The sequence below is a fragment of the Narcine bancroftii genome, chromosome 3 (assembly GCF_036971445.1).
Source record: "Narcine bancroftii isolate sNarBan1 chromosome 3, sNarBan1.hap1, whole genome shotgun sequence".
NCBI lineage: Eukaryota > Metazoa > Chordata > Chondrichthyes > Torpediniformes > Narcinidae > Narcine > Narcine bancroftii.
Window position 1 is genome coordinate 193851853 of NC_091471.1, and position 72089 is coordinate 193923941.

General features: G+C 37.6%; 1 long non-coding RNA gene across 1 annotated transcript; it reads left to right on the top strand.

Annotated features, from left to right (window-relative positions):
• Window positions 1-6383: 6383 nt before the first annotated feature.
• Window positions 6384-47943, top strand: LOC138756341 (uncharacterized). Its single transcript, XR_011353008.1, has 3 exons — window positions 6384-6608; window positions 23224-23259; window positions 47615-47943. It is a non-coding gene; the product is annotated as an uncharacterized lncRNA (long non-coding RNA).
• Window positions 47944-72089: the final 24146 nt, after the last annotated feature.

Here is a 72089-nt window from a genome sequence, read left to right on the forward strand (position 1 = left end):
TGATTTTAGTTTCCTTTGCATATGTTAATACAATTTCTTAACAAATAATCAAAAACATATTTTGGCTCTTTGACCTTTTCTATTTCCGTTGCGAAGCTGATGGCTTCTTATAGAATTCATCTTCATTTGTATTTTGTCCTGTTAAGCTTTATAATGTATATTATATCACCTTTGACCCTGGGAGGATTTGTGGGAAATCCTGTAACACTTCTTATAGTCCAGGGTAATTACCTTTCCTAATGATTCTGCCAGACTCAAGTAATGTCCCTGCTGATTAGGTCCTCCAGGATTCTGTTGAAGAGTCAAGTAATGTATATGTGGTTCATTATTCTGATTTTTGAAAAGTATAGGATTATATAAGCAATAATCAACATACACCATGTATATTAAATATTTTTTAATGTAGTGATACAGCACAGTTACAAGTCCTTCTGGCCCATGCCACCTTAATGCACCCACATGACAATACACTTCCCAACCCCAGACATCTTTGGAAGGTGGGTGGAAACCAGATCACCCAGTGGAAACACATATGGACATAGGAGAATATATAAACTCATTACAGACAGTGACAGGTTCAAATCCAGGTTGCCAGTGCTCTAATTTTATTTTTTTTCTTGATAGACTTTGTGTGATTTTACCGGTCTGAAGAATATCTGACAACTCAGCACTGGTTGTTCACAAATGAATGACCAAAATTCCAAATCTCCATTTCTTCAGACAGCATAACGGAAGTGTGGTAAGTAAAGAAGCAGAACATACAACACAACTGCGGCAACATCCTCTTCATTTTAGACTGCAGGCATTCCAGAAAAATTGACAAGGGGTCTAGGAGGTAAAATGTCAGAACAGGAATTACACCCTTATTCTCGTTCCGAGCTTTTTATGCAGCCTGCATCCGGGGAAAGTTGTTTTTTTTCTTCTTGGAATGCAGCAGCTGTGTAAAATACTTAAGAGTCGTGCAAACTCTGACACTGAACTATATTAGGAGATAAAAAGAAATGGCAGGCTGGTAAAGAATATAATGAAGAAGAGCTAGATGGATTGCAATTTGCTGTTAAACAAAAAGTGTAACATTTGACCATAATGTTGTTACCTATTTCAGGTTAGCTGCTGCACTATTATGAGGCTTTGCATGTCCAGTACCAGTTATTTCTGTTTTTACCTTCATTGTTTGTTAGCTGATCTTTGCAACTATGCCCCCAAGAGTCCATGAGTGCCCATTTCAGCAGTAGCTCCGGGATCAGTCTATTGGTGTTAACGCTCTTAAAATTTCCTGAATGAGAGAGATCAATTACTTTCTGCAATATTGATCTCAGGTTCATGTGTCACAAGGAGCAATGAAGAGAGTCGACTTTGGGAAGGGTTATATTGAAGCTAAATTGTGTCAAGATGAAGGTTATCATTATGTAGGTAAAGGAAAATTACTAATGTGGAGATCCGGATTAAGAAACCAGAGACCAAATGCAGAGACTTGAAATCACACCAGAGCTGATGTGAATTTTAAATTCAATTACAGTAATAATCAGTGACTTGGAATAAAAAGAAAACAATTAGCCATAGAAAGCGTCATCTCAGAACCATCAGATTTTAAGAAAGAAAAGTCTTCTGGTTCATCATTGTCCTTCAGGGGAAAAAATTTGACGTCCTTACTTAGTCTTGTCTCCATGTGACTCAAGACCATCACTTGTGATTGATTCAAAGATGTTCTCTGAATTGTCCATGCAAGACACTCACTTGTTTCATTGCAGCCACATTTAAACAGGGAATAATGCTGCATAGACCACTTGGCATTGACATCTGCATTAAATTCAAGTGCAGCAATGACACCACCAGCCCAATTGACCTTAAAAAGTCCTTCTTGCAAACATTGGAATGAGGTCCAAATTGGAACTGTCCCTCCCACTGGTTAACCAACAGTCTAAGATGGGAACACTCAAAGAATAACATCTGACTAATATCCACCCACCTCTTCATAAAAGTCTCCAGTAAGACAGACCCATCAGCAATGATAAGACCCCACAGATTCTGCAAGCAAAACATGAGCAAGGAAGCCATCTCCTGATTACCAGCCACCCTTCCTCAATTGATAAATAGAAAAGATGCTGAAAATAACAACAGTACAGTTTTCTCCAGGTTAGACATTTCAGTGCCTGTCATCCAGAGTGATTAGCACTGATTGAGCTGGCTAAGCCCTATAGATGTAGCCAATGAGCTGTGTCCTAGGCACGTAGAGAGTGAAACAATATTTTATTTTGTTCTTACTGATATATCTGATACCATTGGTAGAAGTGACTGCTGCCATTACCTTTATGTTCAGGCAATCCTCCTTCACTTTGTGTGGTACTATGCTAAATGGAAAAGAACAGATCCAGCAGATCAAAATGTATCATAGCAGAACTATACATTATCTGTAACCACATGGCCTGGTGTACCCCTCACTCTACCATATAATTAAGGATTTGAAGTCCCAGACTCGCTGACCTTGACGTCAAAGTACCATTTGGCAGAACGAAGCAACACGGATCCCTAGGTAAAAAATGCCGAAGGCTGCAGTAGACAACAAACCTAGTCAAGTTCCTCACAGGCTCCAACTTTCCATCCATTGAAGACATCAATGTGAGGCGCTGCTTCAAGGACACCCACCACCCCCAACCCCACCCCCAGCCCCCCAACCCTTGTCACCTTGGTCATAATCACTTTTCACTGCTGCATTTAAGAAGAAGGTGCAGAAGGCTGCAGGTTAAAGAACAGGTTTTCTTCCAATGACAATGAGGCTCTTGAACCTCCTCTTGCTCCACTAATCACGGATTGCTCCAAAATCATAAATGGCTTATGTGCGCTATTGTAACTCCATTCATTTTCTTGCACAATGGTAATTGTGAATATTTATTAACAGTCTATTCTTGTATGAATCATCATTTTTAATTTAATTTTATGTGTAGTTTATTTTTTAACCAAGTACTTGTTGAGCTGCAGCAAATAAGAATTTTGGTGAATAAGGAACCTCGTACAATGAATGTGATAATAAATGTATTATCACTGTTATTAACACTATGGGGGATCAATTATATCACTCCCATAAACACAATGGTTATGAGACCAAGTACAAGAGTTGTTATTCTGTGATTCACCTCCTGACAGCCTATTCCTTTCTGACATTTAAATAGCAGAAGTTAGGGGCAGACTTGAATACTCAGGAGCTATTGAAAAATTCAAGGCATATAGTGGGATTGTATTTTATTCCCCTAGTCATAGACAATGGGAATGGCAGCCAGGACGGGGGATGCTCCTCTTGCAGAATGTGGGTTGTCAGGGAAGCCAGCAGTATCCCTGATGACTTCATCTGCGAGAGGTGCATCCAGCTGCAGCTCTTACAAACCGAATAAAGGAATTAGAGCTGGACTTTGGTGAACTCCAGATCATTCAGGAGGCTGGGGGTGGGGGGGTGGGTGGGTGGTAGAGGGGGAGGTGATAGACAGGAGTTAAAGGGATGCTATCACACCTAGAAAGCAGGAGGAGGGTAGCTGGGTGACAGTCAGGAGAGGGAAAGGGAACAGGCAGTCAGTGCAAGGTACCCCAGTGGGTATTCCCCTCAATAACAGTATACTATTTTGGATACTGTTGGAGGGAGGGGTGGCCTACCAGGGACAAGCCATGACAATTAGGTCTCTGGCATGGAGTCTGGTGTGGTGTGGAAGTAGGAAAGAAGAGGAGAGCTGTGGTGATAGGGGATACCATAGTTGGGGGACAGATAAGAGGTACTGTGGAAGGGATCAATGTTCCTGGATGGTAAGTTGTTTCCCTAGTGCTCAGGTCAGAGATATCTCAGATCAAGATTACAGCATTCTCAGGTGAGCAGCCAAATATCATAATCCATATCTGGACAAATGACATGGAAAGGAAGTGCAATAGGTACTGCAAAGAGAGTTCAGGGAGTTAGCCACAAATTTGAAGGTCAGGACGTCCAGGGTTGTGATTTCAGGTTGCTACTTCGTGCCACATGCTAGTGAGGTTAGAAATAGGAGGATAATGCAGATTAACACATGGCTAAAGAGATAGTGCAGGAGGGAGGGTTTTGGGTTTCTGGATCATTGGGCTCTCTTCCAGGGAAGGTAGGACCTGTTTCAATGGGACAGTTTGCATGTGAACTGGAGGGGACTAATATCCTTGCCGAAAGGTTTGCTAGTGCTTTTTTTGGGGGGGGGAGTGGGGGAGGTTAAACTACATATGCAGGAGATGGTAACCAGAGTACTAAAGTGGACCAAAATTGGATAGAACCATCAATTCAACTTGGCGAAACAATGTGGACCAGTTTCGCCTCTCTTCCAATATCGACATTAATGGTGAGATCCAGTATCATCTTAAATGCACTGGAATATCTTTTGGACATCTCCAAATAAGATTCTTTTATTAATGTAACATTTGAATGGACACCAAAATGTTTGTCTACAAAGCAGTGGTGATCCCAAACTTGGACAACATACCGACGACATCTGAAGGCACTTGAAAAGTTCCATCAACGCTTTCTCAAAACATCTTTAATATCATCTGACAATCTCCATCATACCGGAGCATCACAGGGCTGTGTTCTTAGCCCCTGCTCTACTCACTCAGTACGACAATAACTCCATCTACAAATTTGCTGTCAATACCATGGTAGTGGGTTGTTTAAAGAAAGGAGATGTGTCACCGTACAGGATAGAGATTGTAAATTTGGCTGAATGGTGCACCACCAACAACCTTTCACTCACTGTCACCAAAACTAAGTTGACTTCAGGAAGGGAAAGCCAGAGGTATACAATCCAGAGATCATTGGGGGATCAGAGGTGGAGAGGGTGAATAAATTTTTGGAAGCCACTATTTCAGAGGACTTTTCCTGGACCCAAAACACCCATGGCATCAAGAAGAAAGCACATCAGTACCTCTACTTCCTCAGGAGTTTGCAGAGGCTAGGTATGACATCAGACACCATGGGAAATTTCTACAGGGCTGTGGTGGAAAGTTGACTGACTGGCTGCATCATAGTCTCATATGGAAACATCAATACCCCTGAGCATAAAGCCCTCCATAACATAGTGGACTCAGCCTAGGACATCATTGGCAAAATCCTCCCCACTATTGAGTACATCTACAGAAAACACTACTGTCAGAGAGCAGCAGCAATCGTCAAAGACCTCTCACCACCCAGCACATGCTCTGTTCTCACTGCTGCCATCAGGAAAGAGGTACAGGTGCCACAAAAATCACACCACCAGGTTCAAAAACAGCTGCTACCCCTCCGCCATCAGACTCCTCAACTACAAACTCAATCGGAGACTCATGTAAAGATTTTTTCTTCTGCATTTTTTAAAATTTTCTTTTCGTTCTGTCTGCATTGCACAATCAGTTTGTTTACATTCATTTTCTGTTTTCAGTTCTTTGTTTGTTTACATGTTTTATGCTGTGTAGTGTTTTTTTTTCACTACCAATTACTGGTAATTCTATTGCACCTGCAGGAAAAAGGAATCTCAGCATTATATGTGATGTCATGTATGTTCTCTGACAATAAATCTGAAATTTGAAAATCAGAGGGCTCATCTACTGAGATTGTGTGGGTGGAGCTGAGGAGCGGGAAAATGTGACCACACTCATGGGGTTTTATTGTAGACTGTCCAATAGTCAGCGAGAATCAGAGGAGCAAATGTGCAGAGAGATAGCAGACAGTTGCAAGAAACATAAAGTTGTGATAGTAGGAGATTTTAACTTTCCACCTGTTGACTAGGATTTCCATACTATAAAAGGTCTGGATGGCTTGGAGTTTGTAAAATGTGTTCAGGAAAGTTTTCTAAATCAATATATAGAAGTATCAACTAGAGAGAGAGTGTAATAATGGATCTCCTATTAGAGAATCAGGCAGGACAGATAACAGAAATATATGTAGGTTGAACATTTTGGGTCCAGTGGTCATAACGCTATTAGTTTCAAGTTAATTGCAGAGAAGATAGGTTTGGGCCATGGATTGAGTTTATAAATTGGAGAAAGTCCAATCTTGAGGAAATAAGAAAGGATCTAGGATGCGTGGTTTGGGATAAGTTGTTTTCTGGCAAGTATATATGTAATCAACTGGGATTCACTAGAAGTGTGCGGTATTGACGACTGGTCCCACCTCCCAGCTCCTCCCCCTGGGGTCCATATATAACCCTGGTTTCGCACCTAAACCCAGAACCCCTCTGAAGCCTATTCGTGAACCTCTACCTGAGTTGTAAGCTAATAAAAATGCTTCTTCTTCCTCCAATTGGCTGTGAGCTTTTATCTACATCACAATGTGCGAGGTAAGTGGAAGATATTCAAAGGTGAAATTTTGAGACTACAGTGTTTGTATGTTCCTGTCAGGATTAAAGCCAATGTTAATAGGCACAGGAAACTTGGGTTTTCAAGGGATATTGCGGATTTAGTTCAGAGGAAAAGAGAGGTGTATAGCAGGTATAGGCAACATGGAGCAAATGAGGACTTGAGGAGCATCAAAAGTGCAAGAAAAAACTCAAGACAGAAATTAGTAAGGCTAAAAGAAGACATGAGGCTGCTTTGGCAAACAATGTGGAGGAAAATCCTAAGAGTTTCTCCAGGTATATTAAGAGCAAAGTTATAGTAAGGACCAATATTTTTGCATTGGAGCCAGAAGAGACAGGGGAGATCTTAAATGTTTTGTTTTAATCAGTATTCACTCAGGAAACTGGGACAGATCTAAGGAAGCAAAGACAACAAGCAGTGAGGTCACAGAGCCTTTACAGATTAAAGAGGAAGAAGTGCTTGCTGACTTAAAGCAAATTAAGGTGGATAAACCCCCAGGGCCTGACAAGTTATTCCCTCAGTGAAGCGCAGTAAATAACTCGAGAGGCTGAGATGGACTCACTGATTCACAGGGTTTTATTCACAATGGACGAGGACCTCATCTTGTGCTGTGATCTGGGCTTTCTAGGGAAGGGTCAGGGTGTTAAAGGCTTTATACAAGGTCAAAGAGGGAGGGGCAACAGGCACAGTCAAAGAACGGAGTGGAACCAAGTAATCAGGAATACAGCAGCTCACCACATTTGAACCTTGAGGGAAGCTAGTGTAGAAATTCCAGGGGCTCTGGCAGAAATATTTAAAATGTCCTTAGCTATGGGTGTGGTGCCAGAAGATTGAAGGGTTGCTCATATTGTAATGTTGTTTAAAAAGGCTCAAAACTAACTCAGGAAATTATAGGCCAGTGAGTCTGATGTCAGTAGTAGGTAAATTATTGGAAAGTATTCTAAGAGATCAGATTTACAAATAGTTGGATAGCTGTGGACTGATTCGGGATAATTAACATGGCTTTGTGCATGGTAGGTTGTGTTTAACTAATCTTATAGAGTTTTTCGAGGAGGTTACCAGGAAAGTTAATGAAGAAATAGTTGTGAATGTTGTCTACATGGACCTTAGTAAGGCCTTTGACAAGGAGGTTAGTCAGGAAATTTCAGTTACTTGATACTAGTGATGAGGTAATAAACTGGATTTGACATTGGCTATATGGGTAAGCCAGAGAGTGGTAGTGAATGAATGCTTCTCGGACTAGAGGCCTGTGGCTCAGGGATTGGTGCAGGGTCCATTGTTTTTTGTCATCTATAACCAATGATGTAGATGATTATCTGGTAAATTGGATCAACAAGTTTGCAGATGTCACAAAAATAGGAGACTTTGTGGTCAGTGAAGAAGGCTTTCAAAGCTTGCAGAGGCATTTGGACCCGATGGAAAAATGAGCTGCAAAATGACAGATGGAATTTAATACAGACAAGTGTAAGGTGTTGCTTTTCGGAAGGACAAACCAAGAATGGAAATACACAGTTAAGGGTAGGGCACTGATGAGTGCGGTAGTACAGAGGGATCTGGGAATACAGATACATAATTCCATGAAGGTGGTGTCATAGGTAAAAAGGATTGTAAAGACAGTTTTGGCTTATTCGCCTTCATCAATCAAAGTATTGATTATAGGAGTTGAGATATTATGGTACTGTTGTATAAGAAACTGTGGAGGCCAAATCTGGAGTATTGTGTGCAGTTTTGGTCACCTAAATGCAGGAAAGATTGAAAGAATACAGACAAAATGTACTAGAATGTTGCCTGGACTTCATGAACTGAGTTACAGGGAAATGTTTATTTCCTGGAGTGTAAAAGAATGAGGGGAGATTTGATGGAGGTATTTAAAATTATGAAGGGGATCAACAGAGTAAATATAGGTAGGCTTTATCCACTGAGGGTAGGTGAGATACAAACCAGAGGTCATGGGTTAAGGGTGAAAGGGGAAAAGTTTAGGGGAAACATCTGAGGGAACTTCTTCACACCGAGAGTGGTGAGAGTATGGAATGAGCTGCCAGCTGAAATGCTAAATGTGGGCTGAATTTTAACATTTATAAAGAATTTGGAGAGTTACATCGATAGGAGGGGCATGGAGGGCTATGCACTGGGTGCAGGTCAGTAGAACTAGGCAGAATAATGGTTCGGCACATTCAGGTTGAAGAGTCTGTTTCTGTGCTGCGATATTCTATGACAAAAGGCAAAGGAGGAAAAACCCAACACCCAACCCCAACCAACCAATTTTCCCCTGCAACCGCTGCAACCGTGTCTGCCTTTCCCGCATCGGACTTGTCAGCCACAAACGAGCCTGCAGCTGACGTGGACATTTACCCCCTCCATAAATCTTCGTCCGCGAAGCCAAGCCAAAGAGAAGAGACAGAGGACCTAATGTTTGATGGAGCTTGTCAGATTAGAATCAGCAAGGAGATAATGCCCCAGAGTACAAGGTAGCTCTGCTAAGGACATGATTCTGAGATGCAAAGAAAAATTAGGTAGAGGCAGTTGGTCTGTTTCACTCAGGCTGAGACACTGCAAGTGCCCTTGGTGCAAAACTAGCAGTTAACATGAGAACCAAGGGTGTAAATGATCAGAGGCTTTGTTATGCATGCCTTGGGAAATAGCAAAGGGCAGTTTAGTCCAGATGACCTGGTGCTAAAATTGTCACAGTGTAGGACATATTGTCAGGGTACAGAGAGGCATGGTTGGCGCAGTGGTTCGCACAATGCTAGTATAGTGCCATTGACTTGGGTACGAATCCGGGCTGTTTGTAAGGAGTTTGTATGTTCTCCCTGCATCTGCCTGGGTTTCCTCCAGGTGCTCTGGTTTCCTCCTACTGTTCAAAACCTTCTGGGGTGCAGGTCAATTGGGTACCATTTGGCAGCACAGGCTCATGGGGTGAAAAATCCTGTTAGCGTGCTTTATGTCCAAATTTAAATTTAAAATTGCACGAAAGGTTCAAGCAGAGAGACAAACTTGTGGAATGGAAACACTGGGCTGCGGAGGAGTCAGAAGATGAAGAGGTGGAAATAGAAATATTCAGTAGTATTCATTGCATATCTGAGGAGTTCATCTGTGTGAAACATTACCTCAAATAAGCAGCCAACATTATAAGAGTTCCCCCATCGCCCTTGTCACAACCTCTTCTCGCTGCTAGGTTTGGGCAGAAGGTACAGAGGCCTGAAAACCAACACCTCTAGCTTTAAAAACAATTTCTTTCCAATAGCTGCTGGTGTCTTAAACATCCCTTTCACACACTAATTAGAAACTACACAAAAAGACTGTTGATACTATTGCAAGTCACATTTTTGCACAAGGATTACTGTTAATATTTCATATCTATTTTATGGATTTATCATCTCTTCCAAATTAATTTAATTCTATTAGTTCTCTATTATGGTTTTTCTTTATAAGTACCTGGTTTTCCTCCAGAAGTTTTTAAAAAAAAGCCATTTAAGTACATTGTACAATATATGTTTGTCAGTAAACGCATTGTCAGCATCAATATTCTTGAGTGGTCCTAACTTCATTCTAGTCATCCTTTTGTTCTTCTCCAAATGCTTTTGACTTTTCCTTAATTCTACTTCCAAAGGCCTCCTCATGACCCTTTCTTGTTCTTTTAAGTCCCTTCTCAAGTTCTTTCCCGGCGACCTCATAATTCTCATCTTCCCTTCCTGAATCTTGTGTATGCTTCCTTCTTCCTTTTTTTTGTAATATTTTATTTAAAATGTTTCTATCCATGTAATTATAAGCAAAATTTGATTAGATTTTAAATTACATTGATTACATGATGGTTTAAGTCCCCTCCCCCTTACCTTCCCCTCCCTCTCTCTTACACACCCCTCCCACTAAAAAATACATGTAGTAATAGAAATGCCTATGATGTATGGAAGATACATTTTTTACTGTATTAAGGAAGAAGGTTATTACAGGTCTTCAAAGGTCAGAAATATATTTTTACCTATTTATCCCTAAACTTTGCATATACAGGCTCCAAATTTGTTAAAAAAAAGTTTATAATTTCTTAAATTATATGTGATTTTATCTAAGGGTATACAACTTTCTTCCTTCCTTCTTCCTCTTGACTAAACAATTCATCTTTCTTGTTCCCTTACCCTACCATCCTTTCCCTGTCTCAGTGGAATAATCTATCCAGAATCCCATTCAAGAGCTCCATAGACATCCTACATATTTCTGCTCTATATTTCCCCCAAGAACATCTGTTTCTAATTTACTCTCCTGCCTAATACCATTGTACCCTCCCCCAATTAAAACTTCCCCATTTTGTCAGCTCTTATCGTTGGCTATAATAAAGGTGAGACAGTTGTGGTCACTGTCTCTCAGATGCTCACCTACCCTGAGATCTGTCACTTGACCAGGTTCATTGTCCAGTATGAAGTATAATATGGCCTCTTCTCTGGTCAGCCTGTCCACATCCTTCCTTGACACACCGAACAAATTGTACCCCATCTCACCTTTTTGCACCAAGCGGGTTCCAGTCAATATCCAGGAAACTGAAGTTCCCTTGTTAAATCAACTCTTATTTTTGCCTTTTTAAACAATCTGTCAATTTACCTCAGTGATTCAGAGGCTATTGTGGGGGTGGGCGATATTTTCATTACCCGCAGAAGAATGATTTCTCTCTTCCTCTTTCTAACGTTTAACCACACTGACTCAATATACAATCCCTCCAAACGTCCTCCCTTTCTGCAGCTGTGATACTAGCCCTGATTAGCAATGTATTTCACCCCTACCCCCACCACCCCAATCTTTTACTTCACCCTCTATCCCTCTTGAAACATCTAAATCCCAGAATGTCAAGCATGTAATCCTACTCTTGTGACAGCCAACCCACATCATGATTCCATTGAATATAAGAATTGGGATGTTGTGTTGAGTTGAACGAAGCAATGATTCGGCTGCACTTAGAATACTTTGTGCAGTTCTAATCACCACACTACAGGATGGATGTGGTAACATTAGAGAGGATTCAGAAGAGATTCACCAGGGCGCGGCTGAAATGGAGAAATGTACTTAGGAAGAAAAATCAAATAAGCTGGTTTTATTCTCACTGAAGTGCAGGAAGCTGAAAGGTGCCTTTATAAAAGTTTACATAAAATTATAAGGGGCATCGCTAAAAAAAATACATTTCTCTGGCCAGGGGATTGTTGAACTAGATGGCACAAGTTTACAGTGAGAGGAGAGAAATTTATAGGAAGAACTAAGGGGTAAGATTTTCATGCAGAGGGTGATCAATGCCAATAATGAGCTGCCTGCTGAGGTGGTAGAGGCAGATACAATGACATTTGGACATGTACTTAGATTGTAGAAGCACAGAGGGATATGGGCCTAATGGAGGTCAATTTGATTGGTGTAGATTATTTTTGGCATGAATGTAGGCTCATTTCTGTGTTACTCTATGCTGGAGCCCCAGCCCAGTAGGAACCAAGGTACAGGCACAGTGAAAACTAAAAATGGGAGAGAGCATAGGTTAGGAATGGGAAGAAAAATTATGAAGAGTATGGCAGTCCAGATACCCACCAGCACAAGAACAATGACACAAAGATGGAGGGTGATAAAAGACAATTAAAATAGAAAAAGTTACTAATGAGGTAATAACATTTTGTGGAATTGTGGCCTCGAGAATACTTGATAAAATAACCACATAAGTCGGTTCTAGAGTGAATCAAACAGATTTACTCTTCTTCACCCGCGCAACCTTTTAAAGGCCAGAATCACGCGCTCAACACGCACTGATGTCACATGGCTGGTTCAATGCCTCCTGGGAGTTGTAGTGCCACCATAGCGCCACTACAGAATACCAGATTCAGTCAACTGTATTGGCTGTGATTATTAATTAGAATTATTGGACAATCGTGTTGAGGTTTATGCAAACTGTTTACTGCATGTTGGTGCTATTAAGGTACAATGATCCAGAATCAGTAAAAGAATATGTTTATGGAGGTAATTAATTTAATGCAACAATTACATTTAGGAAATTATACCGAGGAAAGCTGGATGACATCTACTTGAGAAAGTGATTTTACTGAGATATAGTGCCTGAATTTGATGCCTTATAGTTATTAAGCAAAGTTCAATGTGAATTCTATAGATGAAAATATCAAGAGACTCAGTGACTTATAATTGATCAAAATTATATCTGTGCATATACATTTACCTCTCTAAATAATTTATTATTTTTACAATTGTACACATCAATGGTGTTATTTTTCCTTTTAAAGAGGAATTAGCATGGTGATTGTAAATCTTTGTCCCTTCAAAATCTGCATGTCCCACAGGATATGACCTCAATAAACTGTTGTACCCAACGCTGCTGTTCAGCTTCAGAAAGGTAGCCTCAGTAAAGAATGTTCTTCTTTCCATACTTGCAGAAAAAGCAAAGAAATTTGAAAACTTGAAACCAACTAATCACTATTGCAAGTTCTCTTTTGCATGGTGTACCAGTGACAGTAAAGACCAAATTTTCAGCCAACTTTAATATGTATGATAGTAACAAAAAAATGCATTGATGCCAATAAAACAACAGCCAGGCTGTCAGCCAGCTCAGTAATCTGCTTCAGCAATAGCTGCAGAAAAAAATGAACGATTTGGATTTGAAAATCATCCTGCGGAAATTTATTTCTGTATGACATGGTTAGCACAGCAGTTAGAGCAATGATCGGGAACGGGGTTTGAATCCAGCGGTGTCCGTAAGGAGTTTGTACATTCTCTCCATGTTTGCGTGGGTTTTCCCCAGGTGTGCCGATTTGCTCCCACCCTTCAAAAGATACCGGGTGTTGTAGGTTAATTAGGTGTAATTGAATGGAACGGGTTCATTGGCCGAAATGGCCTGTTACTGTGCTGTATGCCTAATTTTTTAATAAATGTCAAAATTAGTCCAAACAGTCATAAATGCTGAGCTCCAAAATAATTCTGAATACAGGTTATTTCTGGTTGTCATTTTTCATCATATATACTTCATTTAATTCAAGTTGATCTTAACCTCCAAAGTTCTTCCAGCAGACACCAAGAAGAATCAGGTAAGGAGAACATCCCATTAGATTGCAGATCTTTACAAGATCGTGATTCCATAATCAATAAAATCAATTCCAGAGTTTCTCATCACCCAGTCTGGTGAAACTGTGAGATTAAATGTATTGAATGGAACATTAAACAAGCACTTACCTGTGGGAAGTTTGATGATTATTATTTGAGCAATGGGTGTTGGTGAGTCAATGTAAGATCCCATTCATGCATGTGCAGCCATTCCTTAACAGACTGGAGGGGAGAAGCCACTGAACTTAAATGAGCTAAACTATATGAACCAACCATAACACAAACCTGTGACTGAGCATTATTTATTACAAGCCAAACATCTTTATCCCTAAACAAAAAAAAAAGGGGAGGGAGAGATGGGTACATTGTCTCACCAACTCCCATTGCTCAAATAATAATCATCAAACTTTGCACAAGTAAGTGCTCGTTTAATGTCCATTATTCTTCACAATGTACATTGGTTCACCAACATGAGACTTTGTAGCTTCTTGGTTTATCACCTTTGGGTGGTCCGACAGACAATAATCAGTTCAATGGGTCCCCCTTCTGTAACCTTATTAAATCTGCCACGGGTAAGATGGAAGCCGTGAAACTTTGCCCCTCTGAATTTAAAGGCTTATTGTAAAACCTATTAAAGGTTCACTCATTACTCCATCCCGCCTGGCAGACAATATCCCAAATAGGGACCTCGGCCCTATTGGCTGCCGAGGTCACCGCCGTTCTAGTTGAATGGGACCCAAACTGAGAAATATCCACTCCAGCCACTCTCATGATCTCCCACAACCATCTGGCCAATGTCTGGGAGGTAGCCCGCTGATGCGGTTTTTCTTAACATATAAACAGGTATTTCTAATTTAGCCAAATGTGTTTTGTACATGCAATGTATCTTTTTAAACAATCCAACTCACATAATACTTTGTCTTCTCCATATGCATACAATGAAAATTTTGTCCCAATTCTCCTTTGCCTGTTATGTTTCAAAATGTATGTAACTTGAATGCTTACACAGTCCTCCTCCCAATGGATATCCATGAAGCCTGCTTCTGCTTGATGTAGTCTTCATGGACAGGTATCTGGTGCTGGCAACTAAGATAAGTTCTTTTATGATAGGAACTTAACTAGCTCCCAATCAGGTTCCTCAAGCTTCCCACTCACCCTGAGTACACCACAGTAAGAGCTGTGGTGTATTACCCTGGCTGACATTTAGACACACACTTATCTCTCCTGATTCTACCCCATTCTCCAGACTGATGGTGAAGCCCAGTCAATGATCATTCTCACTTGAACACTCATAACTTCAAACATTAACATCAACCATCTCCCCATCACTGATCATGCCCTCAACTCTAAATTCAACCCCTCCCCTAGAGTGAATAATGTTGCTCATTTTCCCTCAACCTCATATGTTAATTGCCAACTGCAAACCACCCCCCCCCCACCTCACTTTAAAGCAACTGATTTCTGATTTCAATTTATTGATGGCTGGAAGTTTTAAATTGCCCCATTTCTTCCATGTATTGACCCCATTCCTCCTCACCAAATCCCTGAGTTCCCCTCGCAGCAACCCATTGGAGCGAGTACCAAGTATGGCCCCAGTAGGATACTCTCCACCTATTACCTCCTGCCTTTGCGTCCACACCTCCTCTCCCTTGCTCTTTAGTTCGGACACCTGATAACATTTTTCCATACCTTGATGAAGGGCTCAAGCTGAAATGTTAGTTATGTATTTTTACTGTTATTATATAAAGGTCCTGCTGAGTTTCTCCAATATTGTGTGTTGTTACCCCAGTCTTATCCAATTTCTCTTTTAAAATTTTATTTAAAATTTTTAAATTATATAATATAACATTAGTTACAGTATCCTGATACAAATATAATGTGATTAAATATATGAGAAAAAAACAATCTCCCCAACCACCCCACTAATACCCTCCCTCCTCCCTTATCCCCCTACAAAAGAAAGAAAAAGAGATCATCAACAAATACGGTCATATTCAAACTTTTTAGCTGCGGAGGCAGTGGCACCCAACAAAGCGGACCGAAAGATTAAATTTTAACACCAATAACATTCAAATATGGGCTCAAAACTTTAATAAAGAAAAAATATTTATCTCTCAAATTGTATGTTATCTTTTCAAAAGGAATACAAGATTTCATTTCATTATGCTGTCTTTTCATACTTAAAACCAAATCAGATTTCCATGTGAAAGCTAAACATTTTTTAGAAACAGTCAAAGCCAAATGTAAAAATTCAATTTGATACAAACTCAATCTCAATCCTAAAACAATTGACTTAATATCCCCTAATAAAAACAGTAATGGATCAAAAGGTTCACTTTTAATACCTGTTCTAAAAACAATTTAATTTGTAACCAAAAACGTTTAACCTTAGGGCAAGTCCAAGTCAATTGAAAAAAGTACCTATTTCTTTTCCACACCTAAAACACCCAAATCTGAAGAACTAAGTTGATTTTTTTTCTCAATTTTGTGGGGTTAAATATAATTGATGTAGAAAATTATACTGCACCATCCTATAATTATTTTAAAATTGGTGGGTCTACGACGATTAATAATTTTGAGTTCCATTTATATGCTGTGATAACAATGATACCTAAGAAAGATAAAGATTTACTAAAGACGGAATCTTATAGACCTATATCATTATTTAATGCTGATTATAAAATTGCAGCTAAAGTTTTGGCAAATGGAATAAATCAATATTTACCTGAGTTACTTCATCTAGATGAGTCTGGATTTATTAAGAATAGATATTCTGCTGACAATACAACAAAATTGATTAGTTTAATACATAGTGCTCAAAAGCAAATGGAACCGGCATTAGTTTTGTCCTTGATGCAGAAAAAGCTTTTGATAGATTGGAATGGAATTATTTGTTTAAAATTTTACAAAATATTTAAATTTGTTCAAAATTTATTAATTGGATTAGGACTAAAGTAGTTACTAATGGGCAACTTTTATCATCTTTTCCCTTAACATGGTCGGCAAGGCAAGGTTGTCCTTTATCTCCTGCTTTTTTTGTTTTGGCAACTGAACCATTGGTGCAATTGATAAGACAAGAAGTTGATATTAAGGGGATTAAAGTAAATAAAGAGGAATATATAATCTTATCCAATTTCTTATGAAGATTTAGCATACAAGTGCCTTGAGGGGGGAAATCACATCACCTTCAATCTTGTAAACTATTGAGTCAAAGGAGGCTCTTCTGTGCAAGTTGTGGGAGATTTAGGAAGAATTTTTGTCACAGGAATCTGCTGATGAAAGGACAATAAAACTTGGTTTCCTGAAAATCACAGATCCATTTAATCAATTTCTGCTAGAAAAGAAGCATGATTCACAAAGTTAAAGTGGAAGAAGGTTTAGGATCTGGCCATAATTGTACAGGACATCATGATTCCTGAAGAGACCTCACATAGACAGTTGTGATCATGGGCAATGGAGTTTTGTAATTGCAAGGAGGTTTTCAGTTTGGTGGGCTTAATTACTGTGGGAGACTGGTAAAGGAGGACAAAAGTGCTGGGAGGCGACCGGGGAAAGAGATGGTGAATATAGAAATCATTTTAATGCTGGGAACTAAACATTGTCTAGGATTGAATGGCACTTCTGAGCAATAAGTGGAACACAAGGGCAAGTGTTTAACATCTGGAATTCAGTTCCAATCCATCCATTGGTACCTGTGCATTGGGTTACTAAATGACAAATAGATGAAATATTTGGGAGCTAACAGATGATGTGAACAGACATTGGAATTTGAAGGATCTGAAGGCAACATTTCTGCACCTCCTGGATCTAGCTCATAAACTGTTCTATAATGGTATTAATGTCAAGGATTCAGCCCTTCTCACATGCCCTCAGCCATTGGACTTCCTGGGAAACCTAACTAACCTGTAGTTACAAACAGATGTTGTCAAAATAAAGGCAGGTGATCACTTCATAACATTTAATTGATTCAATCACTTCAGATGGGTGAGGTTCTAGTTCTAGATTTTGTGAAGGCAGCACAAATTGATAAAACCATGACTAGGTAGATGGGTATAATTCTCCTGTCAATCAAACTGGAGACAACTCCAGTAAATCACAGAGTTTTAGACTTTAAGCTTGTTAATTGGGGACAATTCGTGGCTGTTTACTTCTACTCTCTTTTTAAAAATAAACTTTATTTATTTGAAGAATCATTAATAGTAATACAAAGTACATTCCATAAAGAAGATTTTATGAGTATATACTAAAAAAAAATAAAATTTAAAAAAACCAAGACAACTAAAAAAATTACATCCCCACCCCCTTCCCACCCCATCAGTAAACTCTCTTCAGGAGAGCTAAAAAATATATAAACAGAAACTAAAAGTATATAATAAATCAAAATATATCTAAATGCATATATTCCAAATATGGTAACCACTTATTAACAAAAAAAGAATAATTGTCATGTAAAATAAATGTAATTTTTTTCCATAACAATACAAACTTTCAATTCATTATGCCATTATTCATTATATTAATCACTATATTATCTTTCCATGTACTTGCTACACATTTTTGAGCTAAAGACAATGCTACATAATTAAATGCAATTTGAAATTCATCCAACCCTAATTCCCATAAAGGAATCATATAACCCATTAAAATAGATGGGTCCAATGGTAACTTAAAATTATATTTTTTTTTACAAAAATTAACTTAAATTAATCCCAGAATAGTTGTACATACACACAAGACCAGACAGCATGTAAAAAAGTTCCAGTACATACACCACATTTAAAACAAGAATCCGAATTACTAAAACCATATTTTTAAAATTTCTCTGGTGTTAAATACAATTGATGTAAAAAATTATAATTAACCATTCCATACCGTACATTCATCAATTTAGTAACACTAATGATGACACATCTTCAGGAAAAACAAAAGCTTAATCATTTTCCCAGTTAAGCTTAGATTTTTCCCATTCCGATTTATACATACTGTCTTGCAATACATACATAACAGAAATACAACCCCTTTTTAATATAGAAGAAATCAAAGACTCGAATTCCATCAATACAGGTAAAATCATTTATCTACCATACATATTTTTCACCAAAGATTGAAGTCGATAATAAACAAATAAAGAATTTTCAGCAATATCAAAACGCTCTTTCAATTGAGTAAAAGAAAGAAACTGACCTTCTGCAAATCAATCCTGTAATGTTTTTATACCCTTAAAATCCCAACTCTTTAAATGACTATTAAACATTGAAAAAGAGATAAGATGATTATTATATATTTGAATTAAAATTGACAATTTATCTTTTGATCCTAAAATCTTATTTTTTTAATCCATAATTTTAATAAATGTTTTATATCAGCATATTATATTCCCTCACCAAATTTATATTCCATCAAAATATAAATTGATACACCTCAGCTGCAGGAATACAGGCCATCTCAACTTTAGCCCATCTTGGAGACTGGTCCAAATCCATCAATCTACTAATAAATTTCAACTGGGCTGCTTCATAATAATTTTGAAAATTATGTAATTGAAGCTCACCTAAAGCATACTTCCAAGTAAGTTTATTTAATGCTACCCATGGTAGTTTACCTTGCCATAAAAATTCTCTTGTAACTTTATTTAAATCCTGAAAGAAACTCTTTGAAAGAGAACATGGTATTGATTGAAATAAATATTGAATATGAGGAAACATATTCATCTTAATACAATTAACTTGACCAATTAAAGTTAACGGAAGATCTTTCCACTTAATTAGATCTGCTTTAATCTTTTTTTAATAATGGAACATAATTTAACTTACATAAAGATTGATACTCAGTATTTACAATTATTCCTAAATATTTAATTTTATCAGACGATTTCAATTTTATAATATGTTTATTCTCTGAGTAATCTCCTTCAACTAGTAAAATTTCACTTTTATCCCAATCAACTTTATATCCAGATTATGTTCCATAATGTAATGAACATTCCCGTAAATGTGGCAATGATTGTTCTGGGTTTGTTAAATATATCAAAACATCATCTGCAAACAAATTTACCTTATACTCTTCATCCATAACCGTCATCCCTCTTATCTGTTCATTCTGCCTTATTGTTTGAGCTAATGGTTCAATAGCCAATGCAAGCAGGGCTGGTGACAATGGACAGGTTTGTCGAGTTGAACGTGTCAATTTAAACGATGATGAAACTTGACCATTTGTCTCCACCCTAACAGTCGGGTTTGTATATAAAGCAATACAAAAAGGGCCAAATTTAAATTTCTTCAGTACTTTAAATTAAAGTTCCCATTCAACCCTATCAAAAGCTTTTTCCGCATCAAGCACAACCAAACTAATCAATTGAAGAATATTATCTGAAGCATTTCTATTTATAATAAAACCTGTTTCATCAACATGTATCAATTTGGGTAAATACTTAGCAAGTCAATTTTCTAGCATTTTTGCTATTATTTTATAATCAACATTTAATAAAGAAATAGATCTATACGAAGACACTTTCAATGGGTCTCTATCTTTTTTCGGGATTACAGTAATTAAAGCACAAGAACAAGATTCTGGTAACTCATACTATTCAGTCACTTGTTAAACCTCCCCAAACACCAAAGACAAATCTTCATAAAAAGTTTAATAAAATTCCACCAAAAACCCATCATCACCTGGTGACTTTCCATTGGGCATTTCCAACATAGCCACCTTAATCTCTAATTCTGTAAATGGAGCTTCCAAATCTGTAACATCCTCCTCTTCTAATGCTGATAACATTAACTTAGATAAAATAGAATCCCCTCAGAATTATATATTTTTTTATAAATAGAATAGAACTGGTCATTAATTTCCTGAGGTTTATAGGTAACTGTTGAATTCTATTTTACAGAATTAATAACCCATGAAACCCATTCCTTCTTTAACTGCCATGCAAGTACTTAATGTGCCCTCTCACCCAACTCATAATATCACTGCTTAGATGGATTAATTAAGCATTCAAATTGATAAGTCTGCAACATATTATAACACAATTTCAATTTAGTCAAAACCATACTTTATCTTCTGTCACTTCCTTCTGAAATTCCTTCTTCAATTCATCAATTTGCTTTTCTAATTCAAAGCTTTCAATCATATACTGTTTCTTAACTTTAGTGGTATAACTAATAATCTGTCCTCTTAAATAAGCTTTTAACGCATCCCATAAAACAAAACAACTTTTTTACTGAATTAACATTTTCAGACAAGAAAAAATAATCTGTTCTTTAACAAAAATAAAAAACTCTGGTTTTTTCAACAACATTATATTAAATCTCCATCTATAAGATGAATGTACCACTTCTGAACTTACATAAGAAAAAATAATAAAGAATGATCTGATATAACCCTGCTTTTATATTCTGCCTATGATACCCTTCCTTGTAAATGTGCCGATATTAAAAAAAAATCTATTCTCGAAAATGAATCATGTCGAGACAAATAAAAAGAAAAATCCTTCTCTGTAGGATTAACCCTTCTCCAAATATCCACTAAATTTAAATCCTTCATCAAGGCCCCAATTTGTATCACCATCTTTGATTTCTATATACTTTTTGGGGATCTGTCCAACAAAGGATCCAAGACATAATTAAAATCTCTCCCAACTAAAATATTTTCATTAGCTTGATTTAATTTAAAAAAAGCATCTGAAATAAAACACTCATCATCCACATTAGATGCATAAATATTAAGGAAAGTCCAAAATTCAGTAAAAAAAATTACAATTCACCTTTAAAACCCTTCCAGCATTCCCTTCCATCGTATGCAACTCAAAAGACAAATTCTTATGAATTAGAATTGCTACACCCCTTGTCTTAGAATTAAATGAAGAAAAAAACTCATGCCCAACCCAATCTCCCTTCAATTTCAGATGTTCTTTTTCAATCAAATATGTTTCTTGAAAAAAAGCAATATCAATTTTCATTTTCTTGATATAAACCAAAACGCGTTTTCGCTTAATCGGATTATTCAACCCTTGAAAATTAAAAGTTGCAAATTTCAAACTAGACATCTTTACAAACTAACAATATAATCACTTACTACAAAATATCGCTCCCATTCTAATAAATGAAAACCACTCTCCCTCTCCTCAATATTTTTTAAAAATGAAAATATATATATAGAAAAGATTTTAATTATTCCCCGCAAAAAAGAAACACTACCCAAAGATAGTAATGCCCTAAAAAACTAGGTGTGATAAACCCCATTAGTGGCAGATGACTATTAAAGATTTCAGTGCTATCCACCCCCCCAGCCAGAAATACATTATTCATATTAATAAAATTCAGTACTGTAAATATATTCAACCCAATGACTCCATTCCCAATTATTTTTCCGGGTCTTCAATGTCAATAAGACTTTGTGTTAAAACCTCTTTCTTTCAATTTTTTCCATTTTTCCCATTTTTCCCATTCTTCCCATTCTGCCCATTTCCATTTCCATTTGCCCTCTTTTTGGGCAACGCTGGTGAACCTCCTCCATGTCCTCGTAAATCCGGTAATGAATTAGCAAAAACTAATGTATCATGATCATTCTCAAATAAATGAGATTGAAAGTTACCATAAAAGACCTTTAACAGCAGGATATCGAAAAGCAAATTTATAACCCTTCTGCCACAGTACTTCTTTAGCCGAATTAAACTCCCATCATCGCCTAATAATCTTTTAACTCTGCATAAAAAAATACTCTTATTTTGATTCATCATTGGAGATTGACTTTGTCTTCCCTTCTGTCCCGCCCACCGTAGTATCATTTCTCTGTCTTGATAGTTCAGGCACCGAACTAAGACCGATCGTGGTGGTTGTCCCGGTAACGGTTTCTTTCGTAACACTCTATGTGCACTTTCTAATACTAGTCCTCCCGAGAAAAACTCTTTACCAAACACGTCGGGAATTCAACTCTTTAAAAACTTTATTGGATCAGACCCTTCAATGTCTTCTGGGAGACCCACAATTTTCACATTATTTCTCCGACTTTGATTTTCCAATGAATCAATTTTTTTCATAAGTCTTTCTTCTGGATTCCCCAATCCACAAACGAACCTTCCACTTTCTATATTTTTTCCTTATTACGTACAACTTGAACTTTACATTCAGAAAAAGCTGTTTCAATAAAAAAAATTATTGCACCGTATCCACCAATTTAATACATTTATTGACATCCCTCTTAAGTGTAGATATATCTTCAGACATATTAGATATTTTTGTTGTCACTTCCAAAAACCTTTGAGATATTTGTTTACACATATTGTCCATATGATAATCAATCCCTCCCAAAACTGTACAAACAGACTCCATTCCAGATTCCAGTTCCACATCTTGAGGCCTACCTTCTCTAGACTCCACCTCCAATTGTTGCTGTGAACTGCTCGTTCAAGGTAAGTCTTCGTCTTCTTCCAAAATTGTCGGGCCCTTCCCGGTGCGGCTGCTGGTTTGTACACCCGACGGTGGCATCCCGATCATGTCGGAATGCCGCCGCTCGGGCACCCCCACAGCCCACACATGGTCCAAAAGTTTACGGACCCTGGATGCTCCACGCATGCCCGGCAAGGCCAGGGACCGCGCAGAGGCAATTTCCAATGCCATTCTGCGCATCCCCGGTTCACCTGACGGCAGCCCAGGCTCAAGGGCCCTTCTCTCAGCCGGGTCACCCACGTGCCCGACATCACGAACACGTGAATCAACTCCGGCTGAGCTCATCATCATGCCGGCGCGATCTTATAGAGACAAGTTTGGCGCTGGTGTAATACACAGCCTGGCAGGAGTTCTCTGTGTCTTGCAGGTTCCAAACGACAATTCCGTGGCTTCAACTGGACAGGTAGGCCTCAATTCTTCAGAACGTTTAGAAGGTAATTTCTTCTGTAATTGAGCTTTCATTTTTTTTAACATGAGTCACCATTGTGAGCCAGTAATGTTCCCAAAAATAAAAACACAACTTTTATTCACTTAGATAAAGTTTAAAGATGGGTGCTTAAAAAACAGGCTGAGGAGGAGTAGGATTGCACGTCTGCCCTCTACGTCATCTTGCCACACCCCCTGTTTACTTCTACTCTCAAAATACTATATGTTTTAGTTTAAGTTCATTAACTTTGTCTACTCTGAGTCATAATTGCTGGCTGAAGCAATGCTTTCAATGAGTATTTTACTTCCTGGATTATAGTGCATATCTGAAAGTTTAACAGCATTTGTGTGTGTGTGTGTGTGTGTGTGTGTGTGTGTGTGTGTGTGTGTGTGTGTGTGTGTGTGTGTGTGTGTGTGTGTGTGGATATGACAATTAAACTTAAATAAAGTCAAGCTTTCAGGCCATACTTCATCAAGAGTTTCCTGATAAAGTGTCATGCCTCAAAATGTAGATTACCTGTTCACTTCCATGGATGCTTACTGAACTACTAAGTTCCCCCAGTATTCTATATGTTGCACCTTGATTTTGATGGCTATGTTGTCAATTGGAAGAAGATTGATGGAGGACATTTGTTTTCTGCAATATTTAATGCAAAGTTCATCATCCTCTGTGCTCCAATGAAGGGATCAACAAAAACTTGATCAGTCTCTAAATGCTCACTTTGGCAGAACAGACTGCTTATTGTAATGTGATTTCTGAAGTTGCAAGGGACTTGTCCTAGACTGGAGGTAACAAAAGCCAAACAGTTTTCTTGCTCAACCTGTGGCCAACTCCATCTCAACTAAACATTCATTGTAGAGTAGCTGTAGTTCTGCAATAAGGAAGGATGAGAGAAGACTTGATGTGACAACAGAGCCTTTGTTGGCCCCAATCTGTATGTGGATATGATTTGTAGTGAACCAATGGTGATATTTATAGTTTGCAGTTAATTGTTTAGCAGTTGTCAAGTGCAGATAATCTTCTGAATGCAGCCAAATTTGGAAAGGATAGTTCTAAACTTGTCTCAGTTGATAGAATAAAAAGGTTTTGTGTGGTCAAAAAAAATCAATGTCTTGTGGTGGTGCTCCCTGTAGTTTTCTTGGATTTATTATTCAACAAATTTTCTATCCATTAAACTTTTCTTTTATAATTTTTTTTATTTTTCACACTATGAACCATATTAACCAAAATACACACAAACATTTCCATCTTGAATATACACAGTGTCATTTTCTCCCCTTCCCCCCCCCCTTCCCTCCCTCCTTCCCATTATACTTCTTGATGGGCAGATGTGACCTTGCATATTTTGGACAAACCTTTCCATCTTGGGGGGCATAGTAATTGAGATGAATCCTTGTGATGACTTTCCCATGTAGTGAACAGCAGGAAGACCCCCACCATCCCAACCCCCCTCCCCACCATAATCAGACCTGGATCCTTTATTGAAGAGGACCATGATTACCAAGACTGCAAGAACCCTGACATGCACTCCTCTTCCCTGATGTGGGAGATGACATCATGAATTCATGAAAGAAATACTTCTTCACCTTGTTTTAAAGATTCAACAGTGAAAAGCCCTTTTTATTCTGATGTTAACTGTTCCCTCTCCAACGATGCTGCTGAGTAACTTCCACATTTTCTATTTTAATTTGCTTCTCTCTGGTGAATTTCAAAGTGGTAGCTTTGAGAACATTAATTTGAGGTCCATCTCCAAAAACAGCAGGTTTTTTACTAATTCACTGTCCATTTCAGATGATAGTAGAAGAATGAGAAGGCAGAAACCCACAGATTGCTTTGTGTATTCAGTTTTTGTTACTGTTAATATAGATAATTGGTCATTGCCTATTTACAAGGGTTTTTTTTAATCAAAGCGTAATGCCAGACCACTAGTATCAAGTTGGGATGATTGAATCTACATCTGTCAAAACAATCTGTCGGGATACTCAACTTATAATTGTTTGCTTTAACTTAATTTTAACTGTGAATTGAAAATTGTTCTTATTTTGCTGACAATTTTGCTTATGTGTGTTCACCAAGGTATAAGTAGCATACTCGTATCATAGGATGCACTGACATGCTAAATCAGACATTCAAACATCCTAATTTACCATGACATGATCAAATTTAACGCTGCTGGAGGCAGGCAATGAGACATAGATCTGAGTAATTTCCCACTTTATTGCATCGCAACACCCTATCCCCATTAACCCTTGCCCAAACAATCTTCTCCAATCATCTTAAGATTGAAGGCCTTTTCCTCAATATACTATTGGAAAATAATCCATAATGATGAGTTTATTGTCATACACCATGTACAATGCACAAAAGTGAAAAATTCTTACTTGCTACAATGGAACAGGTGTTGTTTAAAGAAAACTTTTATTGTAAACTAATTGAATTAAAAATTACAAAAATACAATATTCAGAGTCCAAAAAAAGATGTGCAATAGAGCAAACAGTCATTTTGTAATATTGTAGCAATTCTTGACCAGTTTACCAAGGGATAGCTGTTGGAAAGAATCTGTTCTTGATCATTTTCAGGGGGCTGTACCTTCTGCCTGAAGGTAGCAGTGAGAAGAGGTTGTGGCTGGGGTGATGGAGGTTGTTTATAATGTTGGTTGCCTTCTCGGGACAAGTGCCTCACATCGATGTCTACAGTTCATTGGCGGTCAGGGCCTGTGATAGCACAGTTAATGTAGCAGTTAGCATAAAGGTATAACAGTGCCAGTGGCCCAGGTTCATATCCAATGGTGTCTAAATGTTCCCCACATGACCTGCATGAGTTTTCACCAGGTGCTCCAGTTTTGTCCTACCCACCAAAACATATGTGGTTGGAAGGATAATTGGATGTAATTAGGAAACATGGGTTTCATAGGCAAGAAGGGCTTTTCATTGTTATTAAATTTATAAGAAAAAATTATTATGTGTTACTATCCTCTGACAACTGCTGCAATCCTGGGTAGTCAAATTCCCCGTCCAGGCTGTGATGCAACCAGCCAGTATACTTTCCCAGTGCATCTCTAGAAATTTGATAAGAGTGTCCAACAACATGTCAAATTCCAGACTACTTTGGAAGCAGAGGCATGATTGCCTTCTGTGGTGGAGAATCCATCAGTAACCCATATAAGGACTTTTTTAAAGTAATGCTTCAGTGGTCATTTATCCTTCTGTTAAGTCCTGTTATGGTGGTTAGTGTCCACATAACATAATTCATAGTTTGGACATGTTTCAGTATTACAGCAGTGATCTCAAACATATATTGCATGCTAATTGACATTACCACATACAGTAGATCTTGTTAGATATTTGAATATGATCACTAAATACTGTTACGGAGTCCAGAGGACTCCAAAAGCCATCAGCAATAGATATGCACCACAACACAGGGTTATTCAAACAAAAGTAGATTTAATTATAATTGAACAACAGTATTAAACTTTAACTTATTACTTAATCTACTTAACCTACTTAATCCCCACTCTAATACTAAGCGCAGGTGTGTGTAATGAATATTTAGGATTAGAAAAGTTCTTTGGATCACAGTCCAATCTCACTAGTTGCAGGCAATTCTTGTACTGTGCATAGAAGTTAGCATTAACAAAGTTCACCAGGCTTTCGTGTTTAACAGGCAAATGGTTACCACTCAGGAGGTTTCTTGCTGGTTTTCAGAGAGAGATTCCTTTTTCAGGACATCCATAGCTGATTCATTCTCAATCAGTCTTGCTGATGAAACTTGCTCCTTTTAGGGTTCTCCAGATGATCCTCTTTCTTTCAGGTCACCTTTCAGACCACCAGTCTTCTCCTTGGACCAGACAGCCTTCCAAAGTTTGCCAGCTTGTCCCTCTGGAACTGATTTCTGTGACTCCTTCTCTCTTTGTTTCACATCCACCCTCTCTGAGAGCAAAACTCTTCTGCCTCTTCCTGCAAAAATCACATGCACTCCCAGGCCAGCTGTATTCTGCAACTTTATTGCTCTTTCTGCAAAAAGCACTCCGTAAAAGTCCTGCAAATATTTTGTGTTTTAAAATGTGAGTCCAAGCTGCTCAAGCAATTCCTCCCAAACCACCTCTAAATACTCTGTCACAATACAAATAGCACACTGTGTGCTCAACCTTGTCCGCCAGGTGTATGATATGATGCTGTGGCTTCAGCAAGAACTTTATGCAGTTTCCAGTACAGATTTGATGTAATTTAGCTTACAATGTAGGCTCACTATCATTCAGCATTCAGTGTAGGTTCTGAAGTCATTTTTTGACATTGAAAGATAATACAGAAACCTGAATTCTTCAAACTGGCCTTAAATAGAGGAAGAAGGCTTCAAAATTAAGTTCAGAGCTCAATCCCTATCTGAAATACTGTTGAGGAGTTTACAATGAAGTTAATCATGGAATCTTTTACCATAGACCCATTGTCTCATCCAGAGGTCCACCTCAACTGGCACAATGTCTCATTATTCATCTGTGATGCAACAAGTTCACTTCTATCTTCAGTAACCAGTCCAACCAAAAGGTAATCTAAATCTGCCTCACTACATAAAGCAGCTGTTACTGATTACTCTCCCTGATCTATGAACTTCTCCCATGGTTACATAATTACCTTTCCTTGCACAAGTTAAGAGAAATTTGATTTCAGATTGCCATGTGACCCAACAGATCTTTTAGTGTGACAAAAATGCAGGTGGTAGCAGTTGTGTATGGAGAGCTACTGATTGATTCAATGGGGCGTGAGTGCTAATTGGTTAAGGAACATTTTTACATTGAGGTTTGCTGTTAAGTATTGCTGAAAGTGTATACAGAAATTATTAAATGTTTAAATGATGCCATCTGAAAATTTTTGCAATCTATTAATGTAATTTTGGCACTGTGTGAAATTGTACAAATTAGTTAAGAACCATGATAGTTGTGAATGTGTTGAATTGCAGTACTTTACCTGATCTATTCCAACACCAAAATCAACATTATTTCAAGAGCTTAAGAGTTATATAAGTGTCCTGTGGAACGTTATGAATAGCTTGTATCATCTTGTCAACTAGCTCTAGTGTAAAGACAACTTGTGTCATTTAGACAAACCAGATTGAAATCAATTGTGCATTGAGAGCTCCTATTGCTTGACATGTCTGCATTTCCAGGACACAGTTGGGAGTGAAGCAACATTTTGTTAACATGTTGACCCCACACTATGGTGGGATTAGCTCATTGGTCTACAGATAAACAAATTATTAAAGGATCTGCAGACAAAATATCACAGTGTTGGCACAATATAACTGGTCTTGTTGATTTACTACTGTAATTTTCAGCATATCCTATTTACTATTTTATTGTAACTTCAGCTTATTTCATCTTTGCTTTTCATTCTACTTCTTGAGGAAAGGAAGTCAAACAATCAGGTAATGTGTGGTGAAAATGGGCAAATGCCTTCAAAATGGCAACAAAATGGATCAATTATCTCTTCCTTTGTATGAATCTTTGATTCTTAAGTCATCCATGCTTTTATAGGAGCCATTTCCTCTTTTCTAAATTTCTTTCAAGATTTGGTTAGACCTTCTTGCTTCAAATACAGAGAGCTATAGATGCCTGGGGAATTCTGAATAAGTGCAGCTGGCAGAAGTGGGTTCTTGCCTCATGAAAGCACTTTAAAGTGCATTCTATAGTGGCATCTTCATGAACATTCAGCTTCCACTAGCAACATTTCCTGATCATTACAGGTTCTATCTATTACAGTGGAGTTGTAAAATGGTCCATATGTATACATTTTTAATATATTTTAATTAGGTTTCTTGGCAGAAAGAATGCAGATTTGGTCTCATTTTTGGATTCCACCACGTGGACTGACAAAAGTGGTAAATTTCTGTGGTTAAACAAGAAAATTTGCATATGCTGGGGTTGAGTATAATACAGAAAAAAAAAGCTGGAAAAACTCAACAGGTCATGCAGTACAATACATAAAAATGCTGGAGAATTTTTGCAAATAACTTTGCAATTTTGTGATTTCCAGCTGACATTTTCACCAAAAGATTTATAACATTAAGGTAAGTTTTCATTCATCAGGTGAAGTGCAATTCTGAAAGTTTCTTTCAATGTCTACGGCAAAGAAAGCTGAAGTAGCTTTAATATCACAATGCTTTAATGTGTTTGGCAGTGATTCCCACAGGCTCAGAATGAGTGTGGAGACAAAGTGTGTAATATATTTTTTATTTCTGTGAACATGATATAAACTATCTGTAACATGAATGCTGAAATTGTGTGTCTCTCATGAAATTAACCATGAAAATGTTTTGATTTCCCACTGGCCATTGAGACTAAAAATATTGAGATAATGTATTTTACCAGACGATATAGTGAAGTTTTAGATGATATATAAACCTGTGGATTATACCCTTTATAAAAAAAAAATAGTCAGTTTGACTTTATGTATTGCTTTATTCTTGCGACATTGTGGAATTTGTCATTGGCTGTTTCACAATGTATCAGTCTTGGATGAAGGACCAAGTGACATGTGAAGTATCTCAGGCTTAGAGCTGAGATTTACTGCTTGTGAACGCTGTAAAAAGAGTTTTCGACAGCTAATCAACCTTCACAATTATTCTGTTAAAGGTCCATTGATTGCTGGGCCAGCTGCATTAAACTTTGAAGAGAAGGACATCTCATAGGGCTACCACTTAAAAAAATGTAGGTAGAAGCAATTAATAGAGCAATAATGATGTAGACAGGTCACTTAGCTGAGAGTGACTGATTGGAGTCAAAAGAGAGATATAGAGAGTTGAGGAGACCATAGGCTGTATTGTAATTGAGGAGTAAAAATGCCCTTTATCTAAAGTTGATGCCACATTACGTGAAATGTCTTTTTGAACATTCGATTCAAGATTGTCCTGATATATGCCATTATCGGTATACCTTTCAAGATGACAAGAGATTCCAGAAGCCTGCTGATCCTCAATCGTAAAAATATGTGACTAATTGGTAGTTTGATGTGACAGGGGCTGAGCGTCTGGGGAAATCGAAACATCTTCAGGCTCAATACCCTTTGTTTCTTATTCTTTATAGGTTATTGTAGGGTGGTCTCTGTGGGTTTCTCTTACAGTTTGTATTCAGAGACGACCTGTGTTCAGCAGCAGCCCTCACAATATAAGAGCATGTTTCACAATAGTTATTGATCCTCACTTCTTTGAAGCTAATTTGCTCATTAGCATTTAAGGACATAAATTGTCATAAATTTGGGATTTTTTTATCATTTTAAAATGCTACTGCAAAAAAAAAACTGCAACTCAACATTTATAATGATTGGTATTCATTCTTTTGAAGTAAGGATTGGTGAATTAGAAGAGATCTTTCTGAATAATAAATTCATGCTTTTATTATAACTACTGAAGCATACCATCTAAACTTAAGCTCACATACAATACAGGAAATTATGGCTTGAACTTCAAGGTGCACTCAGTACTGAAGACTGAGGCATTCAAGTCAGGTGACCCAGCCCAACATAAGAAACCTAGGTATTATCTCTGCAAGGCCTTCAGAGAGTCCAAGAGGCAGCAGCAGACTGATATTGGGTAAACATCATGGATGCCAAGCAAAACCAGGCAGAACAGCTCTGTGTATTTTCTGCTCGTTCGGTCAGTGAGTAGTGGAATACACTTCCCGAACATCAGGTATACCTTCCCCCTTGGTCACCACCACAGATTAGATCAGCCTTCTGGAGAATGAACCAGTGGGAAGCTATTGGGCCGAATAGAGTCCCTGGATATTTCTTTCAAGCCTTCTCGGGCCAGCTGGTGGAAGTATTTGCAGACATCTTCAACCTCTTTCTACTACAGGCTGAAGTACCCACCTGCTTCATGTAGGCCACTATCAGCTCCGTGCCAAAGAAGAATGTAGCGATGGACCTAAATGACTATCTGCCCAGTGACTCTGACTTACACCATAATGAAGTGCTTCAAGAGGCCTTGGCTCACATTAGGTCCAGCCTACCAGCTCCCCCTCAACCCATTCTGCTTAACCTACTGCCACAACAGGACAAGGATAGATGAATCTCCCTGGCCCTACACTCAGCCCTGGAACTCCACAATATCACTGACACCTACATCATTGATCGCGCTCCACCTTCAATAACAAATGCACTCATCCCCAAACTTAGAAACCTTGGCTTCAACATTCCCCATTCTGCAATTAGAACCATGACTTCCTGTCCTACAGGTTATGCTTAAGGAGGACTGAGGGGACAGCACTCCCTCCATGATCACCCTGAACACTGGTGTCACACAAGATATGTACTTAATCTCCTTCTGTACCCCTGTACACACAAAACTATGTGGCCAAACATTACTCGAACTCCTTCTATAACTTCACAAATGACAATATCTTGTGATTTATTTGACAGAGCCAATAGGTTCACTATGTGAGTTATATTTAATAATGGAGGAATATGGTAAGGTTTTGGGTTATAAAGTAAACTGGGATAAAAGTGAAATTATGCCTCTTAAAATAGGGGATTATACTCAATGTCAACAAGTTACTCAATTTAAATGGCCGGTGAATGGGATAAAATATTTAGGTATACTGGTAGATAATAAATTAAAGAATGCACATAAATTGAACTATGCACCTGAAGAAAATTGGTGAAGATTTGAATAAGTGAGGGGGGGGGGTGAGGCATGGTATGATGACATAGGTGGGAGATGTGGGAAGACACCCCTTGAAAACTACTTAAGAACTACTTAAAACCCGATCTATTTATTTTTTATTTATTTTTAAACAACAGCTTTAATTTTTTTTAAAATCAGTGATAAAAAGTAATTATGAGGAAAACTAAAGTACAGACAGTGAAAAAAATTACATTGAAGCAAGCAGCAAGTATAGAAGAATTAGGGCCTACCTTGGAAATGGAGCCTGGAGAATTAATTCCTCTTCCTCCAGGATCATCGCATCAAATTCCAACGAAGATCCAGGTAACACCAGCGCCACCTCCCCAGGGAACCAAGGAAGATGGCGCTGGAGTTAGAAAGCAACAACTACAGCTCCTTGAGCCGCAGGATCAACCGTGCATGCACGGATCTCTTTGTATGTGCACAACGTTGCCTGGCGGGGGCGGGGAGGGGTAAACACTCACAGCCCAGTATTGGTTGACTGCCGATATAGAGGCCTAGACCCCACAGATGGGTTGAGCAAGCACCCACATCGACTGAAGAGGAAGAAAAAGAAATTGTCAGGACTGAAGAAGAGATACCTTACCAGTAACAGAGGAGGAGAAGACAGTGCTCTACCAGGTTAGGCCCCCATCTCATTATGTGGCTGAAGGTAAACTTGAATCTTCTGCAATTCCTTATGAAGTACATCCATCAAGCCAATTGGATACATTATCTAAACAAATTCAGACTTTATCAACTCAAATAAGCTGGGATTTCATGTCTATTAAAGATTAGTAATATGAAAGACAAAAGACAAAGACAAAAGACAAAGGAGGAAAAACCCAACACCCAACCCCAACCAACCAATTTTCCCTTGCAACCGCTGCAACCGTGTCTGCCTGTCCCGCATCGGACTTGTCAGCCACAAACGAGCCTGCAGCTGACGTGGACATTACCCCTCCATAAATCTTCGTCCGCGAAGCCAAGCCAAAGAAGAATGTGAAAGAAGAAATACTTACTATTAAGACTGATGTTTCAAAATGTATGAAGATGGTGGACAAAATGCAGATTAAGTTTCAGAAATTTGAAGAAGATTGTCATGATGTAGAGCAGGGGTCACCAATCTCTGAAACTGCAAGCTACTTCAAGGATACTGAGTAATACGAAGGGCTACCAATTTAGTACACACTTCTGAAATAACAAAGTTGCATGGTATATATTGTTAATGATTAATGATATTCATCTATGTGAAGACACTGATCACGTTAATGATCCCTCACAATAATCATTAACAATGATTTAACAAGGTAGGAAACAGTAGGAAACCGATACGTTTCAACATGCAACACTTTATTTCTATTAATCTCTGCAATTGTTCCATTTTCAAATGATCACTTTTGTAACATTTCATAGGAAATTATCATGTCTCATTTTTATTAGCCACTAACTAACAATTTTAAACAAATCATGAACAATGTACCATGTTTGTACAAGTTATCAATTATATTAGATTTAACAAAAATAAATTCTTTCAGATTTTTAAATAAATCTTATCACATTTTGTACTAATCACTAAATCTGCAGCATTTCTAACAAAATCATCATATCTTGTCACACTTTATAAACACATTTGTCACAATTTTTCAACATTTGAATTTGTTGGTGTCAGTAAAAATAAACATTAAAAGATGGGTAATTTAATATAAAAACTTATCAACTCCAACAGAATTTAACTTTGCTGTCGCAATGCCATGTTGCCACTGACAATATCTGGCATCTGTTTTTTTGTCTGTTAGTGGGAAGCCAGGCATTGCATGCTGCTCACCAGTGTACTGTAATCTGGGGTGTAACTTGACACTGCAACTCTTGAGTCTTGCAGATGTGCATTAGTGAAGCGTGTTCTTTGTTTGTTCTTTTTTTTAAATTTTTTTTTCACACCATAAATCACATTAACCATGATACACACTTTTTCCTTTTCACACATATACAGTGCCATTTTCTCCCCCCCCCATCCCTCCTCCCATCCCACCCTCCCTACCTCCCCCTCCCGTCCATTTAAAGTACAAAATCTAGGATACATTAAACCAGTCAAACAATGTTGTCATTCAATAAAAATACACAAGAAATTCCACTGAGTCCATTCTTTTCATTTCCTTCTCCTTCCGTTAACTTAGGTAGTGATTGTCCCCGGTAGGTTTTCGCTATTGTGTTTCATGTAAGGCTCCCATATTTGTTCAAATATTTCAATAGTATTTCTTAAACTATATGTTATGAAGTTCATGTCAGAAAAGGCTGATTCACAGAGATAGGTTGAACCAAACAGGCTGACAACCTTCATAGCTGCTGTGCAGATACCAAGTTTCTGGACATAGCTGAAACCCTTCTAACCATCGTACTTGCCCCCAGTTGGACATCGGAGAGAGTGGATATGACATTGGCTTCATTCTTCTCGTCTTTAAACACAGTGTTTGCAATTTTCATCATTGCTTCTTTGAAAAACTCCCCGTCTGAAAATGACTTCTTCTTTATCAAAAAATGTGTAGCTCTGAATGAGGCTTCAGTTGTTTTTCGGGAGTTTTTCACCGGCCTCGTGAATAAAGACTGCCATTTGGCCAAAGCTGCCTTTAAGTCATGGGCTTTTTTCTGCCCGTAGTGCACTGCCCGGTGGGTAGTGAGCATGGTAACTTTTGTGACAAGTACTGAATTGTCTCTCCACGTTGCGCCACTTTGCCGTCGCCACAGTCGCCCCGCAAATGAGACACACACAGTTTTCTTTCACAGTAGTAAAAATGATCTCTTCCACTGTGAAAATGATAAGTTTTATTTCTTTTTTTTCTGCCATGTTTTTGGGAGTATAAACTGCATTAAGCTCACCATCTTCTCAGTGCCCGCTAGCTTATTCAGCAAATGTTGAGGGTTGTCATACGCATAAAACTGAGATTTGAACCAGACTAGATTAGAGTTCGTGTATATTAAACATTTTTATTTATTTTTTTTATATACAGGTACACAATTCTTTATCCGGAACCCTTGGGGGACAGTGCGTTCTGGATTTCGGAAAGCCAGATTTAAACCCACCTGAAGGGTGCTGCCATATCCACCCCACCCCCTTCCAGTCGTGCTGCCATCTCCCCCACCCACCCCCTCACCAGCCTGTCTCGCGTTGCCGGTCTCCCCCCTCATGGCCTGACTCACATTGTTTGTCTCCCCCCTTGCGGCCTGACTCGCACTGCAGGTCTCCTGTCCACCCAACTCACGCTACAGTCTCTCTCCCCACTTGCCAGATTTTGGAGCTTTCCGGATTTTAGATGTCTGGATAAAGGATTGTGTACTTGTATTTTCATTTTCAAATCTACATCAATGCAAGTGTGATTCAAAAAGAATAGCAACACAATTAAATAAAATTTTAGAACAGACCCGTGGGCGACTCATGTGGTCCCTGAGGGCGACCGGGTTCTCGAAGGGAACGGGGTTGGTGACCCCTGATGTAGAGCAATGTAAAGATATGGTTGTCAAGCTTGAAGATTCTTTTACTGCTTGGGAAGTTCAGAGAAATGATTTGTTAAGAAAAAATTGATGTTTTGGAAAATCAAAGCCAAGAAATAATGTGAAGATTGTGGGTTTGCCTGAAGATTTTGAAGGCTTGGATCTGGTACAGTTTTTCAGAAATGGATTCCTGACGTTTTGGGAAAGGAATATTTTCAGAATGGTTTCAAGTTGAATAGAGCTCATGAATCTATTAGGAAGAAACCTTTTCCTGGTCAACTGCCACACTCTATTTTAATTAGGTGTTTACATTATCAAGATAAAGAAATGAGTTGCAGTACAAAATGCGAGAAAGCATAATAGAGTATTTTTTAATGCAGATCTGAGTCAAACCATTATTAAATGTCACAAGGAATTTAATCCTGCCAAGGCTGCATCATGGGAAAAGGGGATATATATTCACTTTTAGATTTCCTGCTACACTTAAGGTTATTTTATGGCGAATTTCAATCGCAATTTTTTACCGATGAAGATGATGCTCTTTTATTTGTTAATTCATTGACTGATAATAAATAGGAGAGTCAAGATCAATCTTCTCAACGAATGGAGTTGGCTGAAGAAAAGAGAAAAAAATGGTTTACAGAAGATGGAATGTCATGAACTAACTGAAACTGATACTGATGATGATCGAGTTAATAAACACAGAGGCAGCTTATCATACTTGAAATACTGTTAATTACAGTGGGTTTTATTATTGTTCTGTTCAGGAAATATGGTTTTGCTTATTTCTCCTTCCGAAGTCATTGGTCACTTGGTGGCGTTGGTCGCTTGATCACTTCCTGTAAAATAGAGGAAGGTAGTACTGTTAAAGCAATGTTTTTTTTATGCTTTTTGCGTTTTTTTTTCTTAATCTTTTTTAGGGGTTTATTTCTTTTCTATTGAGGAGATATACTTTATTTTGAAGAGTATCCGTGGATCTAAGCCGAATGGAAAGTCTCCTGGTGAAAAAGGATTTACATTGGAATTTTATTTAAAAATTCAGTATCGATTAATGCCTCTTTTAATGGATTTCCTGAAACAAGCAATAGAGGTTCATTCTTTACCAGATTCCTTTTCTAATGCAATTATAACAGTTATTCTTAAGAAAGATAGAGATGTGTTAAAACTAAGTCTTATAGGCCTATTTCCTTATTAAATGTTGATTATAAAATTTTAGCTAAGGTTTTAGCAAATAGGTTGGTGAATTATTTACCAAGTTTAATTAGTTTAGATCAGGATGGATTTGTAAAAATCATTATCCTGCAGATAAAATTGCAAAATTAATTAGTTTGACTAATTACCAACTTACCAATGATCTTATCATTAGATGCCGAAAAGGCATTTGATAGGTTAGAATGTAGTTTTTTTTTATTTAAAGTATTGGAAAAATTTAGGCTTGGACCAATCTTTATTAGTTGGATTAAATCTTTATATAAAAACCTTTTTGCCAGAATGGTGACAAATGGCTAAGTATTATTGCCTTTATTATGAAAGAGATCTACTAGACAAGGATACACTTTGTCCCCGGCATTGTTTGTATTAGCCATTGAACCTTTAGTACAATTGATAAGACAGGATGAAAATATTAAGAGCAATAGAATACATTCTGAAAAAATTAAAATTAATTTATTTGCTGATGATGTTTTGATTTATTTAACAGAACCATAAGATTCATTAAGGTTATTATATGAGAGATTGAAACAATATGGACAAATATCAGATTATAAAATTAATTTTTTGCTATTAGTTGCTGGTGATTATACTCAATGTAAAAAAAATATTCAATTTAAATGGTCAGATCAAATCAAATATTTACGTATTAAAATTGATAATAATTTAGATCATTATATTAATTAAATTATTTACCTTTATTTTATAAATTTAAAGATTACTTAAATGGATGGAAAGACCTACCTATAACATTAATAAGTAGGGTTAATTGTATCAAGATGAATGTTTTTTATTCCTAGAATTCAGTATCTTTTCAATCTATTTCTTGTAAAGTTCCTCAGGATTTTTAAAAGATTTAAGTTCTATAATTATGAAGTTTTTGTGGAAAGGTAAAATGGTTAGGGTATCTTTACAAAAATTAACTTGGAAATATAAATTGGGAGGTTTACAACTCCCAAATTTTCAAAGTTACTATAAAGCAGCACAATTGAGGTTTATTAATAGAATATTTGATTTGGATAATCTGTTAATATGGGCTAATATTGAGTTAACTAATATTGGCAAGAAAAATATGGCACAATTTATCTATAAATTGAATACAAAGTTATTAATCATTAATCATGATCCACCTATTGTGAGACATTTAATTTAATTATGGATTAGGATAAATCACAGGAAAATTTCAGGTAAGACACCTTTATATCAGAATAAACCTTTTTTTCCTTTTAATAATCAGTTTTTGAAAATATGGAATCAGAATTTAAATAGTACAAGATTGTTATTAAGCTGGTTATTTTATTTAATTTCAAAGATGGAAAGAAAAATATGAAATTCTAAATGATACCTTTTTTGTTATTCTCAAGTTAAGGCTTTAATATTAGATAATTTTGGACATACTTTAAGATTACAAAGACAATCAAATTTTGAAATTTTTCTCAGGGAATATGATTAAAATATTTCTGAAATGTTTAAATTAGATATTCATAAAAAGATTTAATTGGGAAAAAAAGATTTGGGAATTAAAATTGATCAACATGATTGGAGATCAATATATAAGGATAGTATGACTAAGATTATTAATGTTTGATATAGATTTGTTCATTATAATTTTTACAATTATATTTAACTCCTCAGAAATTAAAGAAATATAAATTAATCTCTTGAGATTTATGTTTTATATATTTAAAGAAGTAGGTTCTTTTTTTACATTCAACTTGGTTATGTGATAAGGTTCATTATTTTTGGATACTACTTAAGCAATTTTTAGAGTAAGTTTTAAAGATTCAATTACCCATGGATCCAACATTATCTTTATTAGGTAATGTCAAAATATTGAGTTTGACTTTGAGGTTGACTAAGTATCAAATTGCGTTTTTAAGGTTGGCAATGGCTGTAGCAAGAAAATGTATAACTATCACTTGGAAAAATAAGATTGATTTGGGAATGCAGAGATTGTATATGGAATTGAGGTCATGTATTCCATTGGAAAAAATACCATCTTTGATGAGGAAGAAAAACCAGTATTAATTAAAATAGAAATTGATAAAATAGGAGAGAGGAAATGAAAAGATTTTATATATAAATGGGAAGCAAAGTTATCTTGTGGGTAAAGGAAGCACCCTTGCTGAAGCATTTGATTAATATTTGGAATAAAGTAAATGATGGAATGAGGAGTGTGTCCAGTCTAAAATGCCTTTCATGTAAACTGATTTATACAATTTTCAATGAATAACCAATTTTTAAATATTTGGTATTAGAAAGGAATTAGATATATACAAGATTGCTATGTAGGAAGAAGTTTAATGACATTTAATCAATTAAAAATAAATATGGGATACAACATTTATTTTGTTACTATCAACTATGGGCTTATTTAAGAGATAAACTGGGTCCAATAATGTCATTAATGAATTGTGGTGATGTATAAATATTGATATGTAGTAGATACATAAGGAAATTTATTTTGGCTATGTATACTTTATTGCAGAAGGGAACTATTAAACAGAGGATACACAAGTCCAGAATAGGTTGAGAGACAGATTTAAATGTTAATATTGATTAAGTAAATTGGTCAGAGTTGTGTCGGGATAGTATGACAAATACTGTATAGGCTAGCTCAATACAATTTTTTACATCAGCTATATCTTACTCTGCAAAAGATAAAAAAATTGAAATCAGATTTTTCACATCAGTTTTTGGATATGATCAAGAGATGGGTACTTTTTTAACATTCTATTGGTTTTGCTCCAAATTGAGACTCAATTGGTCAAATTTGGCATTTTATTTCAAACACGTTATGGGAATTAAATTTCCACAAACTTCCAATGTTATTTTTATTAGGTAATATTGAGGAGATAAGACTGAAATTTTAACCATATACACATCAAAAAAAAATGTTTAAAGAATGCCTTAGCAGTAGCAAGAAAATGTATAGCAGTGACATGGAAATCAGATACCCGCTTGGGTATGGAATGTTGGAACACAGAGATCCACAGCTGTGTTCCTTTGGAGAAGATCACTTATAAATTGAGAAAAAAAATATGATGTATTTTTTTATTTGGGACCTGCATTTAATAATTGAGGGAAATCATTTATAGAATTTCTTAAGCCTTTAACTTTGTTAACCACCTTGAAAGTATTAAAAAAGTTATAAATGATTAATTTTGTATGGTGAAGGGGGAATTTGTGGCAACCAGGTTTCTGTTCTTTTCTAGTTTTTTACTTTTCTTATGTTTTCTTACTTATTTCATTTTTTCCCTTCTTTCTCTTTTTCTTTTTTTGTTCTTTTGGGGTTAGTTTAGTGGGGGAGGGGTGGAGTGTTGGGGTTTACATCATCATGTAATAGAATTGATATGAATATTTGATTGTTATATTTTGTACTTTGATATGATTACATTATGGAAAACTTTTAAATTTAAAAAAAACAAATGATATCACCATGTGTAGCATGGTTAATGTAGTAGTTAGTGTGACTTTAGGTACCCAGGTTCAAATCTGGAACTGTCTGTAAGGAGTTTGTACATTCTCCCTCTGTCTGCATGGGTTTCCTCTGAGAGCTCCAGTTCCCACATTTCAAAATATACAGGGGTTGTTGTATTTGGGCAGCATGAGCTTGGAGGCCGGACGTGCCTGTGACAGTGCTGTATGTTTAATATAAAAAAAATTGGCAGGATCTCCAACAATATAGAAGGGAGATAGTGTGGCTTTGTGCCAGGACAACAACCACTCCCTTGATGTCAGCAAAACTAAAGAACTAGTGATAGACAATTGGAAGAGGGGTGGAGTTCACTCCTTTGTTCGCATTAACAGAAATATGGTGGAGAGAGAACACAGCTTTAACTTCCAAGCTATAGACACCTCCAGTGACTTATCCTGACCCTTCCATTTTGTTGTAGTGACAAGAGAGTGTACCTTAACTTCCTCACAAGTCTGAGAACATTTTGCATGTCACGTGCATCCTCTAACCACTTCTACAGATGCACCATTGAAAGTATCCTGTCACGTTGCATTGCTGCATGATGTAGGGACTGCTTTGCCCAAAATAAGAAGAAACCTCAGAGAAGGTTTGTGATCACAGCTGAGATCATCATACAAAGCCTCCTCTGTTCTGTTGACTCAATCTATACTGCCATATACCTTGGAATAGCAGTCAAGATATTTGTTGTGATACAACCACTAGCCTATTACAGGGGGCGATCTCTGTACCTGCAGAAGGACCACCTGGAGGCTGACTCCACCTGGCCAGCTGTCAATCAGCCAACCTGAATATAAGCCTGAGCCGGCCCCTCTTGAGCCAGTCACTCAGGAGCCACCACAGCTGAAACTGGTGTGCACAGACTTTTAGCAGAATAAAGCCTGTGGTACAGTCTTTTGTGTATTGTGTCTTTTTGCTGCTACCACAAGACTCATCCCACACTTCCTTCATCCCCCTCCTCTTCAGGAAGAAGATTCATCAGTGTGAGATCACACACCACCAGATTAAAAGAAACTTTCTTTCCTGCTGTTATCAGATTCCTGAATGAACCCGAAAATAATTCTGTTGTTTTTGTTCTGCACCAACTGATCTTTCTCAGCAACTGTGCAATTCTGTACTGTTTTTTTTTACTTAATACACTATGTAGGGAATGTCTGTTAGGACTGCTTGTAAAACAAACTTTCTCACTGCACTTTGGAACATCTGATAATGAACTTGAACTAGATGGTTTGTCCCCAACCTCAAACCCAATTTATCCCAAATCCTACATCACAACTAATCACAAGGTTGAGTTTCAATCTAATCTTCAAGTGATTATTTCAACTTATCGCCTTGTGGTGTACAATCAACCCCATCCTAACCTTCTCAGAGGAATGCCCAAAAATGTTAGGAATCCATGAAGTTTAACTTGTATGAAGGTGATATTTGTTTAAAAAAAATCCTAAATAAAGATAAATAAAAATACACCTCAGCATATAAGGTGCACCAGCCATTGATCTACCGACCATCCATCATGATCACAGATATCCCTAACCTTTTAAAATGAGCAGCCTATGATATCAGTGGGTTGGGGGCATGGAGATGAATGGTGTGCAGTTTCCTGAGGTTGAACAAGTCACATCAAAATGGTCGAGAATCCCTGCCCCAGATGATTTACACATTATTTTTTGTCCTGATTATTTGTGTGGTTGAAACATTCAGAGATATTTCAATTGAATTATTACCACCATTTAAAAAAATATATATATATACATATTAATGCATAAACAATATGGAATAGTGTAAATGTATGCATTACAAGCATAAAGGAAGAATACCAATGCCATCACTAATGATCAAAAGTTTAAAGAAAACTTAGGCTCTGCTGACTTCTCAGTAAGTTCTTTCACTGATTGGCAGCAAAGCAGAAATGTGTCAAGCTGACTCCTTAATTTCCTCACCTTGGTCAGGAACGGTGATAAAATTGGCTTTAGGATCCCACAAAAAGGGAGGATAAGACCACAGGGATTGATGCTCCTGATCACCAACCAAAGGCCCGTGTTGAAAGTGTATGTGGAAGGATCAGATGCAGCTTACTAGTGATGCTCCCTGACCTGAACAGCCTCCTGACCCTCATTTTCAAGACACAGGCATGGTTAACTGCTGCTGGAATCAGACATTTCTTTTCTTTGGCTTGGCTTCGCGGACGAAGATTTATGGAGGGGGTAAAAGTCCATGTCAGCTGCAGGCTCGTTTGTGGCTGACAAGTCCGATGCGGGACAGGCAGACACGGTTGCAGCGGCTGCAGGGGAAAATTGGTGGGTTGGGGTTGGGTGTTGGGTTTTTCCTCCTTTGCCTTTTGTCAGTGAGGTGGGCTCTGCGGTCTTCTTCAAAGGAGGTTGCTGCCCGCCAAACTGTGAGGCGCCAAGATGCACGGTTTGAGGCGATATCAGCCCACTGGCGGTGGTCAATGTGGCAGGCACCAAGAGATTTCTTTAGGCAGTCCTTGTACCTTTTCTTTGGTGCAGACATAATGAATGGTTAACACTACAAAACCACATCAACACATTCAATGATAGAGACGAAAATAAAGGCAAAACCTATGGCAAACATTGAGAATTAATGCAAAATAATTGCACTACAAGAAAATGTTAATAAGACAATGTCGTGACCTTTGAACCAGATTGCTTTTTGAGGATTGATGCTGTTTTGTGAAATGCTGATCTAAAACAGTCCAGAATGCCTTTAATGTATAATGTTGCATAATTATTCCAGAATAATTTTGAATCATTTCAATCCATCTTAACCATTGTGGAAGAAAAAGTTTGACGAATATGCTAAATAAATGCTTAATGGATTGGGCAAGTTTTTCAGTTACCGCTGCTTGTGCACGTGTGGCTTTCTTAACATCTATGTGGTAGTAAGATAATTAAGTTCACAAGTATGTCAATAAGCCTTGAATTTAGGATGCTCTAACTTTTCCAGGACATTAGTGGACATTACAAGGCAACATGAAATGGAAAACACAAAATGCAGGTGCGTGAGGCTTGTGTGAAACTCGTGAGAGTCTCATGCAGACCACTACCCAAATTGTGTATAAATGTAGGGTGAACAATCCCATCCTTTGAGTGTTGGGCTCAGAGTAGAGAACGTGTCGGTGAAATCTCTCTTGAATCCCCTTCATTCCTGCTAGTGTTACAAAAAAGCTGTTTTACATTTACTTGGTTCTGATGTGTTTTCTGCTGTTGATTTCTTACAGTGCAGGCTTTCTTTAACACCAGTCCAACTTCAAGTTCATGTTTATTTGAAATGTACCAAGATGGTTGTTTTGTGAGCAAACCAATGAAATATCTCATACACATTCAAGCAAGTAACCAGTGAAAAGTTCAGAAATGCAGTGTTACAGAGAGAAATCAGTTAGCATGGAGTAAAGGCAACATACCTTTACTGTTTTTGGGTGTATTCGGGAGTCTGATAATGGCAGGAGAGAAATAAATGGTGTATTAATATGAGATGTGAATATCCTTGATCTCTTGTGTCTTTTAATATGTTGGCTGCTTTTCCAGTCAGCGAGAGTTACAGATGGAGTTGATGGAGGGTTGGGGGGACTTATGATGACTTGAGCAACATTCATTATACAATTTTTGTAGGTGGGGCATTTCCTGTACCATGCAGCCATGCACCCTTTCAATGGAACTCTTTAAATAGAGCGTCTCTCAAAGTTGTTAAAGGAAGCAGGTGACGTGCCAACTTTCCTCAAGCTCTTGAGGCATTGAGAGTTGCTGCACTTTCTTGGCCATTTATGTTGTCGTGGGTGGACCAGGACAAATGACAGAAGATGTTTGCCCTCAGAACTTAAAGCTGTCTATTACCGCCAACTCAGCATGATTGATATGGACTGGGGAGTAAGTCCCTCCCCTCCTCTGGAAGTCCGTAGCTACATTATTGGTCTTGCTGACATTTGAGGAGAAGATTGTTGTCCTGGCACAATCTCCATTTTGTACTCCACTTGGTCATTGCTGGAGATCCTGCCTCCAAAGAAGGCATCATTCTAAAAAAAAACAGAAATATCAATATATTGCAATACATAAATACAATGTGTAACATTATAACATATTGAACAATATTGTCCCTTTCTCCTCAATTTGGAATATTCATAAAAAAGAAAAAAATATTGTTACAACCCCATCTAACCTACCAAATAAACAACAAAAAAAAGCAATACAACAAAAGAAACGCTGGCAAACTAAACTGAGAATTCTCTACAACAGATCGATGCAAACTATTTATCTGGACTATGCCAATAAAAAAAAAACAACAGAAATCCAAAACTGTCCGGAAGGGGTAAAGGTGAAATACAAATTAATATGCAAAAATAATTTATAAAAGGACACCACTTCTCTTCAAACTTAACTGAGGTATCAAAAGTGCAACTTCTAACTTTTTCTAACCTTAAACATGACATAACTTGAGAAAGCCATTGCATCAAAGTAAGTGAATTTGGATCTTGCCATTTAAATAAAATGGCGCTTCCGGCCAACAGTGTAGTAAAAGCTACAACTTGATGTGCAGAAGTGGGAACTCAGCCCACCTCTGGAACTATAATTCCAAAAATAGCAGTGGATTAGGTTAAAATCTAATGCCCAGTATAATTGACAAAGTCTTGAAAATAACTGTTCAATACAGAGCAAGACCAAAACATGAGCCTTAATGTGGTTTACATCTATCACACATAGGATTAACATTAGTAAAGATACAGGCCAATTTATCTTTCGACATATGAACCCGATGTACCACTTTAAACTGAATCAATGTGTTGGGCACGTAATGAGGAAGTATTAACCATTCCAAAGATCTTTTCCCAAGGTTCCTCTGGTAGAAGTGACTGAAGTTCCAATTCCCAAGCTCCTCTAATTTTATCATTAGAGATTGATTGGAGTTTTAATAAATTTGTGTAAAGATGACCTATTAAGCCCCTATGATATAGGTAAGTTAGGTAATATCTTATTCAAAAAAAAACATAATTTGGATATATCTGAAAAAAATTTGCTGAGTTATATTATATTTGTTAGATATTCTATCAAAAGACATCAAACATCTATCTACAAACAGTTCTGAAAAATGGACAATACCTTTACTTTTCCTAAAAGAAAAGGTTTGATCCATTATGGGATGATGAGAAAAAAAGTTGAGATAAATAGTGTTAGATAAGCTAAAAAAAATTACATCAAAAATTTGCAAAATTGAAACCAAACCCATAATGTATGTTTAAGTATTGGGTTAAAGGTATGTCTATTAATCTTAGAAATTGTAAAAGGAAGAGCAGCCCCCATTAACGAAGCTAATGAATATTTCCGTATGGATTTCAATTCCAAATCTGTCCAATGAGGACATTCAGGTTTGTCAGAATAATACACCCAGAAAACAATATATCAAATATTAACTGCCCAACAATAAAATCTAAGATTGAGTAAAGTCATACTATCATCTTCCTTTAATTTCTGCAAATAAAATTTACTCAACCTAGCATTTTTTATTATTCCATATACAAGAAGAAATTTTAGTATTAATATTGTCAAAAAATGATTTAGGAATAAAAAAGTGGAACTGTTTGAAACGCATACGAACATTTGGGTAAAATTATCATCTTAATAGCATTAATATGACTAATAAAGTTATGGCCAATGGAGACCATCTAGAAAGTTTTTGTTTCATACAGTCAGTCAAAGGAGAACAATTAGATTTGTATAAATCTTTATATTTTATAGTGATCTTAACCCCAAGATATGTAAAGTGTTCTTTAAGCACTCTAAAAGGTATATGCTCAGAGGTAGGTATATGAGGTGGTGTCATTATTGAACCTATGGATGGAGTTGGGACTGTGTTTGGCCCCACAGTCAGGTGTACAGGGAGTACAGCAGGGGGCTGAGAACCTAACTTTGTGGTGCCCTGGTGTTGACGATGATTGTGGAGGAGATCCTATCACCAAGCTCATGATTGCAGAGTGTGGGACAGTATGACAGGATCCAATTGTAGAGAGGGGTGCTGAGACAAAGGTTACATTGTTTGGAGTTTGGTTTGCTTGGTACTATTGTGTTGGTAGCAGTAGATTTATCTATCCTGTTGTGTTCTGATGAACTCATCTTGAGAGCAATATCTTGATTTTTTTTGTTGCTTGAGTACAATATTTGAAAATGCTTGACTGATTCAATCCATATTGTCATAACAATGTGGGCTATCTAATGCAGCATACCAGTGCCAATCTACACTGCTTCACATATGTTCAAGCCAAGATTTGCTCTTTTGAAAGGTTGTGTAAAAATGACCATCTATAGGACATTCTGTAGTCAGTTTAACCTAGTGTCTATGCTCACAGCATGACTTTGGCATGTGAAGCTTCTCTCACATTATTTAACATTTCCCAGCCTTTTGCTTCAGTATTTGGTTTCCTGAAGCTACCTCTTATTTTAGTGAAAATAGCTTTTAAATGTCTGTACTCCTGTTTGTCTGCTGTACTTGGAAATAGGCAGAACCTTTTTTCCATTGACTTAATCAAATGTAGTACTGATTTTTAGCAGTAATTTTCTTTAATTTTGTAAGTTTTCAAAGGATATCCCAGGCACACTAACATCTTTGTTTCAAACATTATCAGCTGCCACATTACAGATGAAAGCAAAAGAGTGGAGGCTCAATGCAATTTTTAATGAAGAGAACTTATAACATTTTATTGCCTTTCTTTTGCTATTCATTTTTATTCCATTCTTTTATTTGATCTTCATTTTCTATCTTTAATCAAAGTTACATTACAGCTTTTTTTTTGTACTGACCTTCAATCTTTGCTTTCTTTTTTTAAAGTGCAATTTCTCTTCCTTCATCCATGTTCCAGGAGGAATTTTTAAGCATGCAAAACACATCTCCAAAAGCTGTTCTATTAGCCAGTGAAATGACACAGAATTCAAGATTGGATTGGCTGCATCAAAGATATAAGAAATTTACTGTGAATTTTCCCCTGAGTAAACTTGTCTGTGCCTTGTTAAGAACAATTAATCCTTTAAAGTGCTACTGCCTTCAGACAAAGATATTTGGCAAGCTTTCCATTTTACAAGAAAATAACTTAGATTAGCTTTTTGTTCCATAATAACTTCATGGAATGTGTCTTCCATTACTAAGATGGGTGTTGATATGGAAACAAAAAAAAAATTATCACCATCTTGCCATGAAACAATTTAGAGAGATTTTGACCTTGCATCATGTGGCCTTTCTACTTCCTTCTTGGAAATATATTAGATGTAAAATAGGCTGTTATAAATCCAGTCCATTGTCTTCCAAACACAAATTTCCAAGTTTAAAATTAATAAGGGATACATTTGAAATCAAAATTAATCTTTTTTTAATCTATATTCTTGCATCCTTACATTTCATAATGTGCATTGATCAAAGCGTTGAGATACAAGGCTTGACTAAATGTCATTCCTAATACTGAACAGTTTACTTCTGAGTGAATACATTCTATGTTGCAGGTATTTTGGACCATCATGGGCATCAATCAGTCTCCACTCCATTAAGAACATCTACAAGAGGTGGAGTCTTAGGAAAGCTGCCTTTATCCTCAAGGACGCTCACCACCCAGGCCAAGCGCTCTTCACACTAATACAATTGGAAAGGAAGGACAGGAGCCTGATGACAAATACCCCATGGCACAAGGACAGTGTCTTCCCCTCTGCCATCATGAAGGGTCAATGAACCGCAGACACACCTCACTTTCTCGTACTTCTGCACTAACTTATTTATTTTCAAAATGCATTTAAAGCAATATTTGCTCTGTGATGCTGCCACCAAACAATAAATTCAATGACTTGTTCAGGACAAAAAATTCTGATTCTGAAATATGAATATTGAAGTGTGGGGCGATTTTTGATCAAGTAGATGGTTACCAATGGTTATCGAATCATTTTGTGGGTTGCAGACTTGAGTGTTAGTGCTTTAATTTCTATGAATCAATGCCATTTTGTTTCCTTTGGAATCTGTTGCTTTTTAGATGTGCTCCTTAAATGCAAAATATATAATTAATTTCAAATCCTCCCAAAACAAGGTGAATAAGGCAAAATATCTTGAGCTGCAATTGCTATTCCTTAGACCTGGTCAGGGTTTTTCTTTATTTGAGGGTAAATTCTTGGATGGTGCGGGGGGTTAGGGAGCTGGAGGAGGAAGTTTTCTGCTCCAAGGAACTGAACTCCAAATATACACTTTAAATTTAGCACAATTGGAAAGGCTAAACTAAGCCTCCTTTACTTTCATGCTTTGTTCCAGCAATCTGTCAACAAAGCTAGAAAACTCTCTGAGCATCTCTATTCCATCAACATATTGTTTCCATTTCAGCCTGCAGCGATCTGTATGGCTTCAGAGAAAGACTGCCAAGTTATTGCACATCTGTGCCTAATGGTAAATGTTTTTACTGTGGTTTAGGGTCCCAAAGGACAAGAAATAAATTCACATTAATTTTACTTGGGTCCTTTTCACACATCTAAAAGAACATTTTGCAAGGTCAGTTGTGTTTTGAAATTTTACCCAATTTCAAGTAAATCCAAAGCAAGAAGTCAACCAAATTTTGCAGGGATTTCTTGGCCCAGATTTTTTGGGTTTAGACGGCAGATCCACATGGAAAGTCCACTCATCTCAACACCAGTTTTAGCCTTCTTGCTTGAATGTGGAAATCCTGAACTATTGGCTGAGATCTAATGGGCATTTCCAGGCTACTCTGCATTACTGGACTTCCCACCTGAACCCATTCATTTGAATGAAGGGTGGAAAACTGCAGGTAAGGATGGGAAACTAAATAGCTATATATTTTTTTCAATTGCTTTTGTACAGTTTAATTGTTTATGTGTTTTCATGTTTTTAGTAGATATAATCCTTTAAACAATCATTTTTATAACTTTTTGATTTATTTGTACCTGGTAATAATTTTGAACTATTTCTTATATCATAACCATTGAAAAATATTTCACAGCCAGCAAGTCATTTGTAAATGAAGTTTCTCCAACAAGACTTGTTCTGTTCTTTCCATTTTACTCCTTCCTGTTATTGAAACCTCTGCCACTGTTTGGAATCTTCATGCAGGATAGCCTGAAGGTAAACTTGCAGGTTGAGTCAACGGTGAAGAAGGAAAATGCAATGCTGGCATTCATTTCTAGGGAAAATAGAATATAAAAGCAGGGATGTGATATTGAGGCTTTATAAGGCACTGGTAGGACCTCATCTTGGAGTATTGTGAGCAATTTTGGGACCCTTATTTAAGAAGGCATGTGCTGATGGTGAAACAGTTCAGAGGAGATCCCTAACGATGATTCCAGGAATGCAAGGGAGCTTTTCACAGCTTTTGCCTTGTATTTGTTAAAATTTAGGAGAATGAAGGGAGATCTCACTGAAAAACATCAAATGTTGAAAGGCATGGACAGAGTAGATGCAGAATGGTTGTCTGCCATGGTAGGAGAGTCTAGGATAAGAGGGCACTGAAATGCTAGGATTTTCTTTCAACCAGAGGGAGGTAAATCTGTGGATGTTTTATTTTGCCATAGGCTGTTGCAGAGGCCACGTCATTGAAGTATTTAGGCAAAGATTGATTTATGGGGTGCCTGGCCATGGCAGCACATGTGGCCATGGACAGACATGTCAGTGTGTCAGTGGTGTGTGGAATTAAAATGGTTGGCCACTTGGAGATCCTTGCTGTTGCAGCCGGACAGAGGAAAGGTCCTCAATTAAGTGATCCGGCAGTCTGGTCAATTATCCCCGATGTCTGTCCCAAATGCAGTAAATGAGCTATAGATTTGAAAGGACTGTTTTGTGTGCCAAGTAGTGGTGAGGAAGGAGGTGCAAGTACAAGAATGATACATACTGCAGTCACAGGGGTCAGTACAAAGGCATGATTGGTCAGAAGGGATGAATGGATGAGGAAATCAAGATAGGAGGGATCCTTATGGAAAGTGGAGAAGTGGAGGGAGGGGAGGTGGTGAGATGAGTCTGATGGTGGGATGCTGTTAGCCACTAGTGGAAGTTGCTTTGACTCACTCTACTAGTCAACAAGAAAATAGTAGATATTTTACTGCACTATCCTTATAAATTTTGATTCTCTGAATGTTTATAAATACAACTATAACTTTTTCTGGTGAACATAATGAATGAGTCACCAAAATCTTCTGGGGAACACATTTCAAATATGCACCATTGGGAGATGAAATTTCTCCTCGTGTTTGTCCAAAAATGGTTTACCCCTTATTCTGAGAATATGAAGATAGAAGAGAATACATATGCTACAATCTAGAATAAAAAATAAAGCACTGTAGGAACTTAGGAGAGTTAAGCAGCATCTGTAGTGGCAAAAAAGGACAGACAGCATTTGCATCAGAACTGACAGGAGAGAGGAGAGATTGTCTCACCTCTCCTTTATATGGTGAAATATTGGCAGAGTCTGGTAGATGACAGATAGAACCAGATCCATGAGAGGGCAGGGGGAGGTCATGGTTGAATTCTTTTTTAATATTTTATTTACAAATTTTAATCCACAATAATAATTACATTACATTCAATTCAAAAGTTATTTCAAAAAGTTGTAAATGTGGTATATAAATCCTCCCCCCCCCACCCCCACCCTCCCACCTCACCTCCCCCCAAAACACTTAGAAAGAAGAAAAAGATAGAAAAAAAGACCAAAGAATGCCAAGGGAATAGAGCATTTATATCATAAAGTCTAATATTGGAGATTACCAAGAATGAGGTCTTCAGAGAGTCTATTAAATATACAAAGCTACATTTTGTAAATATGGGCACCATATTTTCCAAAATACATGATATTTATTTTGTAAACTATAAGTAATCATCTCAAGTGTATACAGCTATTAAGTTCTGCATCCCATCTTTCCATGCCTATCTCTGTATCTGATTTCCATGATATTGCTATACCTTCCTAGAAACTGCTAAAGCAATTTGTACAAATTGAATTTGATAACTAGTTAATTTTAATTTAGATTTTATAACCTTAATATTCCTCAATAAAAATAACATCAGATCCTGTGGTAACTTAACCCCTGTAATTCGTTTCAAAAAGTTATGACTTTCAACCTAAAATATTTAACTTTAGCACTCTGCCAGGTAGAATGCAAAAAATATCCAATCTCATGTCCACACATAAAGCATAAATCTGATAATGCACAATTCAATCTGTTTAGTTTTTGTGGAGTCAAACATAACTGAAGCAAAAAATTATATTGAACTAACCTATACCTAACATTTATAATTTTTGTGATATTATTCTTACATAATTCCATCCAGTCTTTCTCATTTATTTGTTTGTTTAGATCCACTTCCCATCTTAATCTCGATTTATGCACTCCAATTTTGGGGGTTTTCCTTTGATGGAAATTATACATTACAGAAATAAATTTACTTACATTACTATTACAAAACAATAACTCTAATTCACTCCAGCTAGGTACATTACATTTATTCTTCATTCATTCAAATGTTATAAATCTTCCAGCTTCAAAGCAATCCTCGATCCTTTCAATACCCATCCGCATCCAAGTCCTCAAAAATTGATTATCTCTAGAAAATGGAATAAGTCTGTTTTGACAAAGGGACATTTTTCGTGAAAGTAAACCTTTCATACCTATTTTGTAATCAATATTATTCCATAATTCAATCATGTTTCAAAATAAGTGTTTCCTTACTTCCTACCAGCAGTATAGAATTCCATTTATAGATAAAATCCTGTAAATTTATTTCTCCTCGTTTACTAAGTTCTATATTGACCCAAGCAGGAATTTTATCTAAACTAAACAATACATTAATAAATCTGAATTGAGCAGCTTTAGAGTAATTCTTAAAATTAGGAAGTTGTAAGCCCCCCCAATTCAAACTTCCAAGTCAATTTTTCCAAAGAAACCCTCACCATTTCCCCTTTTCATAAAAACTTCTTAAAAATCAAATTTAAATCCTCAAAATTTTTTATTGAGGAATTGAAATGGGCTTCGACTGAAAAAAGTATTGAACTCTAGGAAAAATATTCATCTTAACAAAATTTACCCTACTTACTAAAGTAATAGGTAAGGTACCTCAGCAATTTTACTAAATAAAGGTAAATAATTTAATTTATTGTGGCAGCTTGATGCAGCAGCAATCAAACTAGCACTCCAGCCAGTGAGCACAACCAAACCCTTGGCAGCCTGCGCAGCGGCACTGGCCTCAACAAGCGAACCGGTGGGTAAACAGCAAGGGCAGCTTAAAGGCCAGTGACTCCAAAATGGCACTGGCATTGCTGCATGGCCAACAGACAGGGACAATATGTGGGGATTAAGGGCTTTGTTATATGGGAAAGTACTTGCACATAGGAAACCCGCTTTTAACATAACATAACAATTACAGCACGGAAACAGGCCATTAGGCCCTTCTAGTCCGCACCGAACCAAACACACCTTTCTAGTCCCACCTCCCTGCACAATGCCCGTAACCCTCCATCTTCTTCTCATCCATATACCTGTCCAACCTTTTCTTAAATAATACAATTGACTTCGCCGCCACTATTTCTCCCGGAAGATCATTCCACACGGCTACCACTCTCTGAGTAAAGAAGTTCCTCCTCATGTTACCTCTAAACCTCTGCCCCTTAATTCTTAACTCATGTCCTCTTGTTTTAATCTTTCCTCCTCTTAACGGAAATAGTCTATCCACATCCATTCTGTTATGATTTTTATGACATCAGCCAAGGGGGGGGGGGGTGCACAGCGGGAACAGTGCAAATATAAAAGTCGGGACTGAGCCCTAATAAAACTCAGAGCTTAACCTGACTACACTATGTGTGCGTATCTTCTTTCAAGTAGCACGCGGGTACATTATATATAAATAGTTATATATTTAAATCATTATCAACCCAAATACCTAATTATTTCATTCCAGCATCTGGCCACCTAAATTTAGTGGCCATTTTAAACTGAGTATTGTCACCCTGAACAATTTTCTATTTTTTTCCAATTAATTTTACACCTAGACATTCCCCCATATTCTTGCAATTTTTCATGCAATTGAGACAAAGAGTTCACAGGATCAGTCAAATAAAGCAAAATATCATCAGCAAATAAATTAATTTGATATTCCTCTTGATTAACCTTTATATCCTTAATCTTAAATATCTTATTTTATAAGCTCTGCCAAGGGTTCTTTTGCCAAAATAAACAAGGCCGGTGATAAAGGGCAACCCTGCCTACTCAATCTAGTTAATTGAAAAGAAGTAGAAGGTCATGGTTGAAATGTTCGTAGATGGGACTTGGTGTGAGGGGGGTCAGGGAAATGAACAAAGGGAGAAGAGATCTGTGTGGGCATGTGGATGTGTGGGAGTGTGCTTCTGGTTGGAAAGCACAATGACTGCAGTGACGTGAATGTATTCAATATTCATACCAAAGGGTTGCAGCCTAGCCTTTTAGAATATGAAGTATTGTTCTCTGTTTACATTTGGCCTCACTACGGTAGTGGAGGAGGCTAAAGGAGTTGGAAGAAGATGGAAAATAACATATAATTAGAAGCTTGAAATGGCTACTGAAAGAGCACAAGTACCCTGCAAAGTGATTGCTTGTCTGCTCTTGGTTTCTCCAATGTTGGAAACTTTTATGTCTCCTCATTTCTTCCTTGAAGAAAGGCACAAGTAATCCACTTCCACTAACATCTCATCTGCCTGGCAGAACTTGTCCTTGCCATCAACATCTTCTTGTTCCATTCCTCCCACTTTCTGCAGATCAAAGAATATTGCATAAGCACCTACATGTGCCCAGCTGTGCCTGACTTTTTGTTGGCTATGTGGAATGGTTTTAGTTCTGCTTTTTTTTCAGGCACATATGCCAATTCTATGTCTGCTACATTAATGATTGAACATCAATTTCATCATCTCTGCCACAAACTTCCCACTTACCCCTCAATTCACATAAGCTCACTCTTACATTTCTCTTCCTTTTCTAGATCACTCTGGCTCCATCTCTAAAGACAGGCCTATCAGGAAGATAAGGCTTCTGCTCTACAGCTTCGGAAATAGGATCCTTCTTCTGGACACATGGCTCCCTGTGGAACCCTCACACACATTTGCTCCACTTCCCACACATCTGTTCTCAGCTCAGGTCTCCAGGAAGAACAGCTTTGATCCTCAACTTTCACCCCACCAGTTTCCTTGTGCGTCATGTTATCCTTTGTCATTTCTGCCAGCCCCTTCACTAGTCATATCTTCACCTCACCTCCCTTTCTGTTTTCCATGGGATCATTCTCTCCATAACTCCTTGGTCCATTTGGACCTTCCAGTGCATCCTTCCATGTTCTTTGGCACCTTCCCCTTCAACCATTTGTTCTTTCACCTCCTCCTAAGCGACCCTTCCAAGTGAGGCAGAAGCCTCTTCCAACCTGATCGGTGCCATTGGTGCACATTGGTGCAGGCAATCATCTGTGGAGATACAGCACTGTCAACAATGGCCATCTCAAGCTTTTGGATGCATGTTATTTTAGCTCTTCTCCCCACCTGTCCTGAGCCTTCTTGCTGTGGTGAAGCTAAATTCACATTGGAGGGACTACTCATGTTCTGCTTGGGTAGCTTGCAACCCCAATCATATGAACTTCAGCTGACCCACTCCCTCATGGCTTTCCTACACACACATACTCACCTTCCAACCATGGTTCATTCATCCTTTGTTCATCTTTCCAATCACTTCCCCCTTGCCCTGATGGTTCTATCTCCCCTCTTATCTGGTTGGAACTATTATCTACTAGTCTCTGTCTGTTCTTCTTTGAAACTGCTGCATTCTTACCAATCTTTCCTCTTCCTTCTCAGTCCAGATGTGGGGTCTTGACCCAAACTGATGATGTATGCTTTTTACTTCAACCTGATGATTTCTGCTAGTATTGTTTTTTTTTAATTGTTCTGAGAATGTGACCCTTTGATCTAAATGCATCCACTAGGGCAGGGGTGTCAAACTCAAATTCACGGAGGGCCAAAATTAAAAACTTGGACTAAGTCGAGGGCCGAACTAAATATTTATTGAAAATTTTCAACAACATCTGCATGTTTTCTCTTCTTTCAACATATGTAATGTTAAACTTTTTCTTATTAAAATAAATGTTTAATAATAGTTTTGGATAAACTCTTTCCAGAAGCATTAACAAATGAGAAATAAAATATTCAATAAATAATATTTCTCTATAGAGGATTTGTCAAATGTTGCTAGTGTGCTGTCGAATAGTAAAATCTGAGGGCTATTGAGAATGTGGGATAATAACATGATTCCTGAAACAATCAAATGGGTGACTGATTGTGGGCATGAACTCTAGCAGGCTTATTTGCCATGCCCTTTTTCCATTGGTACAGATATCCTTTGATTTACATACTTTTCAAGTTTTATGCCTAATGAGCTTGTATCCAGGTGCAGAACCATTTTTAACCAGGAATATATTTATCACTGTGACATGAAACTTTTGGAAGATTGTTTTATCCTGAGATTAAAGTTCATAATACTTACTCAGGCCTGTGTGCGGGAGGGCGGGGTTTACGGGCGATCGGGTTGGACAACGACAGTGCGGGGGCATCGGCTCTCAATGCAGGGTGGCATCTCGGCGGATCAGCGGCCCCGTCACCGTGAGTCGCGGGTCAGCCTGCGGCAGGGAGGGGGAGTGGGCAACGGACCTGGCAAGGCCAGGCCCGAGGCCTCCGGTTCCGGGCACTGGGAAGCGGCCTTGGCTTCCCCTGACACCAGCCAGGCCCCAAAACCAGAGTCCACGGTGAGACCCTGCAACATAAACAGAGGAGGTGGGGGCGATTAGCGGGCTGACGCCAATGCATTCTGGGATTTGTAGTATTAGCTGTGCATGCGCTATACTGGCGCGGCGGCCAGCGGGCCAGCTCTAATACATTTTTTAATTGATCTTGCGGGCCAAATATAATTATATCGCAGGCCAAATTTGGCCCACGGGCCAGAGTTTGACATGTGTGCACTAGGGAAAATAAACTCATTGCATCCATGAATTTCATCTACAGAGGTCCCCAGACCAGGCTTTGTCAGGCAAAGATCATGCTCGCTCTCCTATCCTATCTTTCTATTGGCACCAGTAGCAATGGTGCTTTGTGAGGGGTCCTTGAATTAAAGCAGACTGACATTGCCATTTTGTACACATTCAGAAAAAATCTTCCTGCAATTTTACAGAGACATTTAAAAACACCCAACACAAATAAAGTATAATTTAGGAGTTACTGGAGAAATAATGAGTATTTACATTTGGCTGGGTTATAGATCAAAAATGTTTTTTGTCAGTGGAACAGACAGATATTTTGGTGGTCTTTTTTTTCAAACTTTATTTAAAAAATAATATTAAACATGACATACAGCACAGAAATAATAAAAAAAAAGATTTTGCATTAACACCCATCCCACTCTCCCATACCCACAGTCAACTCCCTTAAGGGGATCAAAAATAAAAATAGATTATATATATAAAAAGAAAATAATATAAATGTTAATAACATTTCAAAGTATATCTAAATGCATATATTTCAAATACAGAGACCTCTTACTAACAAAAGAAGAATTATCATGTAAATTATAAGTATTTTTTTCCATAACAATACATGCTTTCAATTCATTATGTCAATGTGATATATTAATCTCAGTATCATCTTTCCAAGAACTAGCAACACATTTACGTGCTACTGATAACACCAAACGTACAAAAGCAATTTGAATTTTATCCAATCCCATTTCCCTTAATGAATACAAATTTCCCAACAAAAAAATTGTTGGATCTAATGGTAGTACAAAATTATATAATTTCTCCAAAACTACTTTAATTCCTTGCCAAAATGATTGAACTTTAACACAATTCCAAACAGCATGTAAAAAAAAAGTTTCAATACATGAGCCACATCTAAAACAAGAATCCAAATTACTAAACCCATATTTTTTTTAGCTTTTCTAGGTTCAAATATAATTGATGTAAAAAATTATAATTAATCATTCCATATCTTACATTAGTCAATTTAATTACATTGTCCTGACACATATTCACCCAATCATCTTTGGGAAAAATAAATACTAAATCACTCTCCCATTTAAGTTTAGATTTCTCCCAATCTGTCTTATCCATACTACCTTGTAACAAATTGTACATAACTGAAATATAACCCTTTTTAGGTATAGAGGAAATCAAAGATTCAAATCTCAACAAAGTAGCTAAAATCATCTCTCTACCATAATTATCTTTTATCAAAGCTCTAAGTTGATAATACTCAAACAAAGAATTTACAGGTATATCAAATCTTTCTCTCAATTGATTAAAAGAAAGAAATTCCCCCCTCTACAAAACAATCTTGTATTGTCTTTATACCTTTAGAATCCAAAATCTTTAAATAATTATTAAACATTGAAAAAGGAATAAGCTGATTATTATACATGGAGTTAAAATTGATAATTTATCTTTCGACCCTAACACCCTGTTTTTTTAACCAAATCTTTAACAAATGTTTCAATATCAGCATATCATATTGCTGTAACAAAATCAAATTCCAACAAAATATAAATTCATTTATTTAAACTCTAGAAATACACACCATCTCCTCTTTACCCCAGCTGGGAGGCTGATCTAAATCCATCAATCTACTAATAAACTTCAACTGGGCCACTTCATAATAGTTTTGAAAATGTGGTAATTGTAGTCCGCCCATTCAATACTTCCATGTAAGTCCATGCTACGCCACTTGAGCTAATTTACCTTTCCATAAAAACTCTCACACTGCTTTATTCAAATCTTGAAAAAAAACCCTTAGAAGGTGAACAAGGTAGTGACTAGAAAAAATATTGAATTCAAGGAAAAATATTCATAATAATACAATTAACCCGACCAATCAAAGTTAATGGAAGATCTTTCCACTTAATCAAATCTGCTTTAATCCATTTTAATATAGGTACATAATTTAATTGATATAATGATTGATAATTCATATCCATAAACACACCTAAATATTTAATTTTACTTGTCCACCTAAATTTTGTAATAGTTTTAAATTCAGAAAAATCTCCCACTCCAAATGGTAAAATTTCACTTTTATCCCAATTAACTTTATATCCCGATAATTCTCCAAATTTCAGCAAACACTCTTTCAATTGTTGAAATTGTTGAACCGTTCCGGTTCTGTCAAATATACTAACACATCATCCGCAAATAAGTTAATTTTATATTCTTCATTCTTAACCCTCATCCTTCTAATTTCTTCATTTTGTCTAATAGCCTCAACTAATGGTTCAATAACCAATGCAAATAAGGCTGGTGACTATGGGCAGCCCTGTCGAGTTGAATGAGTCAATTTAAATGGTAAAGAAATCTGTCCATTTATCACCACCGTAGCAATCGGGTTTGTAAATAAAGCCTTAACCCAACCAATAAAAGAAGGGCCAAATTTAATTTTATCTAACACTTTAAATAAAAACACACTCAACCCTATCAAAAGCTTTTTCTGCATCTAATGCAACCACCATAGGATGGTTAGGTTGCTTTTGATTAGCATTGACCAAAGTAATTAATCAAAATATATTGTCTGATTCATTTCTATTCTTAATAAAACCTGTTTGATCAATATGTAACAATTTAGGTAAATATTTAGCAAGTCTATTAGCTAATATTTTCGCTATAATTTTATAATCTACATTTATTGAAGAAATAGGTCTATGTGAAAACACTTTTAATAGAACTCTTTTTTGAATGACAGTTATTAAAACACTTGAACATGATTCTGGTAACTTCTGATCTTCAGTAACTTGATTCAACACTTCTCCAAATAAATTAGAGAAATCATCATAAAAAAATTTATAAAATTCCACAAGGAATCCATCATCTCCTGGCGACTTTCTATTAGGCATTTCCTGAATAGCTTCCTTAATTTCAAAATCCATAAATGAAGATTCCAATTCCCGAAACTTATTTCCATCTAATACCGGTAACTTTAATTTAGATAAGTAAGAGTCAATAGAACCATTATCCTGTTTCCCCTCAGAAGTATATAATTTTAAATAAAATTAATAAAACTGGTCATTAATTTCCTGAGGTTTGTAACTTTCGAACTCTTGTTAACAGTATTAATAATCCGAGATATCTGTTCAGCTTTCAATTTCCAAGCAGGTACCTTATGAGCTCTTTCCCCCAACTCATAATAACATTGCTTAGATTGATTAATTAAGCACTCAAACTGATAAATTTGTAAAGTATTATAATATAATTTCAACCTCACTAATGAAACTTTTTTATCTTCTGATACATCTTTCTGAAAATCTTTCTCTAACAGCAATCTTATTTTCTAACTCTAAACTTTCTACCTTATATTGTTATTTAACTTTAGTAGAATAACTAATAATCTTCCCCCTCAAACAAGCTTTTAAAGCATCCCATATTACAAAATGACTATCCACAGAATTAACATTCTCGATCAAAAATAAACAGATATGTCCTTTAACAAAAGTAACAAACTCTGGTTTTTTCAATATTTCATTAAACCTCCAATGAATGTACTACCACCAAAATTTCACAAGAAAAAAGTTATAATGAATGATCTGATATAACTCTACTTTTATATACAGCTCTTAATACTCTACCTTGTAAATGTGCTGATACCAAAAATAAATCAATTATAGAAAAAAAAATCATGTCATGAAGAATAAAAAGAAAAATCTTTCTCTGTAGGATTAACTTTTCCATTAAATTTACATCTTTCATTAACGCATTAATTTGTATGTCCATCTTTGATTTCCTTATACTTTTTGGATTTCTATCCAATAAAGGGTCCAAAACACAATTAAAATCACTACCAACTAAAACACTTTCATTAGCTTGAGTTAACAATAGAAAAGCCTCTGAAATAAACCACTCATCATCTATATTAGGGGCATAAAGAATCACCAAAGTCCAAGATTCAGCAAAAAATTTACAGTTCACTCTTAATACTCTGCCAGCATACCCCTCTAAAGATTCCAATTCAAATGATAAATTTTCATGAATCAAAATCTCTGCTCCTCTTGCCTTAGAATTAAAAGAAGAAAAAAAACATGACAAACCCAATACCTTTTCAATTTCAAATATTCTTTTTGAGTGAAATGTGTTCCTTGTTAAAAAAAGCAATATAATTTTTTTCATATATGCTAATATTCTCTTTCTCGTAATTGGATTATTTAATCCCTGAACATTAAAAGTTGCAAAATGCAATTTAGACATCTTTTTTAACTACTAATATAATGCTATTATGCTATAATATACTATAATATAATGCTACTAATATAATACTATAAAATAATGCTCCCCTCTATAATTCTTCCAAAAAAAACCCTCAATTTTTTTTAAATAACAGAAAAATACAAAAAAAACACCTAAAGGTAGTAATACCCGAAGAATCTGGGTGTGGTAAACCCACTAGTGGCAGATGACTATCAAAGTTTTCAGTGTCATCCATCCCCCTCAGCCAGATACATATTTATTATTTAATTAAACACGATAAAATATAGTCCATATATTAAGCCCAATGATTCCAAGCCCAATGACTGCTCCAGATCTTCAAAATCAAGAAGATTTTGTGTCAACTCTTCTTTCTTTCCATTCTTTCCATACTTTCATTCTTTCCATACCCATGTCCATTTCCATTTCCATTTACCCTCCTCTTAGGAGACAACAGAGGAGAACGCCCATTTCTTCGCAATTCCGGCAAAGAACTAGCAAAAACCAAAGTATCATGATCATTCTCAAAAAATTGAGTTTGAAAATTTCTATTAAAAAACTTCAAAATTGCAGGATAATGTAAAGCAAACTTGTAGCCTTTTCGCCACAAAACATCTTTGGCCATATTAAATTCTCATCGTCTTCTAATAACCTCTTGGCTCAAATCAGCATAAAAGAACATTCTGTTATTTTAAACCATTAATGGAGACTGATTCTGCCATGTTTTCTGTTCTGCCATATGTAAAATAATTTCTCTATCTTGGTATTTTAAACAACGAACCAAGACTGCTCTCAGAGTTTGTCCTGGAAGTGGTTTTCTTCTCAGAGCTCTGTGAGCCCTATCCAGTTCCAAGCCTTCAGGAAAAATCTCTTTACCCAGCCCCTCTGGGATCCAATGCTCAAAAAATTTTATAGGGTCAGCACCTTCAATGTCCTCTGGAAGACCAACTATTTTCACATTATTCCTTCGGCTTTGATTTTCCAACGAATCAATCTTCTTCATTAAATCTCTTTTTTGAACCCCCAATCGATAAAAGAACCTTTCTTTTTTTCACTTTTTCTCTATTACTTTCTACCTGATTTTGACACTCAGAAAAGGCTGTTTCAATTTTCTTAAAATTATCTTGCACAGTATCAACTGATTTTATACATCTATTAATATCACTCTTAACTACAGTCATTTCCTGTTTCACAGTTGGCATTTCATCACACAGGGTATTCATTTTTATTTTCATCTCCATAAATCCTTGATTCACTTGAGTTGATATTTGTTTTGACATATTATGCATTTGACAAGCAATCCCTTCCAAAACAGTAAACACTGAATCCATTCCAGATTCCACTTCCACTTTTTGAGATCTACCTCCTTTAACTATAGGCTCCTCCTCCTGGACAAATTCCAATAAGGTAAGTTCCTCTTCTTCCTCAGTCATCGTAGGTCCTTTGGCTGAACGGCTGCGGGTCTGGACACCCGACGCCAGCACCCCGACCTCTTTGGGATGCCAGCGTTCAGGCTCCCCCACAGTTCATACTTTATCCAGCAATTCTCAGACCCGGGATGCCCCACGCAGGCCAGGCAAAGCCATCGGACATGCAGAAGCTACACTACGCATCAGCGGGCCGCCCAACGAGATCGTTGGTTCACAGGTCCCCTTATCAGCCGTGCCACCCGCACGCACGGCTTTACGTGACTGCGGGTCAGCAACAGCCGAGCTCACCAAGGTGTCGGCGCCATCTTGCAGACGCAGGATCGGCACCGGAGTCAAATTCAAACGTACTGGAGTCCTCTGAGGCTTGGAGACTCCCAACGATGACTCCATGGATTCAGCTATGCAGGTAGGCCTCAATTCTTCTGCCCTTTTGTATGGTAATTTTTTTCTGAAGTTGAGGTTTAAATTTTTTCACATTAGATGCAATCATAAATCACTGTTATTTAAACAACTGTAAATATTATTTTTAACCACTTTTATGCTTTTTAAAAACTGGGTATTTAGTGATCCAGCTGGGGGAATTGCCACACCCCCATATGTGGTGGTCTTGAAGTAGTATAATGGCTTTGGTGATATGGCGAGATTCACAAGCCATAATGTTCTTGAACTAAGAGGTGCTGGACTTCATTCAAGTTCAAGTTTATCATCATCCAAGTACAACCCAACGAAACACTGTTCTTCAGTCCTCGATGAAAAACATGCAGACACATAACCAGACATATCACACATACAGACAAATAATACATATTCAAGATAAAATATATTGAAGTCTTGGATAGTTAGTGTGTGCAGTTCCTTTGGTCGTTCACCATTATTACTGCCCATGGGAAGAAGCTGTTTCTCAGCCTGGAGGAGTTGGTTCTGTTACTCCTGTACCTCTTTCCTGATGTGAGTAGCTGAAAGATGCTGAGTGCAGTAGCTGAATGTGCTTTGGACTTCTGCACAGAAGGTATCAGCAAGAAGAGAGCATGTCCAGGGTGATTAAGAGTCTTTTGTGATGTTGGCTTGCATTTTGAGGTAATGTTATTGGTGTCTGGGAAGGCACTGCCCGATGGGCTTGGATTTGCCTATAATTTTTTCCAGTTTTCTATGTTCCTGGGGCCTTGTTTTTCCAGGCAAGCACATGATGCAACAAGTAGGTAGACTTTCCACAGTAAACCTGTAAACACCAATAGAACCATTTTTGTTTTATCTTTCAGACTGTGATACATTTAATTTCCAAATTAAGGTTCGCCATAAAAATTCAACAATATAACTCCAGATTTTTTTCAACAATCATATGATTGAAACTTAACAATGCCTGTAGTGAAATGAGCGACAATAATTTCCTAGTCATTTTGCAGCAGTTTCTAAATTCAGTTAGACATGAATCATACACATGCCTGGATACATTTAGTGCCAGTCTCCCGTCAGATGACATTATTTCCTGTGCTTTATTAAAAAAATCTATATTTACACCATGGTAGAAGCCAATTAAAAATTGGCATTACAGAATGAATTCGACCAAGTTGTCCAAGTAGTGTTCATCCATCTCCCATAATGACCCTGATTACTAGTAAAGTCATTGATTGAGGTAAGAGATATCTTTAACCTATCAGACAACGCTCACATGATGTGTAATTCTTTTCTTTGGCTTGGCTTCGCGGACGAAGATTTATGGAGGGGGTAAAGAGTCCACGTCAGCTGCAGGCTCGTTTGTGGCTGACAAGTCCGATGCGGGACAGGCAGACACGGTTGCAGCGGTTGCAGGGGAAAATTGGTTGGTTGGGGTTGGGTGTTGGGTTTTTCCTCCTTTGCCTTTTGTCAGTGAGGTGGGCTCTGCGGTCTTCTTCAAAGGAGGTTGCTGCCCGCCAAACTGTGAGGCGCCAAGATGCACGGTTTGAGGCGTTATCAGCCCACTGGCGGTGGTCAATGTGGCAGGCACCAAGAGATTTCTTTAGACAGTCCTTGTACCTTTTCTTTGGTGCACCTCTGTCACGGTGGCCAGTGGAGAGCTCGCCATATAACACGATCTTGGGAAGGCAATGGTCCGAACAAAACTGGGGATTCCCATCATGTGCATACTGGAGAACCTGTTGAAGAGAAATCAAGCTTAATGGCATTGGTTGTTTGCCAATAACTTACCAGTGTGAAAAGCAAACTCTTATCAAGGCAAAGATTACTGGACACCACATTACTAACAATGAAAAATACAGAGATAAAGGAGATCTTGATAGGCAATTATTTGATATTCACCTTGCTATTTTGCATTTATGCCAGTAAATGCTGTTTCATTATTGTCAATCACAGAAAGTGATGAGAGGATTGCACAGATCCTCACGCAGTAAAGAAACATTACTGTTCTGGCACCTAACCACTTTGTGAGTGGCCAGTAATTTTCCAATTTCTGATCTCTAATCGGACTGCTCAGTGAAAGTGCCCAATGAGCTGAGTTTGCACAATGCTCGCTGTGTCTAAAGATGCTGGAGAATGGCATGGATATGCTAGGGAGAATGATACATATGGTTGCTTTCAGCCAACAGCTTTGCTGTCCATGTCAAGAGCCCTATTAAATAGTGATAACTTTGACTGTGGGAAGGAAAGGGGCATGAAGCTATGTGTCATGATGTGTCACAGAAATAGCCCTATTTCATACAGAAATAACTGGTCCAGAAATATTCACATGCACATGTGACAAAAAATTGAGAATTTTGACGGGACTTTAATAAAGGTCTTTATGTTTCTCAGTTTATTGCTTAAAAAATTGTGTTAGATTATATCTTCACCAAAAAAAACATTCCTCAATTCTTCGATCAGTTTTTTTTTAAATGACCTTTTGTAATATCCAGCTTTATGTTATTTTTATGAATACATCTCATTGTACAGTGGGGTTATTTGTAATACCAATGAACCTGTACAAGTTGTTGTAACATCTTGAATGGAGCAGCTGGGACAGATTGATTGCATGAGTTTAATTTTATTAGCTTATGACGTGACGTAGTACTCACATATATTCCTGTTAGAAAAGAAAACATGATGGTTAGATTGCAATCCAAGCCAATAAACTTTGGCACAACATACTTTTTGTAGTCTATAACCACAATATGCTCTGATCAAATTCCTCTCTCTCATTTGATGTAAGTCAGACAATGTTTCCATTCAAAGTAACCCAGAAAAATTATACAAAACTTGATATGACTGTATTAAATTTTGGTAATGCAATATTGAAGATAGCAATTTATATTTTTTTATACGTATTTCTCAATTTAATGCAATCAGAGGCTACATTCAGGTTAAAATAGCGAAAGTCCAGAAAGTAATTTTTTTGGATGCTCATAAATGAAAATCAGTTTGCCCTAAGTACATTTTGCTGGTAATCATTTCGGGTGATAATGCACCCACTACGCAGTTGGGCAAGGTACTTCCTTGTGTAATCTACGCTTGAACATTAGATGCACACTTAATGATGTCATCATTCATGCAACATCCATTAAAACAAGTAAGGAGCAGTGGCAGGCCATTCAGCCCTTCAGATTTTTTTTTCAATTTACTGATCAACTCGACATTCCCAGCGACCCAATGGTAAACTTGCATCTCTTGCTTAGTCAGCTTCTATCGACAACTACCTTCAAGATGTTCACAGTCCATTTTCACTATCCTTTGGGAAAGGGAGTTCCAATGAATCTTAATTCTCAGGCAGAAAAAATAATAATGCATCATCACGGTCTCAATTGGGTGACATTTTTATGGACTGATCCCCTAGTTCTAGGATCCTCTCCTCATTTACTCTGCGTTTGAGGACAAACGCTCAGGATCTTCATACTCATCAAAATTGCCCTGGATACAAACAAAGCCACCAGACTATCTCTGACCTATTTCCAATGCATTGACATCCTTGCTTAAATAAGGAGATGAATACTATTAGATGGCCTTCCTGACTAACAGTGGGACACAAAGGTGCATCTACAAACACCACAGCACAAGTAGAAGCTCATTGCACTAATTTGTTACATATCTTGACAGTTAAAGGGATTCTGTTGATATCAGAAGACTTGTCTGTTGTAGTCTTGAAAGAGCTATGTAAATACTCATGATTTAAGATTCCTTTATTGTCATTTAATTAAAAGTTAACTTTTACTTGCAGTAAGTCACACATAACACATCCCTTGCCCAGAACCCCCTTCAATAAGAGAAAGAGACACAGAGAGTCCATGGATTTGCCTCCTGCCATTAAATGTCCGTGGATTCACCTTTAGCACTCCCACAATCTCTGCAGCTATATAGCCTCTTGTTCATTTCATTGGTGAACTCAATCTCCTAGTTCTGAACCTCCAATATGATCAAGAAGCAGTCAGCACCTGAGGCCCACTGGGAGCACCTTTTGCCTTCAGCATCGTCATGAATCCAAGTCCCGATTCCTAGTTCTCTCCAGCCAATATCAAATAGCCAACAGACTGGTGTGAATCCCTTGTTCTCTCTGCCCCTCACTGATCTGCTCTCATGGCCATCTTCACCATGGGGTCTTCTTCCAGGGGTCACCTCTGCAACTCTGGTGATCTGCACTGGTTGGCTGATTCCCCTGAGTCCACAACTCTTGTGATCTTGCTGCTAAACATGGGTGCCATCCGCTTGGACACAAATCTCTCTGGATTCACCAATGTTTAAGAAAACACTGTTGGCCCCTTCTGCATGTCATTTTAAGCCTGTATGGGGTAATTGGCATAATGTTTAGGCCGAAGGATCACATAGAGGTCCTCAAGCGTGTTGGTGTTTTTACTACAATCACAGTGTTTGCAGCCTTTCATGTTTCTCCCACATAGAGGAGTCCTGAGTGTCCGCTCCCTGCTCTTCTGAGTTTGTACCAGTGGCAGTGCGACCATTACAGCAGCTCCAGCAGTGCTGCCATTTTTTCTGGGTGCAAAAAATATTTATTCAACATAAGCAGACATTAAGGTGGAGAACTGGTGAAAAATTCTCTCTGGAGAATCTCTCCATAGAATTGATCTCAGTGCAAAGTACATTGAGGTTTCATACTCTTCAGGACAAAGCTTATAGCAGGTGATTAAATAGTTTTAATCATTTAAGTTGCAGAGATTACATCAATATTTTGAGTGTAAATAATTGGTTCCATTTAATTAAATATTTATAATGGCAGCACATCACAACTGACAAGATAGCTCTGAAATTCAAATGCATTTGTTGGGATAAAATAATTCACATGGATGGTCTAAAAGTTTCTGAGGACAAACGCTCAACAGATTCCAAATTACTATTTTGAGAATACACATAACCCACTTATTAATTGTCAGAACAAATATGCCCATGACCATGTCTGGTACACTAGGTTTCACCTGGAAGCTTCGATCATAATGATGCAAAATTAGTCGGAGATACATGGTAGATGTTGGCCAATTAACGGAACATAGAATGTTACAGCACAGCTCAGGCCTTTCAGCCCACGATATTGTGCCAACCTATGAAAGTGTCCACAACAATTTAATCCTTCCCTACCTCACACCCAAATGCTCTACTTTTTTAACATTCATATGCCTATCTGACAGTCTTTTGAATGTCGCTACCACCACCACCCCACCCTGCACCCACCCCCCCACTCCCGGGCAAGGCAATTCACCACTCCCTGTGTAAAAAATAATTAATTCTGACACATATCCCCTAATCTTTCCTCCACTCACGTTTAATAAATATCCTCTGTTATGGTCTACTTTCACCCCAGGAAAAACGTGCTGTCTGTCCACCCTATCTGTGATCCTCATAATTGTATGTACCTCTATTAAGTCACCTATTATCCTTTCTTGATAACATTGATCCATTATCCGTTCTTTTAGCCAGTGTCTAGGAAAGTGGTTCTCAACCTTTTTCTTTCCACTCACATCCCACTTTAAGTAATCCCTCAGCCATCGGTGCTCTGTGATTAGTAAAGGATGGCTCAAGGTGGCAGGTGGGTGGGAAGGGAAGGTTGAGAATCACTCCTCTAGACCCAATTGTCACTGAAATATTTTGCTGGAGAGAAATGGTCATTGGCCCATTTCCTTTGGGGTTCTGAAACCGTGCACATAACGGGTCAATCAGGTACGATTAAGACAGGGGTTTTCAATCTTTTTTCTTCCCACTCACAACCCAGCTGAAGCCATCCCTGACTAATCACAGAACACCGATGGCATAGGGAATACTTAAAGTGGGATGGGAGTGGAAAGGAAAAGGTTGAGAACCAGTGGTCTAGGAGAATATCTCAGGGTCATGCCCATTTACAAACAGTGAGATCCTGACGTGAACCCATAGCCAGCACTGTTCAGGGATGCTGATTCATACAAGCTGTGCTTTTAATGGCAGAAATGATGACTGCTTATCATTAACATTTAGAAACAGCTTATGAAAACTGGTTCTCTGTTGTACTAATGGCTACTCTAACTTAAACCAGCCAATCTCAATGGGGAGCCACATCACAATTAAGTAAAAGCCATGTTTCCTTTCGCCTCATGTCACATAAATATTTTAATGCTCTTTTTTATATAGTTGGGAAGAGGGAAGCACAGAGGAAGCTAAAACATGATTGTTTCACAAGAAAAGGGGCCCATGAACTTTGAGCAAAGTCCTAGAGGGGTTGAGAATAGCTGCCTTAAACTATATACTTCAACTATGGCTGCTTCTCGTTCACTTCCAAGTTTTCAGAATTAATTTAAGCTGCTCAACAGTCTTTCAAAGCGCATGCATTATTCATAAAGTAACAGGTTTTCTTTTTCCGACATTTCCCTGTGAGACACTCATGATGACACTCCATTATTTGAGCATCAGCATGGCAGCAAATAACCACTCAGGATGGTTATTTGCCCCTCCATGGGAGCCAATTGCACGGAAGAGCAGTGGGACCTCAGGCACTTGACAGCTTTGCTAACTTTACAAGAGGAAGGCAGTCATTGACTGTACTCTTTTATCCGCACGGATTCTAATTAATAGCCCAGATCATTTAATTACAGTAAGTTTCAGGCTGACAATGTGTAGGCAGTGGTAAATTATTGGAAGCCCTTGATTTGGTGGGCACAGCAATTATTGTTAAATGTGAAACAAACAGAAAATGACATCTTTGAGATAGTGAAGAATTTTGAATTGGTGGGCAGATATAATCAGTGCCAGAATGATCTGTATATAATCCAATTATTCCAGTTGTATGGATGATGCTGTGAGCTGAACATTTTTAAGGTCAAAGCACCATCCATTATGTGGTCCAACTGAGGTTTTGATCAGGCCCATTAACAAGAGATTAGTTACCTTCTCTAGGTGAGACATGGTATTATCTGTATTAATGCCACACAATTAGCCTATTAAAGGGTATTGTATGCTCTTCATGAAGACATAGTGAGGTGGTGCTTAATTCACTTAAAATAAGGCAATAAGTTGAAAATTATTACATTTAAGTCTAAATTTTCACACCCTGGTGCCTTTCCCACTGACAGTTTTATACACGGTTACGCAGACTCAATGTAGCTGCAGTCATTTTGTTTGAATCTGCACAGATATTCTTGATGACACCTAAGTTCGACCAAGACAGACTGGCCCCAGACTGCTACCCAGAGCCAACTGAAGGAGCAGCTTGGGTGGGCTGGCTTTAAGGTATGAGTTAGCATTCTGCCTGAGAGGCAGTTGAATCGCCCTTCCTTCTTCATTTAAAACTAACTCCTTCAGTTACTGGTGACCATGGCCAGGATACTGATTGTTCTTCCATCTTTCCAAAGATACCCCATGAGATAGAGCTCTGTTACCATGGCGCAGTCTGCAGTAATGAAAGGCAACAGTCCAAATAAGTCTGCCTTCCAGGCCATCAAGAAATTGCTGTTTTAAAATAAACCCCTCACTTTTAGTCCTTCTCAGGCCCCCTCACAAACCTTTCTCTGTACTTTGACAGCTTTATTTGTGCTGCTTCCTGCTTCTGTAAAGAACCTGAAAGTTTCATTAGCTTTGCTGCCAATTTCCACCCTGCTCTCTTTTACACATTCCCTCTCTGACATATGCCTTCTCTTTCCCCAACTCCACCTCAGAAGATAGGTTGATGACTTCTGATTCAGGTGTGTGATGACAAATCACAAACAAATAGAATAAAATGCCTTGAATAACTTTGTTCCCTTGTTCAGCCCCACTTTTAATTAATTTTTTGGTTAAGTTTTACTCAACATCTTTTCTTACTCTTAAAGATGTCCTAATTGCTCTGCTTAGCTCTTGGCTTTGTGCAGTTGATGAGAACCTTTGGAGGAGAGATGTTGAGGCAGAATCATGTCAAACTCAAAAGATCCTCATGGTGGAGACTGAAGCTTTTCCTAGTTAATGTGGACATTACAGGCAGCTTGCAGAGCTGGACTCCTCCTGATTGACAGCTATACTTTTTATATGGGTAGGGGCATGGTATAATCCACTATCTGCCAGAACAAAGGGGTGAGTGGAATGTTGGAGCCGTTGATTCCTGGGGACTTAACCTATGGTCAGTTGCTTCATTATAGCTTGAAGAGGTCCCAGACATGGGTAATACTGGCTCTTCCATGAGTGAGATGACAGCAGGGTATGTCAGAAAAAAAAACCCTGAGGCCTTTAATGACCTGAAGGAGGAGTGCTCATTAGTCATGTGGTGGGTATTGAATCTAAAGAACCGGAGTGGATATAAGTCATCCCCAACCACAAGGGAAGTTAGAGTGGAGGCATTAAAAAAGACTGCATGGTCTATTTTTCATCTTTATCTCATGTATTCCACAGCTTGACAACCCTCTCTATGAATTTTATCTTGCCCTCCACATTAAAAACTTTGCTTCCATACAAGTTCCTTTGGTTCTCTGAACCCCCAATCACTGGATATGATTTATATCTGTATTTGCTGCTCCAAAGGATCAAGCACTTGTTTTAGTTACTTTGGCATCTCACTTGCAATCTGCTTCCTAGTATTTCAATGGTGATATTTGCCCCATCTCCCAGTGCTTCCCTGCATTGTAGAATTGGAGCTGTGACTTGTGAGAAATGCTACATGATGTATTCTGTGCAATATTGTGACAAATGTAACATTTCAATGTTTGGATATATTTTATAATTCACCGGCATCCATCTGCAAAGTAATTCTCAATCTCAATCTCAATCTCAGTCCATCTCAGGATCACTAATTTAACTTCCTTAACTCAAGAGCTAGTTAAAACCATAAACATTACAAATTTAAAATTCTTCTCACTTCTCATTGATCAGTGAAGGAGTGACCATGGAGAGAGTCCAGTCGATAATTTTCAACGATGATTGATGATTTATTCACTTGCCAATCATCAGTGATCTCAGATTGAAGAGGTAAAGACTGTCTTTGTGAGCCTGTCGTGGTTTCCTCCAAACTCCATGTCATTATTGTATCAAACTAGGAACAATTTAAGACTTCTTTTAATCCATTATTTTAGGTGTAAGTCACTCCGACACAGTTCGGAATAACTTCAGGCAACTTCCCTCCTTTATGTTTGCTGGCAGCAGGATGGGTGTATGTAAATAATGATTTCAGTTCACCAAGTTTGTTTGCCATCTGTAGAGCTCGTCGAAAGAACCAAAGACTTGTTGATCCAAACCAAGGCTTTTATTAGCAAAAGACCGGAGCTCTTCACAGGTGGCCGACCAGTCCGGAATGATCCGACCTGGCTAGGGACACAACCCTTTAAGGCCCAAACAATAGGTGTGGCTTAGCTCTCAGCCAATCGCTGTAAGCACAGTCTAGATACAGTAACTATATACACTATGTACATTGGTGATAGATCTGTACTATCACACCATCCAAATGTTCCAATGCAATCTGACCTAACAACGTTCTCCAGTCAATGGTGCAAAACAGTCCAAAAAGTGCATACAAACATAATACACATACAAACGATACATATATGCAATACATAATGTGCACATATTAAAATAAATATTATTAGTTAATAGTAGAGTCATGAAGATAAGTTTTAGCAGTCATTCAGCAAGCTCACTGCATGTGAGAAACTTGTTCCTCAGCTGGTAGTTCTGGTTCTGATTCTTCTATATATTTTTCCCGACGGGAGAATCTGGAAGAAGCTGCATGCAGGATGGATGGTAGGGGTCCTCTCTGATTTTGTACACCCTCTTTAGAAAATAATCTTCGTAAATCACATCAATGGTGGTGGGGTTTGGGAGGGAGGGAGACTCCAGTGATCCTCTCTGCCACTTTTATGGTCCTGTGAATTGACCTCTGATCTGATGCTCC